Here is a 72089-nt window from a genome sequence, read left to right as displayed (position 1 = left end):
AAATATTTTGTCCTTAAGCCTTGCTTTTCTAAATGGGGCCTAAAAGACTTTACTTGGTATGTGGTTCATAAACTTAAACTGTTACAGGACTAATGTTTATGAATGTTAGTGCTTGTCATAATACAACACTTAAAATTTTCTTCTTACTTGAAAGAATAATTTATACATGGTACTTTCAAAAATAAATATTGCCTTTTTTGGTAATTATATATTAATGCCAATCTTTTCATTATTTGGCAGACATTTTTGTGTGCATATATTGGTATATGCAAGTGATCCCCTAAATGAAAAAAATTGAGAATAGTCACATCAAACTATCACTATTTATCCAATTTTTGGCAAAAGAGTTACTTTTATGATTAGATACTATGGTTTTTATTGAATTCTAAGCCTCAGATATGATAGAAAAGCATATAAGCAGATGTTCTGAGATTTGTTTTTATGAAACCATTCTTAAATCTCAAGTTTAAATAGTCATGCATTGCTTAATGACAGGGATATGTTCTGAAAAATGCATGATTAGGTGATTTCATCATTATGCAAACATAATGGAGTGTACTTGCAGAAACCTGGATGGTGCGGTCTACTGCATACCTAGGCTATGCTGTATAGCCTATTGCTGCTAAGTGAGTAATATGTTGCATCATGACCTTACAGCAGCTATGATGTCACTAGGCAATAGGAATTTTTTAGCTTCATTATAATCTATGGGACCACCATTATATATGTGGTACATCACTAACCAAAATATTGTTGTGAAACATGACTTTATCTGTAAATGACTTGGTTTGCATAATGGTTAAACATTCTGCCTACGAAGTCAGATACCCTGGCTTTCAAACTTGGCCTCACATTTAGTAACTCTGTATTCTTGGGCAGAATAGCTTTTCTAAGGCTAGGATTTTTTTTATCTGTTAAATAAGGAGATATTGGTGCTGACTTCATGGAGTTTTTGTGGAATTAAATGAGATATGTACATGTAAAGCACTTAGTATAGTGCCTAGCAAGCTCAGACTGAATATTCAATAAGTGTAGTAGCAGTAGTTATTGTTATCATCCAGGACCTACTACTGATATTTGAGTGTTTTTAAGAACTTCCTGCATTGTGTACATTTTTTACATGTACAAATAGAAGGCCCCTTGAAAGCTCTGGCCTCCATTAGGAAAAATGTGGCCAATCCCGATGACCTTGGCGCCATGATGAAACATATAGGCGTTCCATTACCCCAAGATGTGATTGAAAGAGCACTAAAGAATGTTACTCTTTGGGGTGAGTATTTAATATGTTTCTAGGTATTCTTTATCTCAGCTAACATGAATCTATTTGAACTTTTCAAGAATCCTTAGAAGGTTTATCTGCTTCATGGATTATCAAAGGCTTTCTTTTACGTGCTACCCATCTGGGTTATTGTCAGCTGGGTTCTAATTATTTTCAGTAGCAGCTGCAGAGGAGGATCTATGGGGGATGAGTGTGTGTGACTGTGTCTGAATGATATGTGTGCGTCTGTCTTTCTGACTGAATATGTATCTCCAACTATACTTCAAATCTATAAAATATTTTTTAGTATAGCAATTATACTATAGTTGCCTTTAGAAAAAGTATTTGATCATTTGCTTTTGCCGTGCTCTCAGACATGCATTTTTCTTTCAGAGGGTGGGACAGTGAGCTTAGAAGAGTTTATGGGCAATTTGGTCAATTCAAGGTTTTCATCTCTACCTGAAGGTAAGAAATTTTCAGTTGAATGGAGATAATGATATGTTTGCTGTGGATCTCTTGAGAAAACCCCAGACAGGCTTTTGAGATAGCCTTAAACTTACGTAATACTGGCATAATTTTCTAATGTATTTGTGTCACGCATGTCTACTGTATAGCACAACTAGAAAAGGCTGATCTTTAGGGAAGACTAGTTATCTCTCCGCCTAGTTTAAGCATCAGAGTCTTGACAGCAAGTGTCTTTCACCAAAGACCTTATGAAGGTAAAAATAGCATTAGTTAAAAACAGCTGAACACAGCACTTAGAATTAGGCTATTTGCAAACTACAGTTATTTAATTAAAGTGTAATTGTATGAGCCATATTAACATATGATAAACATTGGGTTCCTGATATTAATTTATAATTCATTTTTACTGAGAAACTGGTGAAGACCTTTATGGTTAATATTAAGATAATTTTCGTTCATGTTTCAATGTCTCTTCTTTTGCTAATTGTACTTTGTCTTCTCTGGTTATTTCTTTGCATGGGCCCCCTTTTTTCAGATTCTCCTTATAAACTAACTCAAAGTTTAATTTTAGTAGAATGTTTGTCAATTATAATGTTAAGGACCCTTTTCTTCTTTTGGTTTGCGTAGTATTTCTGTAATTTAAGGCCTCCGGGTTCTCTGATGAGCTGTTCTTTCTTGAACTTACAGTACTGAAAAGAAAGAACTGTTTTATATTTTGTCCTTTTAGGTGAGAAGAATAATTCTGATTTAAAGCTGAGACTATATTCACTTTCTAATCACTTCATACTGCACATTTTAAAATGCCTTTTACGTTGCAGAAGCTTGAGGTTTACTTTGACCATTTCCCAACTACTTCTCCATAGGTGCACATGTATAGCTTTGACAAACCAAAAATTTTATGAAGAGATATTTTTGTAGAACTGCCTTCTTTGGGGAATCTTCCTAATAATATACCTCATCTGTTTTTGAGAGCTGGCATTAAAAACAACCATATGAAAATGACGGTATCTCCTAAAGACATTGATGATGATGTTATTTGTGGTGAATATGAAAAATGTCTCTTGAAATTTAATATTAGAAAAAATTTATCTCTTCCAGAGGACCAGTGTGCTTCTTTGTCTTGATAATAATCCGAGTTCCTCTTCACTACTTAGCTATCAAGAAGGTCAGACCTAAATTTAATATCGCTATAACTATATTCTCTTTGTTATTTGCTACATTCTTCTCATGTATTTTTGAATTTTATTTCTATTTCTACTTTAAATACATTAATTTTTCATTGAATAATTCTTCAAATTGTTTTGGGAAGTAATTTGGTATAAATTATAAATAGCATATAAAAAATTGTTATCTGTGAATGCTGGCCCATGGGATATTAATTGGTATGTCATAAAAGAGTTTTGTGCCTAAATTTGGGAGACACTGGAGTAGAAAACAAAGTTAAATTTCTCTGCTGCTAGGCTATTCAGAGCTTTTATATGTTTAAAAGTTTGGTATTGGGCCGGCCCAGTGGCTCACTCGGGAGAGTGCGGCGCTGGTAATGCCGAGGCCGCGGGTTCGGATCCTATATAGGGATGGCCGGTGTGCTCGCTGGCTGAGCGTGGTGCGGACCACACTGTGCCGAGGGTTGCGATCCCCTAACCGGTCAGAAAAAAAAAAAAGTTTGGTATTGTTGACATACAGCAGACCCTGAATCTGCCAGAATCACAGAACTCTTTTCTCCATGTTTTATTTTGATTATTTGATAAATTATAAATTATAAAATATTCTGAACACAAAGAAAAATATAGAAAATAACAGATTTAATGGATTTTAACATTTTTCTATATTTGTGTTGGACTTTTTGGTTTTTGTTTTTTAAAGAAATAAAAATATTCAGTTACAGCTGAAGCCCCCTTCACCATTCTCAATCCTATTATCTTTATTTCCTCACTCACTTCTTCAAGTTCATACAGACCCCTTTATATCACACATATTAATTTCTCCTTTGTTCTTCAGAAATGCTGTCATGAAGAATATAATGTATATGTAATTGATGTCCCATTCTATAGCCACATGATACCTTATTTGCCATGTGTTGATTATTGCCTCTTAACCATTCCCTAATACCAATGAGTAACACTTCATGTCCAATATCATGTGATGTTTACCAGGTGAAATGTTCTTGTGCTTTATAGCCATTTCCCCTGCAAAATGATCAAAGGAACATGTTTCTATTTCTGATAGAATAACTTAACAGTATGCATTTGAATACATGTCAAAAAGTCTCTTCGTACTGAAATTGAATATAACAATATGAAGTTATAGGTAGGATTTTTCATAACTGAAAATCAGTAGTATTTCCTGTTCACATAGTTTTATTATAGTTTTAATTTTTCTCCTAGGAGACGGTTGATGCCAGAAACTTAGCTTTCTAGGGAACGTGAGGATGGAGATGTCAGGTAAAGAATATTTTTGAGATTCTGAAGGAGCTATCAATTGAAGGTGACATATGCATACTCATGACTCTATGGTTCTGTGTTCTGAGAAATCCTTTTATTGATGAAAATTTTTAGATGTGACAATCATGTAGAAAGAGCCATAGAAAATGATAAAAAGCAATTAAAAATTGCCTTAAATGTCATGCTTTAGGTTGCCTTCCTTAAGAATCAATTTTATGGTTTTCAAAAGTTTCATTAAGGATATATATTCACTATTTTAGTTCTTTTGGTTTGAACTTATAGCAATAATTTGGCAGTCCTTCTTTGTATTATGGATTCCACAAGCATTGTTAAGTTCCCACTATTTCCATTTATTGTGTCAGACACTGAAAATATAGAATTTAAAGAGAAATGGTTTTGATTCTCCAGATTATAATCTAGTAGGAGACCATAATGACCTTGCTATATCCCTGCCAGGTGTCCAGAAGACAGAATAGAGACTTCCTAAGGTTCAGAGCAAGTAAAGGACCCCAGAGAACTTTTTTAGCAGGGCCAACTCCTAAGCTGCCACCACTACCATGTCCCAGTCCAATACATCAAGAAAGGCCTGGCACACAACATTCTGTAACTTCTTAAAATTAATTTTAATTTTAATTTTTTATTTTTTTCTTACTGGCAGGATCAACCAGCTATAATTTTTTTTTTTGCACTGTTTTGTGCTTTGAGAACAGAATTAAGAATATCAAAAATCAGCTTCTCTGAAGAAAAGCATTTCTGTAGAACAAAGACAGTTGTGTGTTTTGCTGCCATTATATAGCTCAAAGCAGGAAAAAAATACAAAATACAAGTTTTTTAAAAAAATTTCTTTTGTTTTACAATGCTGTTATTCAGAATTTTCAACCTTATAAATAGAAGAAGTATGTTATGCATAGGGATATGGTGCATTATTGTTTTTTAAGGAAACAATGACAAACCCTTTAACTTTACCACAGAATCAAGAAAAATAGTCACTAATGTTGAAAATTTTGCAAAGATCCCAACCATAAAGCAATTTGTCTACTATTTTTATATGATTACAAAATGTCACAAAAAAGTTCTTGTCTCCCTCCCCCTCTTTGATGATTTGATTCTACATGAGACAGGCATAGGTTAAACAAGGAGAGTGGTGGGAGTGATGGAAACCAGACAATGCTAGGACCAGACAATGTTCCACAGACAAGGAGGAAGAGGCTAATTGACACTGACAGGGAACGGGATGTCAAGGAAACTTGATGAAGTGAGTCAGTCAGTGAAAACAAAATTACACAGGGGAGATGGCTGCTCACTTCCCAAACCCGCTAGTTTGCAGGAGTGTGGGAATAGAGATTGAGTAGTCCTATCTTTACCTTCATAGGTGACTGGTGGTAAGTACATCCCGAGCAGGACTAGTCTGTGTGGGTGTGCACACAGTGGGTGGAGCAGACAGGGAAAGGTACAAAAGGTCAGGATCAGGGTACCTGAGCAGCCACAGTCAGGTTACTGCAGTTAAGGAATTAAGATAGAAATGACCAAATGTGTATGAAACAAAATAGGTCACCAAGATCTGGGTTACAAGGGAAAACCATTCTGTTGGCTGAGAGCACAGAGAGAGCAGCTGGCTATTATGGCAAAGAGGCTCTGGTTGGGGTACTTAAGCACAGAAAGCCTAGGAACACCCAGCCAGGAGGGCTAGAGCTGAGCTAAGGGAGAAGGGATAATAATCTGTCGGTGAGTCCAGTAATTCAGTGGTACAGAGGGTGCCTCAAGACCAGGCCAGCAAGGTTTATCCTAAACTTCTCCTTGTCAACTGGAGGAAGTGCTCAGATGTGTGACAAGAAAACATGGAAACAAAAACAAACAAAACAAAATCAAAACAAGAAAAAAAATACCAAAGTAGTATCTAAATTCCTTATATTCACTGAAACTGAAAATTTCCATTATGTGTGAATATCTAACCTAGAGATTTCTGAAGGTTTAATGCCAATAGTAGTGAGTCTGTTTAGATTCTTCTCTCCCACTCATCTGTGAGTCAGGTGCTGAGTTGTGAGTGTTCTATTTATTTTTCTTGCCTGCTATTTTTCAGTCCAGGATCATGCCTTGTATTTAGTTATCATTTCTCTTTAGTTTCCTTTAATTCTCTTTCTTTGAATTTTATAACCTTAACATGTTGAAGGTCACAGGCCAATTATTCTGACCTTCAATTTGGGTGTACTGTTGTTTCCTCATGATTAAACTCAGATTATGCATTTTTGGCAGCAACCCAATAGTAATGATGTTGTATCCTTCGCAGTGCATCATGTCAAGAAATATATGGTGTTTATTGTTCCCATTTATTGGTGATCACTCACTTTGATCTATAATGTTAAGAAGGTGCTCTGCAGATTTCTCCACTATAAAGTATTTTTTTCTTTTGTAATTAATAAGCAATACGTGGGAGATACTTTGAAGCCAAGTAAACCACTAGGTTTGGCATCCATTGGTAATTTTGGCCTGAATCAGTTTTTACTACCATAGCAGCCAAATGTTGATTTTCTAACTCCATTATTTCTTTTACATTTATAATTGGCTTTTTAATATAAGAGAACGTTTTTTATTTCTCATCCATTTACTTATTCATTAATAACTTCTATCAGTATAATATAAGGAAAGGCTTTTTCTTTATTTTTTATTTTATTTATTTATATCGGTATGGACTCATGGATTCCATTCAAAGGGCTATGATCCATTAATATCATTGTTTATTTTGATGCTTTAATTTCTTTGTTCTCTGTCTTTATTTTTATATTAAAATGCCTTTTGCATTTATCATTATATCATGAACATTATTCCATGTCAGTATACAAAGATCATTGAAGAATTTTTAAGGAGGATCCTGAGATGATCCAAATTAGGGCTTCAGTACAATCACTTGCTCTGGTGGCAGTGTGGGAAATGAATTTGAAAAGAATTAGACTGAAGACAGTCTTAAGTGAGGGTTGGGGAGGTGAGGACAGAGAGTAGAAGAAATATTCCCCTTTTTCTTAACTCTGGATAATATAATTAAAATTATTTCCCTCTATGGAAATTTGAAGGTAGGGAAATGTCCAGTAGTTCATAGACGAGACTGTAGTTCATTGGATAGATGAGTCTATAGCTTTGAAGAGTCTGAGATTCAGATTTACAAGTGTTTAGCATTATGATGGCAGCTACCATGTGGAATGCTTACTATGTGCCAATCACTGTGCAAAGTATTTTACACATATTATCTTATATATTTTTTACAATAATCCTTTGAACTAGATTTTATTATTTCCATTTCCTAGTAAATGATATTCAGAGAGTTAGATAATTTGTACAAGACTATATAGCTGCTAGTGGTAGAGCTGGAATTGATTGAAGTCATCGATTAAATGAAATAACTCCCAGCAACTCAAATGGAATTTTTATTCGATTTATAGTTATGGTGGTCGATTAGAACTATTGTTGTATTTTATGCCCAACTGTGAAACAAAAACACTACCTTAGTTGTTAGGTCATGCAAAGACAAAACATTTAGACTTGAGGTTTCTCAACCTTGACACTATTGACATTTTTAGTCAGATAATTCTTTGTTGTGGGAAGCTATCCTGTGCATTGTAGTATCCCTGTCCTCTCTCCACTGGATTCCAGTAGCACTCCAATAGCTGTGACAACCAAAAATGTCTCCAGAAATTGCCATATGTCCCCTGGGGAACAAAATTGCCCCAGTTAAGAACAACTGATGTAAACATCTGAGTTGGCTCTGACACTGTATTTAGTGTTGTTTATGAAAATGTGTTCTCTATAACAGGGTCAGGTAATTCATTATGCATATGAACTCATATTTATTGAACATCTACTATGTACATTAATATTTATTCATTCTTTCAATCATCCAATAAATATTTACTGTATGTCTATTGTGGGCAGTCACTGTACTAGACATTGAGAATACATAGATAAATAATTCGTGACTCTGTAGAGTCTATAGTCTAGTGAGTGTTATGGTTATATAAATTTTACAGTATGCAAGTTTCTTAGATCTCAAACTCAAATTTACAAAAACATGACTGTTTATTTTCCTGCCTTAACTTGGAGGGATTATGGATGTTAGAATTTTTGTGCATGTTAATTTGTGTTCTGAGTGGTAGAAAACATCTCAACCACTGGGATAAATTCTGTTCAAATTAGCATTTTTATAGGTTAAATCAAGATGTTTTCATTTCTCCCTTCCGGAGAGTAGCATCTGTGTTCTGGAAGGCTTATGGGGTTGGGTGGGGAAGGGTGCCTTCTCTTCAGATATTTTTATAATATGCCTGTTCTGATACTCATTTATTATTATCCCTTCATGCTGCCACTAATTGAGTGGCCTAAATTTTCATCTGATGTTTTATCTTGCAATGTGCACTGGTACTGGTTGTTTTGCCCCTTAGCTTGACTGTCAGGCCACTTTGGGGAATTTAACTCTTCTCTTACTAACCTCTTTTTTCCTTTACTGTGTCACAGAATATGTTTTGCTTTTCTTGCATGCCATACTGGGGCTATGGAAAATTTGGTGGCTGTCAAAGACCTTTCTTCCTAATATCAATATTTCCATTTTTTCTCTACTTTTTCCCTTGCTGTGTTTTCTCAGAAAAGTCTGTATGTTTTGCTGCCTTCTAGAGCTCCTAATGGACTATAAGCCACATGTCCTTTTTTTTTTTTTGGTCAATATATACATATTAGATGAGGTAGCTCATTAAAATGGATTACTTAAAAGTTTTATTTTTGTTAAATAACAGAGAAAAAAGATACCACACTCCTATCTCCTTACATTAGCAGAATAAATATGTCTGTCTCCTTTCTGTAATCTAAAAAGGAATTCATGTTGAGTTCTGTAAGATACTGCAAAACTTGAGTAGTGATTTTTTGTCTATTATATATTTCAAAAATGCCTTATTTTGCACTTGTTCATTATCTCTCAGAAACAGAATCTTCATTGATGATTCTTGAGAGCTTTTTTTCCCCTATGCTTTATATTTATTTGTAGTTAAATGAGTTCATATTTTATGTCAATATATACAACATCCCAAAATTGCTATTTAACTTTAATGATTTTATAAAACTCACTAAAGATTTGTGTTAAAGTACAGTAAAGGCCAAGGGATGTTTTTCTTTCATTTTGTCAAACTAGAAGTTGGACTTATAACACATCTACTTTACACTGTTGCATGATTTGGTATTTTCCTTAGTTCAGCCATGCTCTTATTTCCTAAGGAGGGAAGACTGATGTCAGCATTGTGGATCCCGTTCTGAAAAAGCCCTGGGTATAAAACTTACAGAAGAACAGGATCTACTAGAATACCTGTCAGCTACTGGTAAGGCTTTAAAATATCTCCTTATGGGTGTCCTGCTTCTTAGTTTGAGGCTTTTCTGTGAAAGTTTCTGATACTAGTCTTATTTGAATGATCTAGGCTAAATCTTTTTAAAAGTTATTTTCACACTATTACAAAAGTCCTGTTACTTATTTTTTGATAGGCTGAAAGATAGTAAACTTCTTAGACATTAGTAATTGATTTTCTCTGATGCCAGGTAATTCTTCTTAAAGCACAGCTTTAAAAAAAGTTTTTTTATTGAAACATATTAATTGTACATATTTATAGGGTACAGACTTATATTTCAGTACATGTATACAATGTTTATCTATTCAGCATAATTAGCATAGTCATCACTGGAAAAACTAATCATTTCTTTGTGTTGTGAAGATTTGATCTCCTCTCTTATAGTCCTTTGATAACATACAGTAAATCGTTGTTAATTATAGATTCTTGGGTCAACTATATACCAACAGAACTTATTTTTCCTGTCTAGCTGTAATTTTGTATCCATTAACCAACCTCTCTCTATCCCACTCTCCTCTCCTCTTTCCTACCTCTAGTAACCACAGTTGTTCTCTGTCCTTTTAACAGTTCCACTTCTTTTATTTATTTATTTATTTATTTATTTATTTATTTATTTATTTATTTATTTGCTCTTTAATATGAATGAGAATGTGGGGTATTTCTTTTTCTGTGTCACTAGACTCTTGGCATGCCCCAGTCTTTCTCTCATGAGCATCTGGAAGTAGTGCATGGAGAAGAACCTGCAAGTAAATGTCCTTCCAGATTTTTATTTTAAAATATTTTAAACCTACAGAAAAATTGCAGAAATAATACAACAAACTTCTGTTTACCCCACTTCCATATCTATCTGTTGTTAATATTTTGCCACATTTGCTTTATTGCTCTCTGTATATCTATATCTGCATGGTAAGTTATTTTCAAGACCGACTGTAATAATTTGTCCCCTGCTTCTTTGTAATTTTATTTTGCCATTCTTCTCATTAAGTGGTGGAATATCTCCCTATCCTTTGATTCTGGGTTGGTCTTGTGACTTGTTTTAACTAATAGAATGTGGCAGAAGTCACATTCTGGATCTTCCAAGTCTAGTCCTTAAGAGGCATCTCACTTCTGCTTTCATTATTGGATCCCTGAGTTGCAATAAGGAAGTCCAGCTATCTTGATAGAAAAGCCACATGGAGAGAGACCTTGGAGGATTTTTAGACCACAGTGGGATAGAGGCCCTGGAGGATGAAAGACCACAAGAGGACAGGCCCCCATATTTTAGCTATCCCAGTTGAACAGATAGATTTGTGAGGAAGGGCGTTTTAAACCCCTCAGCCCCGAATACATTCACATGAGCAAGCCCAGCCAACCCTACGTACAGTAGAGACAGACCATCTCCACTGAGCCCTGCTCAAATTCCTGATGCACAGAATTTTGAACAACAGATAACTGTTACAGAAATATCTTTACTCTTGTTTTTTGTTCTGATTTACTTTCACTGATCATTTGCAAGTTGGTTATACTAAATACTAAATAAGGGCATTCCTAAAACAAGGACATTACTCTCATAACCACAATTCTTTTACATATCCACTACCTATATTTAAGTGAAAACTCTTTAGCTTAGTATTCAATGTCCTCTTTGTTGTGGTCTCAACATAAATTTCCAATCTATGACTAATCTGGAAAAATACTGTCAATTGGTTTGGGGATTATCATTCTATACCCAACTATGTGGGCAAGTATTATGGGTAGGTATTATTTTACATTGAAAATGATTAAATTTCCTTAATTTACAGAACAAAATATTTTAAATCCCAGTCGACTAGGATTAATCCAAAAGGAACTTCAAAAACCCTCTAATTTCCCTAACAAGGAATCAGAAATTAGATGACTTGTTTCTATCAGTCACATTCCATAGGGTCTGTTTGAGAGCATAGTACAAAGATTCTTATCATTGATTCAGAATCTCTTGTTCTCTTGATTATAGTTCCAAAAATTGTATGTGTGTTCATGTATACTGTATTTATATATCCTTTTACTGTACAATTGGGATTTTCTTTGTTTACTTTCCACATAAGAAATTATCTAGCATATATGTAGAGACCAGAGGGTAGCATCAGGTCATGCTGCCATGACTTGAAACTGTTTGCTAATTAAAATCATGTTCCCCTAATTTCATTTTATAGACCTAACCAAATGCGAAAAGCAGAAACATTGACTATAGAGTTTGTTTCTCTCCATATATTTAGGAATATTTGTTTGACTACTCTTCATGAAGAGCTATTCTCCAGGCCATTATAATAAGCCTTCTAGTCATGTAAAACATCTAGAGATTAATAGGAAATTTAACAAATTAGATTTTATATTTAAAAGAGATATTATAATCATGAGTGTTATAGCAAAAACTTTAAATGAGAAAAGATATGTGGTATGACTTTGTCTCTTTATATCAGAAGAATACGTATAGTCTCTGCTTCTATTAATGTTAAAAATAAAACTAGTGACTATCATTTACTGAACATATAAAATGTGAAAAGCATAGGTCTAAGCACTTATTCCATCTCTTATTGCTTACTCAAAGCTATGAGGTAGGTACTATTATGTTTTCTGTTATAGAGATGAGGAAATAAAACACAGCAGGTGAAAAAATTTGAGAAGATAGTAAAAATTATAAAATATGAATTAATTTTTGAGTATCAATGCTTATATATGTGAATTTATCTTACAGCTGATGAAAATATGGATATGAATACATTGTTAGGGGTTGTGAAGATGCTTAAAGCTGAACAAAAAATTGCCATGTGAAGATTGATAAAAGCAGTTTGCTGTTTCCCATATTTTTCTCTATTTTTAAATTTTTCCTTGTAGTTTGTTAATTTAGTTTTTTATTAAATTGTTATTATTTTACCACAAATGCATGACCGTGAAGAATACAATGATGACTGCTTCGTACGTGTGCCCTGATGGTAATCAGATGGCATCAATTTTACCCATTATGGCTTTTTTGAACAGGGTTTCAAGATGGCGGTGGCTGCGGTGGTTGGCACGGAGTAGCTGAGGTGGAAAAGGCGGCCACTGGGCCTTAGGCAGCCGGGAAACTTGTGGACCTTCCTCTTGCCATCTCTTAAGGGAGGACCGCTGCTGGTGGCCGGTCGTGGGGGCTGACCGCCACTTTCCCTCGGCAGGAGAGGCTGCCTCATTTACAGGCAACAGCTTTGAAGTGTGGAGCAGGAAAAGAACTGTTTCTTAGCTGCAAAAGCAAGTCTCTAAACAGGGAACATGGCGCCAGGGCTGCTGTGGATGCAGACAGGATCCCAGAGGCCGGGGCTGCGCTGAAGGCGGCCAGCTGCCCTATTCATGATTCGAGGTTTCAGGCCGGCATAAAAGAAGATTCCTGGGAGTGCCCGAGCCGTGCCGTGGGACCGAGCGAGCAGCCTGAGGCGGCGGGAGCCAAGAACGGGGACAGCGACAAACCAGAGGCAGAGAGTGAGCGCACGACCTTGCACAGCCCTGTGAGTGACACCTGACCCAGCCCTACTCGGGGGGCTGACGCCCACCCAGCTTCCGCCTGCATCACCGGGCCACTCACCGCCCCGGGGCTGCCTCCATTTTCTCAGGTGTGGCAGCTCCGGCCTGGCTCAGCCAAGCCTGTCCTCCTCGCCCGGCTGGGCTCCTCACTGAGCCTTCCCACTTGCTTGCCCCGGCGCGGGGCTTCCCGGGGCCTGTGGGCTGGCCTCCCCTCCCACTCCCTCCGTGGTTCTCTGGTGGGGCTGGTGGCGTGGGGCGTCCCCGGCCAGCTTCGGGAGGGCAAGGAAGTATGGGCGGGGCCGACTGTCACTCCACCACACCCTGGACTCCGGCCCCGGTAAACTTCCTGTTACTGGGAGGCAGATACCATCTCTGCGGCCACCAGTTCAGAAAAACACCTAACCAATTTCTGGTTAGGAATAGTGTGGTAGGAGAGTTCCCAAGTCTGCTTGAACCTGCCGGAGAGCTGACTGCAGGCGGGCAACAGACTCGGTCCGTGCCGGGGGGATACAAAGGTGAACCGTGTGCTACGGGCTCCTCCCCCGAGGAGCTCACGCTCTGGTGTGGGAGATAAGACAAGTACACAAATAACCGGGATACCAGGAGGAAGGTGATAAAGTCCTGAGAAAGATCTACACAGTGCTACAAAGGCACCCAGAGCGACCGGTTGTCTGTGCCTAGCAGAAACCTGGTAGACTTCCTGGGCGAGGCGGTGCCGAGCAGGGTCTTGAAGGCTCAGCTGATAGACGAGGGGTGCAGAAGACATGCCTCAGCCCAGCACAGTGCGCACAGAGTGGGGAGACGTGCGGCCAGGGAGGCGGAGACTCGACAGAAACCACACACCCGGTGGGGTCTCCACTGCACGATCCAACAGCCTGGGCCAGAGCACACAGAACAGGGAGAAGTCCTGCACAGGAAGTGAAAGCTCAACAGAGATCACACACCCTGTGGTACGTGACCCACCAGCCCAGCAGAGTCCAAGCTGACCAGAAAGGTGGCTCCCCGGAGAAGCCCAAGACCCGAGGCAACCACACACACAAGGCACTAGAGACCAACTGAGCAGTCACGGAGGCAGCCATACGAAATTGGCAACCACAGCAACATCCTAGTTAGTCATTAGTCTCAAACTGGTGGACTGTGAAACCCCCTGCCACAATGAATAAACACCAAAAAAAAGATACCAGAAATACAAAAAATCAAGAAAGTACACCACCAAAAGTTAATAAATCTCAAACTCTAGATCCTATAGAACAAGAAGCCCTTGAAATGACTGACAAGGAATTTCGACTGATAATTCTAAGGAAACTGAATGAGATACAAGAAAACTCAGCTAGACATCATGATGAAATGAGGAAAAGTATACAGGACCTGAAAGAGGAAATATACAAGGAAATCAGTGTCCTGAAAAAAAATGTAGCAGAACTTGCTGAACTGAAGAAGTTATTCAGCGAAATAAAAAACACAATGGAGAGTTTAACCAGCAGGCTTGTCGAAGTTGAAGAGAGAACCTCTGAACTTGAAGATGGGCTGTTTGAAATAACAGAAGCAGACAAAAAGAAAGAAAAAAGAATCAAAGACATTGAAGAAAATCTGAGAGAGATATCAGACAACCTTAAGCGCTCAAATATCCGAGTCATGGGTATTCCAGAAGGGGAGGAAAACAGAGATTGCATTGAAAACATATTCAACAAAATAGTGACAGAAAACTTCCCAGGTACAGGAAAAATCACAGAACTTCAGATCCAGGAAGCTCAACGATCTCCAAACGTATTCAACCCAAAAAGGCCTTCTCCAAGACATGTTATATAGTCAAATTGGCAAAACTCAGAGACAAAGAGAGAATCTTAAAAGCTGCAAGAGAGAAGCATCAAATCATCTATAAGGGAGCCCCAATCAGGCTAACATCAGACTTTTCATCACAAACCCTAAAAGCTAGAAAGGAATGGGATGATATTTTCAAAATACTAAAAGACAAAGATTGGCAGCCAAGAATACTCTACCCTGCAAGGCTATCCTTCTGAAATGAAGGGCAAATAGTATATTTCTCAGACAAACAAAAACTGCGGGAAGTCACTACCACACGACCACCCTTACAAGAAATCCTCAAGGGAGTACTGGGTTTGGTTCCTGAAAAATAACTACCACTGCCATAAAAACTGAAGAAAAATCAAAACCCACTAGTATAATAAAAATGGCATTCATGAAGAGAAAACAAACAAACAAAAACGCTATCTACAACCTAAGGAACCAACAAATACAGAAACCAAACAGTAAATCAGAAAGCAAGGAACAAAAGACACCTAAGATAACCAAACAACTAATAAAATGCTAGGAATAAATCAACACCTTTCAATAACAACTCTTAATGTAGCTTAATTTCCCCAATCAAAAGACACAGACTGGCTGACTGGATCAAAAAGGAGGACCCAACTATATGCTGCCTTCAAGAGACCCACCTCACCCATAAAGATTCACACAGACTAAGAGTGAAAGGATGGAAAAAGATTTACCATGCAAACAGAAAAGAAAAACGAGCTGGAGTAGCTATTCTTACATCTGACAAAATAGACTTTAAACTAAAAACCATAAAAAGAGACAATGAGGGACACTACTTAATGATAAAAGGACTGATCCATCAAGAAGACATAACAATCATAAATATGTACGCACCCAATGTTGGAGCAGCCAGATTTGTAAAACAAACTCTATTAGACCTAAAGAAGGAAATAGACACTAATACCATAATAGCAGGGGACCTGAACACCCCACTGTCAATATTAGACAGATCATCTAGGCAAAGAATCAGTAGAGAAACACAAGATCTAAACAAGACTCTAGACCAATTGGAATCGGCAGATATCTACAGAACATTCCATCCAACAACCTCAGAATATTCATTCTTCTCATCAGCACATGGATCATTCTCCAGGATAGATCACATGTTAGGTCACAAAGCAAGTCTCAATAAATTCAAAAAATTGGAATTATCCCATGTATTTTCTCAGACCACAATGGATTAAAACTAGAAATTAATAACAAACGAAACTCTGGAAACTATACAAACACATGGAAATTAAACAGCATTCTACTTAATGACATATGGGTCCAAGAAGAAATCAAGCAGGAAATCAAAAAATTTATTGAAACTAATGAAAATAATGATACATCATACCAAAACCTGTGGGATACTGCAAAAGCAGTATTGAGGGGGAAATTTATTGCATTAAATGCTCACCTCAGAAGAATGGAAAGATGGCAAGTGAACAACCTAACACTTCACCTTAAAGAACTAGAAAAACAAGAACAATCCAAACCTAAAGTTAGCAGACAGAAAGAAATCATTAAGATCAGAGAAGAACTTAATGAAATTGAAAGCAAAAAAACAATACAAATGATCAACGAATCAAAAAGTTGGTTTTTTGAAAAGAGAAATAAAATCGACAAACCATTAGCATGGCTAACTAAAAAAAGAAGAGAGAAGACTCAAATAACAAAAATTAGAAATGAAAAAGGCGATATTACAACTGATTCATCTGAAATACAAGGAATCATTCAAGACTACTATAAACAACTATACGCCAACAAATTTGAAAATCTGGAGGAAATGGATAAATTTCTGGACACACACAAGCTCCCAAAACTGAACCATGAAGACGTAGAAAATTTGAACAGACCAATAATAATAAAGGAGATTGAAGCTGTTATCAGAAGGCTCCCAACAAAGAAAAGCCCAGGACCAGATGGATTCACAGCAGAATTTTACCAAACATTCAAAGAGGAATTGACACCGATTCTTTACAAACTATTCCAAAAGATTGAAACGGATGCAAATCTCCCAAACTCATTCTATGAAGCAAACATCATCCTGATACCAAAACCAGGTAAAGATATAACCAAAAAAGAAAACTTCAGGCCGATATCCTTGATGAATATAGATGCAAAAATCCTCACTAAAATACTAGCAAACAGAATACAGCAACACATTCGAAAAATTATTCATCACGATCAAGTGGGATTCATCCCAGGGATGCAAGGTTGGTTCAACATACGCAAATCAATAAATGTGATACACCATATTAATAAACTCAAACACAAGGACCATATGATCATCTCTATAGATGCTGAAAAAGCATTTGACAAAGTACAGCACTCATTCATGACAAAGACCCTCTATAAGTTAGGTATACAGGGAAAGTATCTCAACATAATTAAAGCCATATATGCCAAACCCACTGCCAATATCATCCTGAATGGGGAAAAGCTGAAAGCTTTTCCTTTAAGAACAGGAACTAGACAAGGATGCCCACTCTCACCACTCCTATTCAACATAGTGTTGGAAGTACTAGCCAGAGCAATCAGAGAAGAGAAGGAAATAAAGGGCATCCAGATTGGAAAAGATGAAGTCAAACTGTCCCTGTTTGCAGATGACATGATCCTATATATCGAACAGCCTAAAACCTCTACAAAAAAACTCTTGGAATTGATAAATGATTTCAGCACAGTAGCAGGATACAAAATCAACACACAAAAATCAGTAGCATTTCTTTTCTCCAATAGTGCACATGCAGAACGAGAAATCAAGAAAGCCTGCCCATTTACAATAGCCACCAAAAAAATAAAATACTTAAGAATTGAGTTAACCAAGGAGGTGAAAAATCTCTATAATGAGAACTACAAACCACTGCTGAGAGAAATTAGAGAGGATACAAGAAGATGGAAAGATATCCCATGCTCTTGGATTGGAAGAATCAACATAGTGAAAATGTCCATACTACCCAAAGTGATATACAAATTCAATGCAATCCCCATCAAAATTCCAAAGACATTTTTCTCAGCAATGGAAAGAACTATCCAGACATTTATATGGAAGAATAAAAGATCACACATAGCCAAAGCAATGCTGAGCGAAAAAAATAAAGCTGGAGGCATAACACTACCTGACTTTAAGCTATACTACAAAGCTATAAAAACCAAAAAGGTATGGTACTGGCATAAAAACAGACACACTGATCAATGGAATAGAATAGAGAATCCAGAAATCAACCCACACACTTACTGCCCTCTGATCTTTGACAAAGGCACCAAGCCTATTCACTGGGGAAGGGACTGCCTCTTCAGCAAATGGTGCTGGGATAACTGGATATCCATATGCAGGAGAATGAAACTAGATCCATACCTCTCACTGTATACTAAAATCAACTCAAAATGGATTAAGGATTTAAATATACACCCTGAAACAATAAAACTTCTTAAAGAAAACATAGGAGAAACACTTCAGGAAATAGGACTGGGCACAGACTTTATGAATACAACCCCAAAAGCACGGGCAACCAAAGGAAAAATAAACAAATGGGATTATATCAAACTAAAAAGCTTCTGCACAGCAAAAGAAACAATTAACAGAGTTAAAAGACAACCAACAGAGTGGGAGAAAATATTTGCAAAATATACATCTGACAAAGGATTAATATTCAGAATATATAAGGAACTCAAACAACTTTACAAGAAAAAAACAAGCAACCCAATTAAAAATTGGGCAAAAGAGCTAAGCAGGCATTTCTCTAAGGAAGATACACAAATGGCCAACAGACATATGAAAAAATGCTCAACATCACTCAGCATCCGGGAAATGCAAATCAAAACCACACTGAATTACCATCTAACCCCAGTTAGGATGGCTAAAACCCAAAAGACTCTGAACGATAAATGCTGGCGAGGTTGCGGAGAAAAAGGAACTCTCATACATTGTTGGTGGGACTGCAAAATGGTGCAGCCTCTATGGAAAATGGTATGGAGGTTCCTCAAACAATTGCAGATAGATCTACCATACGACCCAGCTATCCCACTGTTGGGAATATACCCAGAGGAATGGAAATCATCAAATCGAAGGTATACCTGTTCCCCAATGTTCATCGCAGCACTCTTTACAATAGCCAAGAGTTGGAACCAGCCCAAATGCCCATCATCAGATGAGTGGATACGGAAAATGTGGTACATCTACACAAAGGAATACTACTCAGCTATAAAAACGAATGAAATACTGCCATTTGCAACAACATGGATGGACCTTGAGAGAATTATATTAAGTGAAACAAGTCAGGCACAGAAAGAGAAATACCACATGTTCTCACTTATTGGTGGGAGCTAAAAATTAATATATAAATTCACACACACACACAGACACACACACACACACACACACACACACACACAAAACAAAAACCGGGGGGGGGGGGGATGAAGAAGATATAACAACCACAATAACTTGAAGTTGATACGACAAGCAACAGAAAGGACATTGTTGGGGTGGAGGGGGGCAGGGGGGAGGGAGGGAGGTTTTGGTGATGGGGAAACAATAATCAATCACAATGTATATCGACAAAATAAAATTCAAAAAAAATAAATAAATAAAAAATAAAGAGTCCTGGAGGAGCTGGCCCCTCGTCTGGCTGGCTTTATCGCCCAAACTCATAACCACTACACTAAGTTGCCTCCTGTACTTCCCCTGAGATGTTCAGCTGGGGTGTGCGCGGGTAGGGGGGTCATCAGGAGGTGTGCAGGAACCAACGCAGCGCAGCCTGCTGCATTGGATATGGAGTTATAAGGCATTTGTTGCAGACTATCGGACCTTACATGGCAAGTTTTTGGCTTTGGTTTTTAGTGTTTATAGTATTACATAAGCAATAAAAGGCTAATGACATTTTATTGATTGATAGATAATGTGTGTCACTGATACTGAGTTTCGTTCATGGAGAGGATCTGTACTACTCTAACACTGAACAACTTCTATGATCTATTTGTATATATTTTCTAAATAATAATATTTACACTGACTTACAGTGGTTGTGTTTTAGACATGCACAAACACTAATGTTATAAATCTGCAATAATCAATTTACTTTAATAACTAAAAAAGTGGAAATCTAGAAAGGTGGGATGGGATAGAAGGGAACGAATACTGCTCCTGGTATAGTTGGTAACTATTGGCCAAAATAATTGAGTTTTTTATCTGCTTGGTGAAATTTAATGGTAGACAATTGCCAACCTCACATTTAAAAAATTTGGCTTAGACTGATCATTAGAGATATAATCCTGACCCTTGAACGAGGGTTAATGATATCAGGTTCTATTTCTGATTTTGCTGTTTATTTTATATGAATTTGAAACAAAATTTATTGTGCAACTTTGCTTTTTACATTGAAACTGAGAAGCACAAGGTGCAGAAATAGTGTCCTTATCTCAGACAAAATATATGTGTATGTGCATATATATGTATGTGTGTATATATGTATATGTATGCATACACACACACACCAGTCACTGACACATGATGATGCTTTGGTTAGTGATGGACTGCATATATGACTGTGACGCCATAAGGTTATAATGGAGCTAAAAAATCCTTATTGCTAGTGATATCTTAGCTGTCAAAACATCATAGTGCAGTGTATTATTCATGTGTTTGTGATGATGGTGTGAACAAACCTACTGGGCTGCCATTTGTATAAAAGTATATAGCACATACAATTATGTACAGTACATAATACTTCATAATGGTAATAAACAACTATGTTACTGGTTTACGTATTTACTATACGTTTAATAATTATTTTAGAGTGTACTCCTTTTACTTATTAAAAAGAAAAAGTTAACTGTAAAACAGCCTCAGGCCTGTCCTTCAGGAACTATTCCTGAAGGAGGCATTGTTATTATGGGAGATGACACCTCCATGTGTGTTACTGCCCTGAAAACCTTCCAATGGGACAAAATGTGGAGGTGGAAGACAGTAATATTGATGATACTCACCCTGTGTAGGCCTAGGCTGATGTGTGTGGTTTTTGTCTTAGTCTGTAACAAAAAACTTATAAAAGTAAAAAAAAAAAATTAAATTGAAAATTTTAAAAATAGAAAAAAGCTTATAGAATAAGGATATAAAGAAAAAATATTTTTGTACAGCTGTACAATGTGTTTGTGTTTCAAGCTAAGTGTTATTACAAAAAGTAAAAAAGTTAGAAAAATTAAAAAGTTTATAAAGTAAAAAAGTTACAGTAAGCTAAAATTAATTTATTATTGACGAAAGAAAGTCTAAAACATAAATTTGGTGTAGTTTAAGTGTACAGTACAGTAATATCCTAGGCCTTCATGTTCACTCACACTCACACTTACTCACTGACCCAGAGAAACTTCATATCTGCAAGTTCCATTCCTGATAAGTGCCCTACATGGGTGTACCATTTTTTATCTTCTATACTGTATTTTTACTGTATCTTTTCTATGTTTAAATGTTTAGAGACACAAATACTTACCATTATATTACAATTGCCTGCAGTTCTTAGTACAGTAACATGTACAGATTTGTAACCTAGGAGCAATAGGCTATACCAGATAGCCTAGATGTGTAATAAGATATACATTCTAGGTATTTGTAAGTACACTCTATGATGTTTGCACAAAGATGAAATCACCTAATGATGCATTTCTCTGAACATATCCCTTTCATTAAGCAACACATGACTGACTGTGTGTGTGTGTGTATGTATATGTATGTATGTGTGTGTATACATATATATGTATATTTTTAAATTTGTCTCATATTTCTTAAGGAAATATATTCTTAAGGAATATTTCTTAAGGAAGGGAGGTTAATACTCAAAAGCTGAACAATATTCTGGAGAAGATGGGAGCAGAACTCACAAATAAGGAATTTCAGAATCTACAGGAACATTTACCCGTTGACAGTAAGTGTTTCTGCCATTATTGATGTTATCAGAGGAAGTTAGACTTATGTATGAGGATTTGTTAAACTTGTTTTTTTTTTTAAAGATGACCAGTAAGGGGATCTTAACCCTTGACTTGGTGTTGTCAGCACCACGCTCTCCCAAGTGAGCTAACCAGCCATCCCTATGTAGGGATCCAAACCCGTGGCCTTGGTGTTATCAGCACCACACTCTCCCGAGTGAGCTACAGACTGGCCCCAGATTTGTTAAACTTTTCATTCATATAACATTTATTTTGCCGTATTGAAGTTTCAAAATATATTCAGAAAACTTAAGTCTTAAATATGTTAAAATGTAGTCTTCTCTTGATCTCTTTGGTGTCACTGGCAGGCTTAAGAAATAACTAAGAGTGACTCTACTTACTATCAATGACAGCTTAGGAAAAGAAAATAGATAAAAGAAAATAAGAAGGTAGATGTGTAGAAGAAGAAGGAAAGAGGTGATGTGAAAGTAAGATAGCAAGAGAGGAGGCAAAGAAGAGGTTAGGCAATTAGAGTTTTTTGGAATATACTATAAAGCATATGTACATCACAGGGCCTGGTTTTCCAAAGCCTTGCAGTTTCAAATATTGACCTTGCAAGGACAGGAAATTTTCCCCAGGCTAGTGAGTCTTTGTTGCAAGATAAGAATTGTGGCACAGCAGGTTGCTGGCTCAAAGACAGACTAGTTACTGATTGTTATGTAAAGATACTGAGAAGCTGCTAGAGGGAGAAGGAATGTTTGCTAAGATCAAGCTTGTGTTGATAGGACCACTTAATTGTCTACTGCAATGTCATCTGGCTTGTTTCACTGAAAGTTACCAGTCTGTATTGTTAAACTATAACCCCACCTTTGTTCTCGTCCTGTAACTTCCTGGTCTGGAAAATAAATGCAGGAAGAGAACCCCAATTTGGCATTAATTTCCGAGGAAGGGATGCCTCTTGCTGGAGGGTCCCAGGGAAGTTAACCACTTCGGGGCTTCTCACTGCTCAGAAGAGATGGGCTTTGAGTAATCCTTTGCATCCCCGTCACCCAGGGGTAGTGGGGTGACAAATCTGTGGGGGGCAAAGCAACACAAAGCAACAGAGTTTCAACAGTTGCTGGACTGGAAATGGGGGTAGACTGAAGGGCATATAGGCACAAGATGGGCATCTCCACTCACAGACCATGGGAAGTTGAGGTGTATGACTCTTAAGCAGTGGGGCCACTGCGGAACTCCTCCCATGAAACCAAGCTGCCAATATGCTGAAAGCCATTCAGATATGAGTACCTTACCTTAATGGGAAGGTAGGGGGACATTCAATTTTCAAAAGGATGAGACTACAAATGGCAAGCAAAGACAATGGGTCCTCTTAGGGGTCCTTCACAACTGCTGTCAAATGGCTGACACTTCTGAAACCAGGTTGTCAGAATTTGGAAGAAATGTGCACCAAAAAGCCCTGGATAGGTCCTTTCTTCTGGAGTTCCCCATGGGAAATAGTAGAGACAGGATTTGTTGTCAGATATGGATACAGATTCCAGCTCCAAATGGCACAGTCTCTTTATACCTTTGGGCGCAAATACTTTGCACTGTGTGCTGACTGTAGGAAGTCAGTTTGTATTTCATAAGGAGTCACATGGGGAGAACCAAAGAACAGTCTAAACTTCACTGACTAATATTCCCGGGTCATCTCTAAGGGCAGGGCTTGGTGCTGGGCATTGGGGGAAGGGAGTGGGGGCCATGTGGAGAGGGAGGAAACGTGATTCTTGCCTTGTCAGGGTCCCTGATCTAATAGAAAACTGTGGTTGAGTCTTCACAGTGACGGACACTACCTGTCACGATGCCACATTTCCTGGTAACCACTAGAAGAGTGGACCCAGGTTACGTAACCTCCAAACCAGGGCTCGTCACACGTGGGTTACAGTCATTGGCCCCAATTCCTCACCCCTCCCTGTATCCACACACTTGCCGTAATCTCACCGTGGTGTTACAGAGCACACTCAGCCCCTGCCTGAGGCTCCCCAAAATGTGATATCGAACTCACAGGTCTGGCTGCCTGCCCCCACACAAAAATCAAACAAACAAAGTCAAATGTTGGTGAACATGGAAGTCAGCTTTTACCCAGGAGTACAGGTGACCTAGGAGAGATGTCAGGTTAACCCATCTCTCTGGTAAACCTGAAGGCGGATGGCCAGACTAAAGCCATCTCCCCAGTAAGCCTGAAGGACAATGGGCAGGCTACAGCCATCTCCAAGACTCAGATTGATGGAGGGGTTTTTAAAGAGGGGGATGAGGGAATGGAATGTGGGAGATGAAAAGCAGGAGGGACGGAGACATGAGCAGTGAGGGGCAAGGGCTTTATGCAAGGTCTCAGATGCAAAGTCTTCCCAAGACTGTCTGGTGTCTGCTCCCGTCCTTGCTGTTATCTCACGGTCCTGCTGGACGGGTGGAATCAGCACAGTTTTATTGACGTCTTCTTTGATTTCCCTTGGATAGTATGTGCAAGTCTGCAGCTTCAGGCTGCCTGGAAAACAGCTTTACATTCATGTAAATAATGTCATCTTGTCCCATAACCAAGGTTCAAAATATCAAATAACCATGGGAAGAGAGAACTCAGAGAAATGCCTGCCAAGAAAAAAACTGTCTCTTTAAAATTAGCCTATAGCCCATGTGGTTTTAGGTCCTGACATGGCTTCACTACCGCTCACTCCAGCAGTGGGTGGAATGCACTTTCCTAGCTCTGGACTTGCTCACGTGGCTTGCTTTGGCTCATGGAATGAAGCAGAAATGAAATGTGGCAGCTCCGAGCCCAGGCTTGAAGAGGCCTATGAGTTTTTGCATGCCCTTGTGAGTTTTTGCGTGCCCTCGGGAGTTTTTGCGTGCCCTTGTCGCTTCTGCCTTCACTATGAGAAGAGATTCTCCTGGTAGCTTCTTCAGCCTGGGCTCCAGAACAAACACACGTGGGACAGAGCCACTCTAGCTGATCTGCAGACCCACAAGGAGAAGCAGAGCCAACCCAGCCAGCACAGAGTTAAAGCATAACTATACTAGCTAATCTGCAGCCCTGTAAGAATCGTTATTCCAACCCACTAAGTTTGGGGATGGTTTGCTACATAGCGTTACTGTGGCAATAGCTAACCCATATACCCACTCCTTTATAGGAAATAGGTTCTGCTGCTGCAATAGAGACCCAACAAGACAGGGGGTTAAATAAGAAGCTTACTGAGCTCTCATGTAACAATCTGGTTAAGAAGTCCAGGGCTGGTTTGGTGGCTCATCTGTCAAGGACCCAGTCTCCTTCTATCTTATTGTCCACCTTCCTTGGGGTCTGGCCCTCATCCACATGAAGCCTGCAGCTGTTCACAGGTTGCAGTCTGAATTTCCTTCAGCCCCACAAGCCAAAACGCTCCCCAGTGTGGTGTCAAACCCTCTTTCCAATGTCGGCCTCCAACACACACAGCCTCAGCTCCAGCCACTGTTTCCACTTGTGCTTCAAGCCTCAGATTTTTCCTCTTCTTGAATGGGTCTGCTCCCCCTGCTCCCCTCCTTCAGGTCTCAACAGCCTCTCACTCCCACCGGGATGTCAGGAGCCAGAGCCGGTAGAGCCTGTTGCCCCCCAGGAGTGAGAGGCCCTGACTCCAGGGTGTGAGGTGGCAGGGGCAGCGTTACCTGTGTCCAGAGTCCGAGGTGAGAATCCAGTCTTCCTTGCACCGTCCTGTCCTGCCTCCTCCACCCTCATCTCCTGCCAGAGAACCTCTGCTTCCTCCCTGCCCTCGACATCATACCTCAGTAGTTTAGTGAGTATAAAATAAACGGCTTATTAAATTAGGTCCCTTTGTCTTGGAGATTGACTCAGAAGGGGCAGCAGATGGGTTGGAAGGGAGGTTTAGTGGATCAGCCATTTAAATAAGCATCCCAGTGATGTTTGAAGATAGAAGTCCATAGTATTTCCTCTGGACATCTTTTCTCTGGCAGCCCATTTGAATGAGGGCTACATTTTCTCTGATGCTGTGTGGCCTGCAGACCACCTGGCTTTTATTCCAGTGAGAATATTCCAGAACAAACTAAGGATCAATCCCACACACTTCTCTAGTCACCTCTGGGGATGACTGCATGCCATCAGCAACCAGTACCTTACCTGTTGCCGAGCTATATTGCCACCTTCCTGGGACTCTGACTCAGCTAGTAGGTCTCTACCATGTCACTCCACATAGACCCCTCTTCTTGGACACCCATAAGCCTACACCTCCTTTCCACACCTGAATATGGAGGTGTGCTGCAGGTTGTTGGCTGCCTCTTGGCACCCATTCCCACCCCTGTCTATGCTGGTGCCAGAAGTCCAGGAACCACACTTCAAGACTCCCTTGCCAGCAGGGATGGTATCAATAAAATGTACTCGTGTTGGGCTGGCCCGTTGCTCACTTGGGAGAGTGTGGTGCTGATAACACCAAGGCCACGGGTTCAGATCCCTATATAGGGATGGCCGGTTCGCTCACTTGGGAGAGCCTGGTGCTGACAAGACCAAGTCAAGGGTTAAGATCCCCTTACTGGTCATCTTTTAACAAAAAAAAAATGTACCGTGTGAAATCTGGAAGGTGGAGAGGAGGTAGAAGTCATCCTCTACAGAAACAGACGTGCATGCTCTAGGGGCTAGCCGGACTCCACATTCACCACCCGTCACTAGCCTGGGGACCATGGGGCTGCAATGACGTCAGCAGTGGTTTTCTGAAGTTTTCTGACTTCTTTGATTCTCTGGATATCAGCTGTGGTAAAATAACAATCCTTCACACCACCCCCCAACTTTCACCACCTCAAGCCGCTCCAGTAATAAACACTAATTGCCTGTATAAAGTCCCTTTTAGTTTGAAATACCTAGAGTGATTTCTGTTTTCCTGTGTGGTGTGATGGAAGAAATATGTATGTGGTCTCTGTCTCCGGTTTCTGGCACAGAGCTCCTAAAACCCTTCTCACTTCCTGAGTAATGGAATATTAGGAGCATCTCCTGTTCTAACATTTGATCTCTGTCCCCAGTCCTGACACAGAGCTCCTAAGTCCCTTGGAATTTCCTGGGTGACAGGAGTCTCTTGTTGGGGACTTGGCTCCCTGTCACCTGTGCAGCTGCATGCACTGCATTTTGCTCCTTGCACTTCATGCTCCAGAATACCAGCCTGCACGCAGTTCCAGCACACCCCTAGGTTTCATGCTCCTCTGCCTTTGTACTGTCTAGAATGCTTTTCCTTCCTCTTCTCAGCTAGAAAGCCTTTCTTCCACTTCCCCTGCTCTGAGCCATCCCTTACATCTACTCCTTTCCAGCTGACCAAGAGCTGAGCCACGTCTTGGTCCACTGCCACTGTCCTAACACACGGTCTTCTCGGAGTTCAGATGTCTGTCTCTCTTCCCAGTCTTTGGGCCCCTTGAGGAAAGGGCCTCTGTCCTAGTCATCAACTCTTTCTCCTGCACAAGGCACGGTGTCTGGCATATAACCCAGGCCCAGCTCAAGGTCCCTCTTTTTCACGGGCTCTCCCTAGGTCGCCTGACCTTCTCTCCTCTGAAATGCTACATTTCTTTTCTGTATCATATTTGCCCTAACCATACATTGCCTCATTTCATCATCTTTCAAAAAATGTCTCTCTGACAGATTACATCAGAATCAGTGAGAAGTTTTACTCATTTAGTAGCTGTTGGCCTTGGGTCCATCTGTCTCCATCAATCAGGTCTCAGTTAAGAGCTGGTCTTCTGAGCCGTAGTTTGCTCATCAGTAAGATGGAGACAGAGGCAGCCCTTGGCAGCTGTGTTTTGTGCCACCTGACCCTGGGCACCCATCCCCTTCCCAGGCTACAGCCAGGATTACGTACCTGGCCCAAGGAGGGACAGTTCACCCACAGGCTGGCCAGGTGAAAACTATGGGCTCAGGCAGAAACTCTGCCCAGTCTAGGACAAGGTGGGCAAAGCAGAATCTCTCTTGGGAGTTTTAATTTAGAAATATGGTATGGTAGTATTTGTGACTAATAATAATTTTATAAATGCCTCAGACAAGGCAGCAAAAGGTATCTTTCTCCAGGCAGGAGTAATCGGTGTTAGAAAAGCACAGGGTCCCGGACCCTGGAAGGGGTGCACTCCCTTACTAGCCACATCCCACCCTCTCCCCGAGAGCTGTAAGCAGCAGAATTCCAACTACAAAGATGAGTGGTACTCAGGAATGACCAAACAATGTGAGAAAGCTAACTCCAGTAAGGACAGAAAACAAACCCAAACAAACTTAAGAGCTTAAAGTCAATGAATCAGAGTTAACAGAGAAAGCACAAGAGGACTTTAGGCGAGCGGAATTAATATCCTCAGATAGTACATCCATGAAAAAGAATCAACTAAAGATTATACAAATGAAAAAAATTCATCATTAATAAAAAACTCAGTATATGAATAGCAGAAAGAACAGTTGAGGAATAAATGAGAAAACAGAGATACAGCCAATGATTTCTCCAAAATGCAGAGTGGAGAGGATAGGAATGATCCTCAGACAAGCCTGACAGCTGGGCCTACCCAACAACTGTTACGGCTTTTGCTTCCCTTAGTCTTGCAGTGAAGACTGGGAACGTGCTAGGGGAGAGGGTGTTGCACTCTTGGGGCCCTGAGAATACATCAAAGACCCCGACCTCAATTTGAAATTCACCACTTTAGAAGGAACAGCAGTGATGGTCAGAATATGTGTGAAGGGGACACCAGGTGATGTTGGGATTGATTTGTCTTCTCACCTCGGTTAGCTAATGGTTTCTTATTTTCATGGAAATGATCCAAAAAGGAAAACAAATCAACACACCCAACAATGTTTATAGTAACCCTCTTCGTAACTATAAAAAGTTGGACAAAACCCTACCTTCCTATATGACTTAACAAAAACCGTATGGATATACTACGAATGGTGTACAAAAGAGACATAGGAAATGATAATAAAAGTCAAGACAAAAATGAGACTTGTATATACATTTTATAACTTTAAAAAATATAAACAGTGACAAGGATTCAGTAAGGACAGAGAAAGACGGGGGCTGATCCTCAGCTGTTTATGGTCCATGTCTTTTGTGACTGGCTTGGGCCCATGTCAGACTGTTTGGTTGAAGAGTTGAATATCATGCTAGGACTGGGAGTGACTAAAAGGTATTTTAAATTTGTGGGTTTTCTTTCTGTTTGGATGAAAAGTTGTTTGGATGACAGGATAGTAAAAATTTTTTAAAAAATAAATTCAACCGAGAAGAAAAGTTTAGACTGAGAAATGAGTCAGTCACCAAAAAGTTACTCCAAAAAAGCAACATCAAATAAGCAACTGTAATGAAATACATTAATCTGCTGAACTCCAGATATTCATTTTGATTGAAGCAAAAAAAAATTAATACTATAGGGAATCAGTTAAACCCAGATCTAAAATTTTCCCAAACCACAGAAATATCAAAACAAGGCCACCTTAGCTAAAACTTAAGAAACATCCATGTTTAAATTCTCACCAAGGCAATCTTCTAAACTTCACAATATTCATTCTTGATTCTATATAACGACAATTATTCTTCCTTCTGCTTCTGTAACTTCTAGGAAATTGAGAGGGCTCAGGGGGCTTTTCTGGCCTTAATTCTGCAGGCCGTCCCCAAATTGACTTACTCTCCTTCCCCTGCTTCCTCTCTCTCAAAATCACTTACCAGGACTTGAAATTCTATTATATTTATAAGTTATTTGCATATTACATATCTATAGCCTTTTGAGAGCTGGGACAGTTGGTCTGTTTCATAATGGTGGCCATGTGAGGAGAGGCCAGAGGGCCCAGAAGCACAGCTGGGACATCATATAAATAAAAGGAAGCTCTGGGGTGCAGTGCCCCAGACCAGTGCGGTACCCGCTCCTTGCTCAGCCCGAGCAGAACCGTTCTAACAGCTCCTACGACGCATGTGCCCTGAGCAATGTGGCCCACCCTTCATTTATGACATTACTGTCACTGACAACCTTTACTAGGCTCCAGCGACACAAGGGTGAGCCTTGTCCCACAATCATGGGGCTCAAGCCTCCCTGCCCCCTGCAGAGGTGACAGTCACCTCCCTCCCGCTGGAACAGCCCCTCACATTCTCAGCGAGGCAGGACTTGGGTCGCAGACCTGGGTGGCCCTGGGCCTCCAGCAGCCCATCGGGGTGGGGTCTGCAGGGCATCCACGGGAGCCACAGGGCCTCTCCTCTCGGGACATTCCGAAGTGCTGCTGTGCTTCTGACAGCCCGGACTCCTCTTCCACGCTGAGCCCTGCGAGCTCTTCCCCTCGGCCGACTGCTTCCAAGGAAAGCACCTGACCTGCAAAGTGAGCGCCAGTCAGGGCTGCGGGCAGAACACACATGGCTACTTATTCCAGAATATTGCCATTCCTGCCAACTCTCTGTGTCCTTGGTCCCACGTTTGATAATTAGGTCACCACTCTACTAGGTAGGGGCTACCACGGAACCAGCGATGACCCCAACATTTCTGTAGATGGCCTTGGGGGACGGGCAATTCGGTCTGCGCAAGAGTTTGAATGACAGTGAACAGCCCTCTACGTTGGCACAGGAAGACTCCCCCACCCCCGGGCTCGACACAGCCATTAATCTAGAAGCAACAACCCCGCTTCTCAGAGGCCTCTCACATGCACGCCTGGAGAAGGCACTCAGGAAGTTAACGTCAGCAGGTTAAGTAGCTGCCTTGAAACGCTGCTGTGACTGGCACCCTGCTGACCTCCCTCACCCCTCCTTACAGTCTGTTTTATTTCTCCTTCACTGTCTGGCACAACCCCCAGCACGGAAGCTCCAGGAACCGGCTTCACCTTCCTACTCCCGGCCTCGCGCGCGGCCTGGCACGTAAGTGCTAGTTTGACAGGGAGCTGGTTCCGAGCTCCTCCTCGTCTAGGGGTGGGTCCGTTGTCGCGATCAGGTCTCTGAAATCGGTGTTATTTCCCTCCTTTCACGGTTCACAGGGAGCTGCGCTTCTTAAACTCCGAGGTTTCCTTGACTGCTTTCATTTAGATTGAATTAAAATAATTATTTTACATGGAAAAACTCCAAACACATTTTCAGGGCAACACTTGATCTTCTTCCAAGGACGGACGCAGCGTGTGGGTGTCGCGGGCGGCGCGATCGCAGTGCTCTGCGCGCTGTCACTCGCCTGGTCCTCGGCGCCACCTTCCGGGGACGCGGGCGCCGCCCGGCCGCAAGGAGGCGGAGGAGGGGGACCGGGACCCTCGCCACCCTCGTGGGCTCTGCCACCGCCTCCGGGCGGGCAGCGCGAGGGCCAGCGACGTGCCTCGGGGCGCTCGGGTTCGGGGACAGCGCGGGGCTCCCCGAGGCGGCGCGGGAAGGGACTTGCACGCCCGTTCGGTAACGTGTCGCTTCAGCGTTGGGGGCTGGGAGAGGGGACGAGAGTCCTTAACGGTTTTTTAAAAAAGAAGCTCGGGGCAGGGTGGAAGCGGGTGTGGGAAGCCGTTTGGGGCGAGGGTCGCTCGCGTGTGTGCCGGTGGGGCCGGGCCACCAGCAGGCTGGGGACAGTGGTGGAAGAATCGGGGTCGCCGAGCTCGGCCTGATCTTGCATTTGAGAAGGAATCTGGTAATAAGAGTGCAGCCGTCGCGGTTCCTGCAGCGTCCACCGCATTACCCTCGTGGCGGCACTTTGGGACCTGCGCGGGTCGCCTGGCTGGGGAGCGGTCAGGCAGCGCCGGGCTCCCGGGGCTCCACGCTGAGGCCGGAGCCGGGAAAGGGAAAAGGAGCCGTTTTCTACGGTGACAGCGGCGGGAGCAGGTCCTGCGGGGCGGCCAGACAGCTGGAGAGATGAACCGAAACGGTGGAAATCTGAGTCTCTTCCATGATATGGAAACAAAACCAAAAACAGCCAGTTGAGTCCAAAAGGGGGGAAACAGTACAATTAATAGCTCAGGGTAGTGAACAAATAAAATTCAGTTGGGGGAGGGAAAGGGAGACTAGATCTAGGTACAGTTTAATTCTAAGGCCAAACGCCCGTCTAATGGCTTGTTTTGACTCCGGCCTTCCAGAGGGTAGGAGAGTAGACCCCGAAGAAGCCCCTTTGTTGCATCCCGGAGAGAGAGGGGCTTTTTGGTGAAGGGGACCCGGGATGTTTAAAATGGAGACAACGGCCTCCAAATGCAGTTGTCTTGGGGGCCTTCCATTGTGAGACGCCCCAGCTGCCCAGACCCGGCACCTCCGCAGGTGTGACCTGCCCCTGCAGCACCGTGTAGCAGTGACAGCCTTGGCACTCACTGGCCAAGGGGAGCGGGTGCTTCTGCTGTCTGCCAGTGTCTGGTCTGGGAGAGAACTGAAACTGGGGGTCCTGAGGAGAGACTGGGCTTTGTGGCCTATGCATACCCCCCTCTTGTGCCAACCCCACTCAGGCACTCCCGTCATTTGACGATCTGCTGGGGGAAGGCCCTGACGGATCTCTCCCTCTCCTCTCTTTTGCCATGGGTGGAAGTGAAGGACAGTAGGGAAGACAGCTGAAGCCTTAACTGGCTTTGGCAGGAGAAGCGCAGGGAACGCCGCCGTCTCATGTCTGGCGTACTAGATCCATGAGGAAGGGGGTGGTAGGGGGAGTATCTCAGCAAAAGCACAGGTGGTCACTGACTGTGCACGATCCTGAGTCTTCCTGGCTCCTGAGCTCTCCTGTGTAGTCAGAATCATCACTATCAGGATGTGTTCCCCACCCCTCCACCCTCTGCTGCCCCAATTTCAGACCCGGGAGGATCCATTGAGTTGGACAGGACAGGACAGGCCAGTAAGGCCAAGGGCCAGAAACTCCTTATAAAGTGTCTATGGGGCAGACACCCAACGTGGAGAATGTTCTGTTGATACTTTGGTGTGACTTACAGGTAGCCCAGCCTGATCTAGGGATAGGAGCCTGGCTTTGAGTAGCACAGGTGTCTGGAGCCTGGGCTGAACCAGCAGCCTGGAGAATTCTGCTCAGACAGCTGCAGGCGTTCATGTAAACCTCAAATGACCAGAAAATGGGGATTTCAGGAGGAACACAGGCTTTGACACTTTGCTGCCTGGCCAAGTTAGAGTGAACACTATGAGGACTTTCCTCTGATAAAAAGGGTCTGCTCCTAACTGTGACTGGGGCAAGAGCAGGGTGACTCAAGAGTTACATTTCCTGAATTTGCTGAAAAAGGAAAGCCTTAGTGGGGAAGCTTCGTAAGATTTTCTGTCAAAAAAAAAAAAAAAGGACAGTGAAGACGTGTCCGTGCACTCACATGCATGTCTGGGCCCCCCAGCCCCTGACTTATACACCCGTATGTACGTATGCACACTCGGGCACATGTGCATGAGTGTATGTTCAGGCAAGCAGGCACACGCAAAGGCAGGAGGAGCCAGCCTCAAGGACAACAGCAAGTGTGATCGGGGTCCTGGGAAGGGGTGCAGAGCGAGAAATCGCATTTGTGGCCCATCTTGGTCCTCCCCAAAGCCTAAGGCAGTGTGTTTACTGAGCTGCCTTATATAAACCTTGGGTGGGGGTGGGGATTCTGAGTTACATAAGATAAGAGAGAATGAGGCACAGTGCTCAAGGGGAAGGGTGAGACTGGGTCAGAATCCTGAGCCTTGGGCATCCGGGTCGAGGATGGAGAAGGGGCCTCGTTCTTGAAAGCCCTCCCCACCCACAACCCTTGGGCAGCAAGAGCTCTTCCTATGAGACCATCGCTCCCATGCCGTGACTGACGTGTGTGAAGTATAGCCAGCACCGTGCCTGGCATTTTTTTTTTTTTTAGAAGATGACGGGTAAGGGGATCCCAACCCTTGACTTGGTGTTGTCAGCACCACATTCTCCCAAGTGAGCCAACCAGCTATATATAGGGATCTGAACCTGTGGCCTTGGTGTTATCAGCACCACACTCTCCCGAGTGAGACACGGGCTGGCCCAGTGCCTGGCATTTTTGTTGTTGGGTTTTTTTTTCTATTTTTTAATTTTAATTTTATTTTTTGTCTTTTATTTATTTTTTAAATTTTAGTGCCTGGCATTTAATAGACACTCAGTAAAGACAATTATTATGATTATTGTTAGTTTTGTTTATTGTATGAACTCTTCCCCAGAACCAAAACATATCTGGTTCTCTGACATGGGATCCCTGGACAGAAAAATAGTCATTCCTATTTGCAAAACATTTTGTAGTTTTCAAAGCTCTTTCATAAGCAGGATAAAAATTAAGTATCAAATGCCTAATGTGCCAAGCACTGAGCTCCCACCCTCGTGAGGAAGGGTTTGTTGCTACTCCCATTTTGCAGGTGAGGAAACTGAGGCTCAAAGAGGTTGCCTGGGTCATGCAGCTAGGAAGGGGCAGAGCTAGTCCTGCCAGCGTGACTCGGGTCTTCACTCTACATGATCCCCTTTGCTCCCCACCACACCTTGGTGAGTAAGAGGAGCAGAGATTCCCCTAGTTTCCTGTTTAGAGGAGAGGAAACTAAGGTTCAGTTTAATGCCCAAGTTCATGCATCGAACCAGTGTCTGTTGGGAACCTACTGTGGGCCGGGTACTGTGCCAAGCATTGGGTAAGCAGGGGCATGGCAGAGCTAGAGTCCAGCCCCAGCCCTCAGCCCCTGAGTCCCAGGAACACACTTTGCTCCTCAGAGCCACTAGTCCTGGGGTGCAGGTGGCTGGTTCCATGCGTCTCAGGGACCAGATCAAACCCTCCACACCCTGTCCTCAGAGTCAGGGATCATTCTTCTGGGGCCAGGTGTGCCCTCACCAGCAAGATATCTCCTGGAACGGGGGAAGGGAGTAGAGGGCACCCACCTCTTGCTGGTCCGAGCCAAATTCACAGAGGGGTGCTGGGCCATGGCTGCTGAGTCATCCTCCCCAGGCCCCAGCTCAGCAGTGGACCAAGAGCAGCCTTGAGCACTAGGGGTGGTTTCAGGGGAAAGGATGAAGCGTGAGAAGTGGGTGCAGACAGAAGCGGCCCACATCCAGTATTCCAGTTTGGGGAAAAGGTATACATGTGTGTACACGCATGTACGCACATATTTAATACAAAGGACTCTCGTGGGATTTCTGAGTAGCGTCCCTTGAACACAGCTCATGATCCTCTCTTGTCAATCAAGATCACACCAGGCACATGGGGTGTCCAGAGTGTTGAACCCCAGCTGGGCAGGCAGGGAAGGTGTCTAGCCTCTGACATGGCAGCTGGGGGGAGTGCCCGGGGGCAGCACCTGCTCACCCTTGCAGCAATAGCTGTATTTCCTACACTTGGGATTCTGTGATATGTACAATCTAGTCCATGGGTAGAGAACACTAGATTTCAACAGTTTTCAACAACAAAAGCAACAGAGTTAGCAAACCCGAGAGCTCATAAGATTGTCATCTGGTTATGTGGTTACATAATGGCTCAAGGTTGCACCCTCAGCCAATGGGTGGCAGAGGTGACAAGCAAACCCAGGTCTAATGCACCAGCCAGTGCCAATATTTATTAGGTATGTCCTGTATGACTCCTGGTGCTGATGCAGAAGAGGTTGCTAAGATGAAGGCAACTCAGTCTCTGCCCTCAGGATGCTAATAGCATCAGTGCACAGGGGAGGTAGTTACACCGCCTTCTGTGCCTCAACTAGGACTTCTTTTTGGGTAGCCAGCACCAGCTGGTGGGGTGTAGGGCTTGGTGGGAACTTGCAGGCCAGCTCTACACCCGAGTTCCTCCTGGGGCTTGCTTTTCGGGGAATGCTGGGCAGAAAGCCCAGGATGTGGAACCTGCATGTTGACAATGGTGCTGCCAGATGGGCAGAGGCCAACACCCATCACTGAGAGGGTTAGGGTTGCCCGCAGGGTTCCTGACTGCAGTTGGAGTCCTCATCTCCCAGGTTCTCTCCCACTGCTGTCTTTGGGATCTTTTGCAGGAAGCATTTTCACACTCCAGGATGGAATCAGAAGTGATGGGGGAGATGGGGAAGCGGTAGGGTGGGGAGAAACCAACATTTACCGAATTCCATCTATAAACCAACGTTATTTAATCCTCGCAGCAACCTATGTGTTGGGGATTATTTCCATTTTACAGATGAGAAAGTGGAGGCTCAGAGAGGTTAATTACAGCCAGGCAATGGCTCGCCTAGGATGTGATCCCCGTGTGTCTGCCGCTGCAGCCTGTGTTTTTGCTCCACCATGCTGCCCATCAGCTGAGGGATGCGGAGTGAGAGAGCTGGTACCAGGGAGTGGGCAAGGGGGTCGGGAAAGGTAAAAGAGCCTCTCTTACAATGAGGCCTCATACCATCCTATAAATCCCCACAGAGGGGGACCCATCTCAATGGTTTGCAATTATTCACCACCACGACTCATTATTTTTTGCCCCATAAACTATTCAATTCTTAACTATTACATTTTGTTTGTCTACCAAACACACTCCCCGTGTTACAGAATAATGAAATTGTTTGCCATCTACAACTGCTAACCTCAGCTTCTGGCCATCAGGACAGAGCCTGGCCCCAGGCCAAAGCAGGGAAACCTGATGATTCTGTGGGTGTTTAGAGTCTCCGGGCTCAGGAAAGCAATTCTGGCCCCTCTGCAGGGTGGGGGTGGGGGTTGCATGCAGCCCTCTCACTAAAAATAGAGGAAACTGAGGCCCAGTGAGAGGGAATGATGCCACCAGCATTTGAACGGTGGCTGCCTCCTTTCTGGCTACTCTCGCTCCCTGGCCCTCCCCCTCCGTCCTGCTGAAACCAGCCAGCCTCCCTGTCTGGTTCTGAGCAGGCCCTACGGAGGGAAAAACAACAGTTATGCTCTGGCATCAGGACCAGGGAGGGAGGTGGGATCAATTTGGGGACTTGAGTCCTTTTCAGAAGGGCAGCCTTTTGCTGGGGCAGGGAGCCTTGGATCGTTAAGAAGGCTCTGGGCACCCGGGAAGGGGGTGAAGAGAAAGATCTGGAACAGGAAAAGGGACTCACCTTCTGGGGGGCCCATAGCTGTGGGGACCCCCGCCATCCAGCTAAGGCACCAGAGCAGGTCTGTGGTAGCTGCAGTGAGGGGCAGGTGTCAGCAATGATGCTTTCATGGAAAGGCCTCTGGTTAGAACAATGAGTTTCAACCTGGGCAGCTCATGAGAATTACCTGGAGGAGCTTGGAAGAGTCCCGCTGCCTGGGTTGCACATCAGACCAATGACATCCGGATCTCAGGGGTAGGAACAGGCTCCATAGAGGCCCTTTGTGTTCAGTGACAGCCGGACGGTGCTGATCACAAGACAGATGTCCCCGGTATTTTGGTCGCATGTAGCTCCTGCTTTCCACTTGTGTCCTGAAGTCTCTGTAACCATCATTGGGGGCGCTGGCATGGGAGGCAGGCAGAGGGAATGGAATGAGTGGAGACGTTACGATTGCACAGAACCAGCTGTGTGTGCAAGAGCACGTCAACCAAGTTCTCCGAGTCACAGTCTTCTCATCTGTAAAATGGGGATCAGAGAGCCCACCTCCCGCGTTTGCTGAGAGGATGTGATGAGATGATGCTCGACGAGCTTGGCTCAGGGCTCTGCCCTCGGCAGGTGCTGGCTCACTGGTTGTGGATGTTCAGATGGTGACTGTCTCTGCCCCAGTGGTGCCCATCAAGAGGGACACTCCGGGCAGGTCTTCAGGGTGGGAGTCACATGTTCAATGAGATGGAACAGCGAAGGAAGGCGGTGCTGCAAGATGGGTTGAGGGCATTTTCCCTCTAATGACTCAGAAACAGGAGGGGATGTTGAGGGGTGCCCACAGTGGCAGCACGCATCATCCCATAGTTCTGTACTGTCTGGGGAAGGAGAAGAAGAGGCTGGATGTGGAGTGGAGGGAGATGGGGGGTGGGCTTTGGAGGCCTCCTTCCCCTGTTCCTTACTCAGAGGTATTTGCTGAACACCTGACTTGTGCAGGGTGCTCTATGGGGCTTGTGAGGGCTGGGGAGAAGGAACATGCCACGTGCCCCAAGCTGAGGAAGACCTCCACCCCAAGCCCTGCCCCTGCCTGTGGCCCTGATCCTGTAAGAGCACCGCCCTGCCACCTTCCCAGCCACCCAGAGGGAAACCATGTCTGACTCTGCCCACTCCTTCAGCAAGTCTTGCAGATTCCACGTTCATGCTGTCTCCCCTCCTGTCCACCTCCCTGGCTTAAGCCCTTGAGATTTTTGCCCGGGATGTGCTAGAGCTTCCAATGGCCTCTTGGTCCCCCCACCCATCTATACTTCCCTCTTCCCTGATCCCTCCTTCACTGCCACCAAGACGATTTGCCCAGAACATAGATGGCATCACGTCACTCCCCTCCTGGGTAGCCTGCGATAGGTTTCTAGTGCCTACGGAACTAACTGTCCAAAGTCCTAAACCTCTTCACCAGCCCATGTCCCAGTGTTTCTCTCTGTGCTCTTGTCACTCAGCCCTCGTGATGTTCCCTAAAAACGCTGCAGAGCTCACTCTCCGTGCTTCTGCTCCTGTTACTCTGCTTCCCTCAAATGCTTCTCTTCCTCTCCTGTGCCCTTTGAGAACTACTCGTCCTCCAAGGTCAAGCTCAAGCACAACCTCATCCACCAAACAGAATTACGTTTGCTTCTCACACAGTCCTGCTACACAATCTTTGTATGTCTAGGTAACAACAACTAATGTTTATTGAGCCCTTCTCTGTGTTAGACTGTTCACGTATTAACTCTCCTAAGAGGTGGCTTCTATTATCCTCCTTATTTTGCACTTGAGGAAACTGAGACCCAGCAAAGTTAAGAGACTTGTCTGAGGTGGTATAGCCAGTAAGTGGCAGAGCTGGGATCCAAACCCGGGGAGACTGGTTTCTGAGCTCACGCTCTTAACGACCCAGCCACATGTCGCAGTGCATGGCATGTGCTCACTCTGCACTGTCACGGTTACTAGCGTCCACTTCTGCCTCGCCTACTACACGAGCTTGAGGACCAGAACTGTCTTCCCCGCGTATGTGTTTTCTGCAGCATCCAGCATGATTCAGTGCGGGAATGCCACCACCTGGTTGAAGACGCAGCCCTGCTTTCAAGGGGCTTCGTGCTCCATAGGGATCAGAGATATTTAATCCAATAAACAAAGCACGAGGAGCGTGAGCACTCACTTTAGTCAGATCCAAATAAAATTCCACGGGAATTATTCCCCTTTGAGGTTCCAAAAAGCGTACTTGTCATTTACAGAGGCTCCGTCACATGCCAGGAACAGTGTGAAGCACGTTTCATATTTCATCTCATAATCCTTTCTGATTCTTCTCATAACTCACATCTAATAATTCCTGCAAGACATGTTGTCATGTCCACTTAATGAAACAAGGTTCAAATGGCTTAGGTCACACTCCTCGGAAACCACAGCTGATAATTGACAGAACCAGAGTTCAAATCCAAGTCTGAGTTCAAAAGATATTTTGAAGGGGCATAGCCGGTACCTTTTACACTTTTCATTGAAATTTTGAAATGAAACTATGCCTTGATTTTTCTGTTTCATTACTGGGGATGCCAGTGGAATGTTTCTGTGGGCACTTCCTGCTTTGTTGCAGAATGTGACAGTGACTCATCAAACATGAAATAGCACTACTACTACCATGATGACAATAGAGAAGATGATGATAAACACTAAAAGCAGAGAGAGAGAGAGGGTTAGGTCAAGCTGGTGGACTGAATACTCATTCTAGCCAGCTCTACATCATCAAAAACATCACGACAGATATTCAAGAAAATCCACAGCATTGCCAGAAGACAGAAGGGTTGTCTTCATTGGACCAGAAACCATGATGGTTTCCTGGAAAATGGATGGCAGATTAGGTCACATTGAAGAGGGTGCCCACAGTCCACAGGTCAGGCAAGTGAGGTCTGCCGTAAAAGAAGGGAACAGCTCCAGGGGTGCCCAAAAGTGGGCTGCACTGGACAAGGGAAGCAAGAGGGGCACCCCTGGAGTACTGCAGAGGTTGTGATCAGAAGAACCAGACGCCTCTCTCCTTACCCCAGCAGTTCTTGTCAGTGCAGGTAACACCGAGGCTTTGCCATGGACAGGACACTAGGGAAGATACAGAAAAGGAGAGATTATTTGTGTCTGTGGTGAACTTAAGATGCACTGAGCTGTAAAATTAGGAGAGGTTTGCAATGGCAGTGAGAAGGCAGAGCTGCCCCAAAGACCACTCTGGGTCCTTTATGCCCTGGGCCCTGTCCAACCTAGAATGTGTCTTGTTATGCTCCTGGCTGCAGACTTGGATAATGAGATACTCTACTTCCAAAAATGTGATTTTATATTAATTTTTCTGGGATGTACCTATGGACAGTCACATTGTACTTACCAGAGGGTGGAAAAACTCCAATGAATTGCCATGGAGATGAAACCTGTAATGTGGTCGCCATGGTAACTAAATTGTCTCTGAAAGGCCACATCACCTTGAAGAAGTAAGAAGCTCCTGTCAAGAATGTGCAGTCAGAGGCCAGATCACAGACCTTCCCATCAGGGCCAGGTGCTCTTCCAGTTTCCTTTATTTCTCTTTTCTTTCTTTTCTTTTCTTGTCATCCCCAAGGGCAGGAGTTTTTAATTTCAGTGACCTTGGTTCAAACTCTGGCCATGCCCCTAATTAGCCATGGGGACCAAGTATCTGACGGCCTTGAAGAGGTGTGAGTAGTAGGCTCCTGGCCCCTGTCTCTGGCTCGCTGCTGACTAGCTGTGTGATCTTGGACAAGTCACTTCTCTATTTTCCTCCTGTGTGGACTGAGGAGGCTGGACTAGATGGTCTCTAAGATCATTCCGATATTTTTCTCTTTCTTTCATGACACTCTGCTTTGCTGGGCAACCAGCCTCCCACCTCCCGCCTCCCCAGTAATGGGTCGCCTGAGCTGTTCGTGGTGCTGAGTGGTTCGTGGTGACTGTTGGGCTCCTGGGCCAGTTTCCATTCTCAACATATTCTGACTGTTCTCAGGACTTTTAGAGACTGCTGCATTATGATCAGCTCCGTCAGAAGTCTCAGAACCTGTTTGCAGCTGGGCGGAGACTGCAGAGGGTGTTGGAGTTTGGACAGCACCGGAAGAGGAATCTGGAGATGTGTCTTAGCCTGGCTCTGACACTTGCTCTCAGTGGGTTTTTGATGAAGCCACACTTCCTCTGTGAACTTTCTTTTTCTCATCTGTGAAACCAGGGATGGTAACTAAGATGATCCCTAAGACCTGATGGACGCAGAAGAGTCTGGAACTTGCCTGGGCTAAGTGGGGGAGAGGAGAGCCCATAAAGACCCAGGTATTTCCCACCTGTCCCAAAGCACAGGATTCTCCAGTGGTGACTGTGATGGAGGTTGGGAGGAGGGACAAGGCACACTCCTTTGTCAGGAACATGTGTTCTTTTGTCTGGAGGAAAAGACAGGCAGTGAGCAATGTAGTATTTGCATTTTCTCCAATGACAACTGAACACTGAGGATGATTACTGCTTGTTATGAAATGTGTCAAAACTATAATCAAATCCCCAACTACATCATCTGCCCACTTATCTGATCATCTTTCTAGAATCCACTTCCCTCCTTAGTAGCACAGGATGAAAAAACTAAAAGGGGAAAGCTTAAAGAGAGGTCACACTAGAAGAGACACAGCATGGGACACATGGTGATTTGCTCTGGAATGTCTCGTGTTTTTCACTCTTCAACTCCCCCACCTGGCCACATAGTGCAGTGGTTGGGAGTGCAGAGTCCGTAATTAAGAAGCCCTTGATTCAAGCCCTGCTTCTGTTCCTTGTTAGCTGTGTGGCATTCTTTCCAAGCCTCAGTTTCCTCATTTGTAGAATGGGAGTTAGTTACACATACCTCTAAGTATTGTTGAAAGGATTAAATAACATCATTTATGAAAATGATTAGCCAGCACAGTGTCAAGCACAAGTTGAAAGTGATTGTTTTGGTTATCTACGGCTGCATAAAGAAACAACCCCCAAACTTTCTGGTTTGAAATGAAAACCATTTTATTATCTCTCATGATCCTGCAGGTTGACTGGGCTCAGCTTGGCAGTCCTTCTGCTGCACGTCTGCTGGAACTGCAGCCATCTAGAAGCCGACGGGCCCGAGTGTCCAAGTCTGGCCATTGGTGGGGAAAGCTGGGAGGCTGGGCTCAGGCAAGATGGCTGAATCTCTTTCCTCTCCTTGTAATCTCAAGGCATCTCCTTCTCCAGGTGGTTTCTCCACAGTCTAGACAGCAGGATAGCTGGACTTATTATGTGGAGGCTTTCTTCCCTAAAGCGCAGAGCAGAAGTTTTCAGGCCTTAAAAATTGGCCCAGAATCAGCATATTTTCTCTTCTGCCACATCCTATTTATTAAAATGAGTCACAAGGCCAGTTCAGATTCAATGTGGGAGGAGACTACACAGGGCATGAATACTGGGACGCATGGTTCATTGGTGGGGGGGGGTAATCTTTGGAAACCAATTCAACACTGATCAATAAATGTTTATATTATTGGAACTCCAAGTATGCTCCACTCCCTTATCCCTTTTTAAAAAATATCATCTTGTGTTGGAACAAGTATTTGTTAACTAAAAAGTATTTTGGAATCATGTGGTCACCACCCTAACCATAGTCCTGTAGGACAGAAGTCATGTATCTGTTTCTCCTATGTCACCCCTCAGGCCTAGGACAGGGCTCTGCATACAGCAGGTATGAAATAAAGGCTGCATATTTTGTTGGATGTTAATATTTCTATGCCAGCTTTATTTTTGGTTAATATTTTCTTTGTGTATTTTTTCTTCAACCTGTTTCTTACAAGTTTTCCACGTCATTATATTTTAGGTACATATTGTATAGCTAGATTTTTTTAAAAAATATATATATATATATTTTAAAGATGACCAGTAAGGGGATCTTAACCCTTGACTAGGTGTTGTCAGCACCACACTCTCCCAAGTGAGCCACGGGCCAGCCCTAAAAAATATAATCTTTTTACTGGTGTGTTTCATCCATTTTCATTTATTCTAATCACTAATATATTTTGATTTGTTTCTACCATCGTATTTGGTGCTTCTTGGGTTTTTGTTTTGTTTTCTTTTTAAAAGATGACTGGTAAGGGGATCTGAACCCTTGACTTGCTGTTTAATATCCTTGCTGTTAAAGTCTGAAATTAACCAGTATCTCCACCTTTATTCTGAACAAAACCAGGACTTTATTTTATTTTATTTTTAAAAGATGACTGGTAAGGGAATCTTAACCCTTGACTTGGTGTTGTCAGTACCACGCTCTCCCAAGTGAGCTAACCGGCCATCCCTATATAGGGATCTAACCCATGGCTTTGGTGTCACCAGCACCAACTGGCTGAGTGACCCTTGGCAAGTCACTCTCCCGTAGAAAGATGGGGTTGGTGGTCTCTAAGACCCCTTCCACCCTGCTTTTTCTTCATCCTGGGATTTGGAACTGAACAATTTTGATCTGATCAGCCCCATGTCTCAGCCCACCAAACTACCCCACCACGGCACAGAATGCTCCCCACAGAGACCAGTCTGGCCCTTCTCAGGCCACTGAGCAGGGTCCATGGCAGGTGAGACACCAAGGCAACCCCTATCCTGCCAGCCTTTGCTGCTTGGTGACATCAGACCCCTGCTCAGGAGTGTCTGAGCCCACACAGAGGTTTTTGAAGCTCACGTCTGTCCCCGAATGCTTCTGCAGACAGGCTTAATTAATAAGCTGCCTGTTGCAATTACTCTTCCATTGCCAATAGGTGCTATTTTAATTGGATCTTTCCCTGGGACAAGCGGGAAGGAAAAAGCAATTTGCAGTATGGGCTTTCGGCCCTGGCACTGAACGTACACTTAATGATTCCATTTTACCTCCCCTCCCTCTCCTTGTCCTTTTCTTTCCCCTCCTCTCCTCCCCTCCCTCCTGGCCCTTTCACTCCTCTCTGCTGCCTCCTCAGCCAGATGCATCTTCCCCACCCTACAAGGGGCAGAAGAGAGTGTGAGCCAGGGTCCCTTAGGGAGGAAAGAGGACCCAAGAATCCTGCTGAGGGTGACAGATGGGAAAGAGAAGTGACTCAGGGCTGCTACCAGCTCCTGTGGACTCTCAGAGACATTGAAAAGTACTGCCAAGGCAACAGCCGAGAAAAAGGACCGCAAGTTCCTACAATGTGAAAGTGACTTCTCATCTGCCTTCATCACACCACCTCCAGGAAGCCCTGTGGCATCCCTGTGGGATATGATTTCCTCTTCAATACGCACTGCTCACTACAATTCCGTCCAATATTTGTTAAGTGCCTACTGTGTGTAGAGGGGCAGGGGATGGAGGTGGGCAGAGAGCAGTGAGCCTGCTCTCAGGCACCCGAGGCTGACCCCAGCCCACCTCTCCAGCCTTTCTTCCCCCACCCACGCCCCACCCCAAGCCTGCGCTCCAGCCGCAGAATCCTCCTGTCCTGCCCAGAGCATTGCCCTCTGCTCACGCTGTTCCCTCTGCTGAGACCTCCCTCCTAGGCTCCTCCTAGTCAAGTCTGACTCATCTGAGATTCAGATTACAAGCCTTCCCCAGTGTCCCAGGGTGAGTAGATGCTACTTCTGCAGTGGCCCAAAGTACCTTGTACCTATGCTGACAGAGCTTGTGCATTCTACTGCTGTGAGCTGCTTTGTGTGTCTTCTCAGCTAGACGTGTGCGTTATTCAAGGGGAGTGTGGCAGATTGTACTTTCCAAAGACGGCTGCCCCCTTCTGTTTGTCCCATACTGCCTGCTCTTCTTTCAGTGTGTCCAACACTCTTCGCACTGAGAGGTAGCTAGAAGCCTGTGACTGCCACAGCCAAAGGAATATGGCAGAACGGTGCACCATAACATCAGAGGTTTGGTTATAAAAAGGATACAGATCCCACCTGGCTCTCTCCCTTGGGATGCTCATCCTTGGAATCCACCACCATGCTGTGAAGAAGCTTCCTGGAGAAGCTTCGTGTAGGTGTTCCAGTGGGTGGCCCCAGTCCAGGGCTCAGCCAACATCAGGTACCAGACTAGTTGATGAATCTTCAGATTACTCTCCTCCCCACCCTCGGAATCTTCCAGCTGAGGCCCCAGACAGCACAGAGCAGAGGCGAGCTATCCCAGCCATGCCCTGTCCCAAATCTTAGAATCCATGAGGTGTAACAACTTGAGTCTTGATGTTTTAGGTCCCCGTGTTTTGTGGTCATTTGTTATACAGCGCTAGATCCCTAGCGCAGGTGGGGCCTTGTTGAACCATGTTTGCACTCCAAAGCCTATAGTCCTGGATGAATGGACGTCAGCAGGCAACAATTCCTCTCTGGCCTGTCAATCATCACTCTCTCTTTCCTACATCCTCTCCCCATAGTTCCACTGCTCTCAGGGAGCCTAGGCAGTCCCAAGCCTGCCCCCGAAGACATCACTGAGTCTTAAATCAACCAGCCCTGCAGGCTGCCCCAGATGCACAAGTTCTTATTGCTTAGCTACTTGGAGTTGGGATTTCCAGACCTGCAGCCCAGAGCATCCTCATGGATCCACGTGCCTGATGGTTTTTGTCTTCACCACAGTTCTGTGAAGGAGGCCATTGTTATCATTCCCATATCACATATGAGGACAGTAAGGCTGACGGAGGAGAGAGTGAGTACTAATAAGTAATAAAGTGAGGATTTGAATTCAGGTCTTCCAATGCCAAACTCAATAATATGTCCACAACATTATAGCTCTTAACAATAAAGTCTAACTGGCAAATACTTGCAGTGCTTTTTTTTGGGATATCAGATCCTTGACTAATTTAGCCAGCTAAATAAAAAGGGATCAGACTCAGGTCTTAGGCAGTGCTAATTAACAACAACAAAATTTCAATTACCATTTTTTTAGGTCCCAGTCTGTGCAGTCAGCTCTTTGTACTCATTGCAGCGTTCACTGGCCACAGCCACCCTGTGAGATGGGCAATACCCATCCCTCTAAGGTAAGAGGGCAGAGGCTTGGGAGAGGTGATGGGACTTGCCCAAAGTCACACAACTAATAAGGGGCCAAGCTGATCTTCATACCCAGGCCTACCTGACTCCTTACGAAATCACTTCCATTCCCTGACAAGCTCTCAAATACAAGTACCACTATTTGTACAGGCACATGAATCGCCATTATGAAGTAGCTGTTATTATTCACATTATTCAGACAGGAAACTGAGGCTCAGGTGATTAAGACCAAAGTTAGGCTGCAAATAAGCAGTAAAAGGATCCTAAGCCATGTGTGCCATCCCCATCTCAAACACCATCTCACCACCGCCCCCCCATCATACTACACTGTATCTCAAAAGATCATGTCCAAGGTCCTTGGTGGTCAGGTCCTCCTGGGAGAGTAGAGTTTGTCCTCCACCCCACACCAGACTGACAGTTTCTCCTCTAGGTCTCATCAGCATGTCAACATCATGAGAATGAGCTGTGGGGAGCTCTTGGGTACGCAGCAGTGCCAGCCTCTGCCCCCTACACTTCTGCCAGTTGGTGGTTTCAACAGGTCTGGGGGTGGCGGGAGGGGAGTCCAGGTTTTTGGGTGCTCCTGGGAGACAATGGCAACCCAGACCCCAGGACACCCTCTCTCCTGCACACTTATACCCAAGAAGAGGCTGCCCCCCTTCCTGAGAAGCAGCTTCTGTGTCCACGGAATCCAGGATGTGTACAGGGATCCTTCCCCAGCCCTTCTGATTTCAGGATGACAGTGAAGGATCTCTACATCTGCATTCACACCAGGGCCTCCTGGCCTTGCCCCATCTCCCCATTTCCTGCTTCCCACTCAATACTTCCCTATTCTTTCCACAGGCCACCCCAAACCCAGCCTGCTGAGAATGGAGCTCACACTCCTCCCTGTAAACTGGCCCCCCTCCCCAGCTTCCCCAGAAACACCAGTCAGTACCATCCTCCGGTCTGCTCAAGGCCTCCCCCTCCAGCAAGCCACCTCCAACACTCCTGACCCTCTGGATCCGCTCTCGAACCTCTGAATGTAAGTCTCTGATATCTAACCCACTTGCTTGGCACCTAATTGCTGCCTTATGACATCTCTTATAATTATTAGGTGACTTTTTAATGTTAAAAGGGTGGGATTTTAACATAAAACTGCGCTTGAGATATTTTTTTTTTCCTTAAGAGAATGTCCTAGGTCTCCTACATCTTTAATTAAGTAGGTAACCTTATTTATTCTGAGGTGTCTTCTCATCCAAGGAGCTGGCCACAGCTACCATTCTGGAATTCAGCTCTGGGGGCTGCCTTCTGAGGGTCTCCCAGGGCACTTGGTCTGAGGTAAGAGAGGCCCCTTAGCCACAGGTGAAAAAAAGGAAATGGTTTCCTGGAAGAAGTCACCACAGACAGGGAATGTATGCTCACTCCATGCACATACCAACAAGAATCTGTACAGCACCCGGGAGTGATCAAGGTTTTGCCTTCAGGGTTTTATCTTTTGACATTCACAACAATCTGGAGAGGTCCTGGGGCAGTGATGATTGTTCTCTCCTACAAAGGACCCCATGCTCCCACCCCTTGCCTCAGTCCCTACACAAGCCCTGAGCATGAGAAATTCTTAACAGAGGACGCCAAAAGGTGCCAGAGGTTGGGCTGTGCCCAAGCAATCTTTCCTGAGAGAATGTGGAACCCATTCCGTGGGCAGGAGAGGGGAGGGACTGGAATCACTTCCCTTCTGCCCATCCCTCGCCTGTTGTCTCTGAGTTATCACCCCCAAGGCTTCAGCTCCATCTCAGACCTCTGAGGCCTCGGAGGGAGGGAGCCCGTGGGGGAAGCTGCGAGCCACACAAGCTGCCAGTCTGCCTGCCTCGGCTCTCCCAGCCGCCCTCTGCACCCCCCACACTGCCCCTTCCCCTCAACTTCTCCCACGACTCTTCTCTCCTTCAGCACATTGGATGCCCATCACCTTGCTCTCCCAGGAAGTCCTTCCTCGTTAATGCCCCCACAGTGACAGCTGCCTTCAACTGTCATCCCTCAACATATGCGATTCTGCACATTACTCGGTCCTCTGGTTGTTTCACATGAGTAGATCTTTCCTGCTCAACAGGAATCACACCTGGAAGGCATTTAGAGCAGTGGCCTTGGAAAGTTTAAAATGAAATTTTAAAATATCCCAAAGCCCAGTCCCCACCCCAGACCAAATAGCTCAGAGCCTCTGGGGGCAAGACCCACATCAGGACTTTTAAAACTCTCCAGGTGATTCCAGGAAGCAGCCACGGCTGAGAATCCTTGCTTCAGACCTCTGGAGTCTGCCACAGCACTAGGGCATTTGGGCCTCGTATCCACCCCTGGAAAGGACATGGGACCCATGTTACCCCGTTCTAAGAGGAGAAAGTGGCAGCTGAGAGAGGTGTGTGCCATGTGGCTACCACCAGCAGGGCTGGTTTGCTGCTGCTCCGGCTTCTGTAATCACTGCAAGCTGCAGGGTCATTTTCAGGCCCTTCTGCATGCCCTGATACAGCAACATGAGGCAGGGCCCTGGGAGCTGGGCACTGAATACACAAAGATGAATGTCCTACCTGTGCTGTCATCCACTCTCTTCTGAGGCGGGTGGAGGACTTCCCCCTGAGGCCTGGTCAAGCCTGTGTCAGCCCTCCAGGAGGGGCCTCCATGTCACAGGCAGCTGGAAAGAGGGGCAGTTGAGCCACACTGATGGAATTAAGTCAGGGAGTCAGCCTCCACAGCCACAGTCTCCTCTTCCTGGGTGTCCTGCATTAGTCATGACCATCTTAGCATTTAGCTTATCTAGGGTGACCAACCATCCGGTTTACTATGGACTGAAGGAGTTAGCAGGATTCAGGACTTTTAGCATTAAAACCTAAACAAGTTAGCTACTCTACTTCTCTCTCCCCAGTCCTGGTTGACACATTTTTCCTCATGGGGTCCCACTCCTGTCCTTTGACTAGTGCTGTTGATGAGAGCCTGTATGCACATGGCCTGTGGCATCAATGGCTCTGGCCACAACCACTTTGCTGGACCATTGCACCCATTTCCAAGTCTGTTACCTGCAGGGGCTGGGCTCAAGTGTCCTCCTGCAGGCCATGTCCCCAACAGCTACTGACACTATCTGCACGGATGCACAAAGGTCCCTGCGGTGAAGAACAACTACCATTCATTCCCCAGGCAACATGTAGTACTAGAGGTATGTTGGGGGGCGGGGGCAGGCAGGCTTCTTGAAGGTGACATGGGATTGCTTGGGTTTCTGTGGCACACCCCAGAGGAAACATCTTGTGCAAAAGCGCAGCTATGCAAACAAGTGTGGCATGCTCTGGAAGGCCAAGCAGTCCAGGGAGGACGGAGCACCGGGCAGGGCATAGTGGGGAAGGCTCGGAGGTGCACTGGAGGGGCAGGAAGTGCCTGTCACACTCAGGCGCTTTACTCAGAAGACAGAGGTGTCAGTCAAGGAGGTTCACCCAGTGGCCAAGGATTTGGTTCTTTCCCAAACCAGATGGAAGAATTAGCCGCCACACCCCCGCTGGTCTAGGGCAGTGGTTCCCCTGATGTGGCCAGAGGGAAATCGATGGGGGACGGCCTAGCCTGGGTTGACGTTCTTGTGCCAGCACAGTCGTTGTCAGCCATACCTGGGCCGTTCCCGACACTCAGGCTGCACCTCAGGCCAGTCAATCAGAATGGGCCAAGGTAAGATGCACACATGGGTATTTTTAAAAGCTCCTGAGGGGATCCTGACGTAGAGCCAAGATTGAACACCCTGTGCTACGGAAACAGGGATGAGGGACGGAGGGGCTGCTCTCAGAGAGTCTGGTGGGGAACTTCCCACCTGCACCCGAGGGGGACAACTGTCCACCAGATTCACCCCCACCCTCATGAAAGGAGGCAAAAAGGGGGGAATGACACCACATGTTGAGAGATGTTTTCCACGCTTGTTTGCAATGTGTCTACGTGCTGAGGGAAGCACTGAGAGGGGAGGGGAGTCCTAGGAATTCGAACTAGCAAGGGTTTCAGAGATCCTTTGTGGCCATACTGAGAGCTCCAAGAAGAGCCCAGAGCTGCTACACAGCAGGGAACTTTGGCTCTGAAAGGAACCTAACCAAATCTGCAGTTGTTTCCTCCTCTTCTAACTTCAGCAGGCCTTAGACAGAGTGGAACTCGGGGCAGACCAGCCACATATAGGGCTATGTTGCTCCCTAGTGGCAAGGCTGGAGAACAGCTCCCGTTCTCCACTTCCAGAAGCTCCCCCCCAAATACTCGGTCCCGCTTCCAATCAAGAAACTATTCTAGAACAAAGAACTTGCCATGTAAGGTCAGAATAGTCTGCAACAAATGCCTTATAACTCCATACCCAATGCCGGCAGGCTGCACTGCGTTGGTTCCTGCACACCTCCTGATGACCCCCCCGCACACCCCAGCAGAACATCTCAGGGGAAGTACAGGAGGCAACTTAGTGTAGTGGTTATGAGCTTGGGCGATAAAACCAGCCAGACGAGGAGCCAGCTCCTCCAGGACTCTTATGAAGCCTTTGGAAAGTTACTAAAGCTCAGCCCCTTCGTCTGCACAGGAGGATAATATGGGACCTAACTTTGAGTGTTTGTGAAGATCAGCCAGGACGACCCAGGAAAACCTCACCTGGCTTCCAGAAAGGGTTACGGGCAAGCTTGCAGGCAGTATTAACAGTCTGGGTTTCCCCTGAGCAAATAAGATGCCCCCACGCCCCATTCAGACAGTAACAGATCGTGCCTCTCTTTGCTCTCGCTGCTGGTGCTCAAAGCCAAATTAGGGATTCCCCAGGAGCATTTCTGTGGGATTTTGTACCTTGCACTTGGGTTTCTTTTTCCTGGTACTGACCCTGATTTGATTTGTTCTTGGTCCTCACTTCTTCACATTTCATTGTGTTAGGTATATCCTATAGGTCTCCAAATCTTCTCTAGAATAAGGTAGGATATAAACAAACACGACTTTATTTTAGACGTGACAAGTTTTGCTCTTCACATACATATGCTGAGTTAGTTCAGCACATATTTTCAAATGCTATCATCTCTGATTAAGACAAAAGCCTCTGTCTAGGAGACGGTGGTTCCAAAATACACACATCACAATTATCGTAGAGACTTAAAAAATGTCCTAATTCAGAAGGCCTGGTGTAGGCCCCAGGAATCTGTCATTTTTAAGTGTCCCAGCTGCTTCTGAGGCAGCAAGTCCAGCCCCTGGCCATGGAGCAGTGCTTGAGAATCTCTGACCAAGAAATATAAAAAAAGGGATTGTCACCTGTAACAATGAATGTCAAATCCCTTTACAAAATATAATTTTCTAAATAAAATAAAGCTCAACTTTATTTAACTGATGGTTCAGAAACAATGGGTATAAATCCAAATTTGCAAATCAAACCATTTAAATTCACTGGAGCAAACAACTTAGGCCAGCTCGACCTAAGAATTCACTCCTGACTCCACTAGAGGGTGCTGCTTCCCTGGCCTGCGATCCTTCCCTACACAAGGGGGGACTGGAGTGGGGGAGTATGTGTGGAGACTCTTGTACCCAGTTAGGTCAAGGTGTGTGCCTCACAGGACACTGAAAGTGAATGTGTGAGAGAAGGTAGTCATGTGGTAACATGCAGTATCAGTGCCCCTGGGTGTCTGGACGCATTGGCTGCTGCTCCCTAGCCCTAGACAATAAAGATCCACAAACCACCCCCATGATTTTTATTCCAAAGTAGGAAGAATGGCTCTGAAGGTGTGGCAGGAAGGTTCATCAAGGCCAACAATTGCTATAAAGGCAAGTGTGGAAATACACTGGTGTATGCTACAAAATGATATCACATCAACCAGTATAGGGCGGGGTTTCTGCCTCCCAGAGTTCAAGTCCAAATGGCTCAGCTGTTCCCTGCATGCCTTCCTCCAAAGCATGCTGTCTAGTGGGATCTGTCGGTGTGCGGGGGACAGAGCAGTCAGGTCTTTGCAGTCTAAAAATCCAGCTGTTCTGTGGACTCCCAAGAGCCCTGTCCTAGGTCCCTGGGACAGCAGGGGTTCTGGGTGTAAAGAAAAGTTCAAACTGTGCCTCCCCAAAGTTGGATCTAGGTCTAAAGAAGCCGCCACCCCTCCATCCACCCTCCAGGTCACTACTGTCACTCTGGCAAGGCCCTCAATTCTTTTTAGAAGGAGTCATGGATTCCTCCATCCTTGGAAATCTAGGGCCCCTGTTTGGCCCAGAGGGGTAGGAGCAATAGAGATCCCATCTGACCAAAAGTGCGAAATTAGTACCAAGGAAATTCAGGTTAAAAATCTGAGACAATTAAGAAAATCCACCAAAGGAGAAGCTATACCACAGATGTGCCTGAAGAGACCAATACTGCTACAGAAACAGGTGGAGATAAATGAGGGGAGGCGGAATGGAACACTTACAGAGAAGAAGAGAAATAAGATGGCAGAGAGTTCAAGCAACAAGAAACAAAGACAGGAAGTGGGTGGGGCAAGACAATCAAAGGTGGAGTTAATACTGACCAGGTCTCCAGTTCTTCTGGGGAATTTTGAGTGCTATTTTTATGTCTTGCCATGAGGCTACTGAGCCCAGGGCTGGTAGGGTTGGCAGGGCCTGTGACAGATGAGAAAATATGCTAACTGGCTCTTTCTCATACTCTTAATGATTAATCACATTAGATGAAATTCAAGACAGACTGGCTTTATAATAAATTCTACAATACACCACGTATTGATACAGCCTTAATCCCAGGTTTCAGAGAAGGAAAAAGGTTGTGGTCCCTCAAAACAGTCTCACAAGGGCACAGAAACCAGGAACTTCCTCAGGGTGGCATCTGCTCACAATGGCTGGGCAGAACGGGGGCTTGGCTAGCAGCTGCCAATAGATTCAAAGATAAGAACAGAGCCAAAGAATTAAAGATGCTAAAACTAGACATGAGACTGTAATTAACAAATCGCTAACATTTGCTCATGGCTACTTTCTAAGGGGCAAAGGCTCACCAAAGCCTTGGCATAGGTGCCAAGCTGCACTCTCTGAACCTGGAAAGCCAACCATTCTATTAACAACTGCGAAAAAGTCAGTGACTAGGGTCATCAGTGTCAAAACTGAACACCTGCAGGGAATAACACCAGCCTCACTCTAGAAAGGAGACACACCCAACAACCGTAGTGTGGAAAATCTCACTGTTATCAGCAACAGCTTCAACATCTCTGTTTCCCCTAGGTAGCTGCTTCCAGGGAAGGATGATGCGTATTAGCAGTTAGTCATCTACTTATCATTTCTGTCTCTGCGTGTACAGTGTAGGGGGTGGGGTGGGGTGCGGCAGTGGAGCAAGAGCATGTGAATGGATCCACCATAACGGGTGCAAGAAAAGCAGGCCTATTTCCTCTCCTTTTTGCTTTTGCTCCAGCCTATCCATTAGGAGCTGGAATGGCCAGATGATGACAAGGTGTGAACAATGTGGAAGTCCTGCATGCAAGGTGGAAGGCTTCCCAGGGTGCACCTCAGTGGTGTGGACAAAGCCACCACGTTCTTTCCCTTCCCCAGTCAGAGCAAGAGAGAGTGAGAGAGAAAAGGGACTTCTTTCATTTCCTAAGCACCGCACATCTTGGTGGCACTAGCTTCCCCTCCAAGATGTCACAGAAAACAGAGCAGGTTTGAAACTAGATCACAATTACTCTGGAGCGGTCTTCACAGTTAAGACGGGCATACGTTTCAAAAGGCGGCCTCTGGGCCTTCCTCTCTATCTCACAAACACACACACACTCATACACACTCTCACGCAGTGGGAACATTGATCAGCTGCTGGGCTTGGCTGCTCATGTCAGATACTGAACCACGAGGAACATGACCACACAGGTAAGCAGCATCCCGCCAATCATAAAGTACTTGTCCTGGAAAGCCCGTTTCTCAATGAGCCGCATCACCGTGTTGGATAAGCCCAGCATGTTGGCAATGTCAAGGATCTTCTTCTGCGTCCCCTGGGGGAGATAAGAAGAGAAAGGAAAACAAACATCAACCCCCATTGCTGAGCGTGGGTGAATGTCATCATGAGATGGAGCTTTGCCAGCAGACATTCTCTTGGTTATGCCCAGAGCATATAAAAGGCAACATCAATCAGAAATAGATTCACTCTCATATGGCCAATTGATTTTTGATCAAGGTACTAGAGCAATGCAAAGTGGAAAGAAAAGTCTTTCAAACAAATAATGCTGGAACACCTGGCTACATAAAAACATATCATATATATATCACTTACAGTCATGTACCGCATGACAACGTTTTAGTCAACAACGGACCATATATATGACTGTTGTCCCATAAGATTACAAGGGAGCTGAAAAGTTCCTATCACACAAATACATTGTGTTACTATTTCCTTCCACTATTCAGTACAGTAACATGCTGTACAGGTTTGTAGCCTAAGAGCAATAGGCTATACCATAAAGCCTAAGTGTGTAGCAGGCTATACCATCTAGGTTTGTATAAATACACCCTATCGCATTCTCATGACGATGAAATCGCCTAAAGACACATTTCTCAGAATATATTCCCGCCATTAAGCAGCACACAAATCTGACATACATATGTATGTAAAAAATGAACTCATATTATATATAAAAATTAATTCCAGACAGAACATAGACTTAAACATAAAAGATAAAGCTACAATAAAGCCTCTAGAAAAAAACACAGGAGAATATCTAAAAACTAGAAACAATCCAGTTGTCCATCAACCAGAGGATGGATAAACAAATTATGGTATATCTGCACACTGGAATACTGCTCAGCAATAAAAAGGACCCAATTACCAACATGTAACAATATGAATGAACCTAGGAAACATTACTGAGATGAAGAAGCCACACACAAAATAGTAGTATGAATACATTTATATGAAGTTCAATATAGGCAAAACTAATTTATAGTGAAATAGAACAGTGGTTGCCTGGGGGAGAGGGGTAGATTGGGAAGGGGAGCAAAGGATCTTTCAGGGGAAATGAAAACAGTCTATATCTTGACAGGAGTGTGAGTTACAAAGCTGTATGCATTTGTCAAAATGCACTGAACTGTACAAATAAGATCTGTACACCTCACGGTATGTAAATTATACCTTAACAAAAATATTTAAAATTAGAATATTTTACATTAAAAAAACTTTTTCTTGGCTCCTTAGCTCCAATACTCCTTTATACCAACCTGTTCACTCTACAGAGTGGAATCTTTGGGGATTCTACTGAGTTCAATGTGTAGGTCAAAGTCCATATTTGTGAGAGGGTTTGAAGTGGGAAAAGATGGAAAGACAGAAACACAATGGACAGACCAACATAATGACCTTTATAAACCCTTATAAATGATACCACCCACCACCAAAACAAAAGGATATTTTATTAGTAAACCAACACCAAACCATCAGCCTGTCCTTCCTCACTGCTTCCTAATTTTCATTTTTAAGTGCATTCAATTTCTGATGAAGTAACAAATATAAATGAATGCTGGGACAGACCCCAAGTCATTTACACACACATCACCCACTGCACTTGTACAGATGGCATCTAACTGAATGCCCACATCCAGTTTTTAAATGAACACACACTGGTGAGTGCCTGAGTGAGAGGCAAGGGAGGTAAGAATGACACGAAGCATCTTGGACAGGAATTCAAAACCTACGTTCTGCCCAGACAACAATTAACAAGCTTCATCGAGAAGGATCTCAAATCAAACTTGAATGCTGCCAGAGGAGACTAGAGAAATGCTTTTTCCCATGATTGTGACAGTAAAAAGTAGACTCTACCTAAAGATCCTGTTTAGCTCTAAAAGTGCAGATTATTTCATCACCATATGAGGCTCGAGGATCAAGCTTCTAAAATCAACTGCAAATGACCATAAATTTTTTTTAAAAATGCATTAATTTTCAACCATGAACTGGCCCAAGTCAGGGTGCTTCAGCCCGGCTCCTTCATGCTTTCTCCTATGTTCCTTTCAAATGGTTTAGGCAGAAAATTCCCTGACAGAGGTGGGGTGGGAGGCAGGTGGAGACAAAGGACAGGTGTGCAGAAGGAAATGAATTAGAAACCTCAAGTTTCAAACCCTGACCACCTGGACAGAACTTCACCTGTGACAGCAGTGTAGGTGGCAGAAGGGGCCCAGACTCCCTCCTCATGGTGCCAGCCTTTGGTAGGAAGCTAACATTTGCTTTAACAGTATGCTCTAACCCCCACTGGCTCCTCATCAGCACGACATGGGAATCCTGTCCCAGAAGGGCTCTACTGTTTTTCTGAGATATGGAATGGAGACCAACAGTTTTCTAAACAAAGGGCAGACTAACCAACATATATCAGTTTAGATTACTGCAGGTGGCTGTTCTGAAAGGGGAGCACCCAGCCTGCTGTTGGAGACTACCGTTCCAGGCCATCTAAAACACTGCCACCTGTCAGCAGCAGGCGAGTGTTACTTGTGGCTTGCATGACCATCTCCCTGGTAAAGATGGCAGGGGCTATTCAGAAATGTACTGAAGTCCTGCAGGGCTGACAGGCTCAACGTGGTCCAACAAAAACTAAGATAAAGCTCACACTTCCGAGTGACTATTTCTCACAGCTCGATGGCTGGGAGTGCTTCATTCACAGGGGACCACACCCTGATAACAGGCAGAACCCACACCCCCTTATCCAGCAGGGTTGACACAGGAAAAGGGCTGAGGCTGAAACACCGTGACTGACATCAGAGTCTGTGCAATGTTTCTGTAAACCACTCCCAGGTGGCTGGAGTCTCAGCAATGCCAACAGGGCAGGGCTTCTAGGAATACCTGCAGCTAAAGAGACAGTGAGGAGTGGCTGGGGGTCACCACCATGTGTTCTAGAAGCCATCTACTGCAATCAGGCAGCCCTAAGACCTCACCCACAGGGATTTAGTCACTGAAGTACAAAAAGGTCTCAGTTATAAGGCCGCCCATAGTAGGGGCCCTAGGGGAAAACTACTTTAGAGTGAGGTACCAAAGTACAGCCATGTCTTCATTCTTATAAGAACAGATTCTATAATAGAATTTCTCAGCCTATTATTGGCTCCCTTTGTAGTAGTAGTCACTTTCATGACAAATTCAATAAATGGGAAAAGACCTGGATACCAGGAAAGGCCAATTTATGGTTTGTTTCAAGCACTGGCAAAGGGAATTTGGTTACTTCTGCGTTTACAACTCCAATAGGAAGGATCCTAAACTCAAGGGCTCTGTCTTGCCATGACAATATCACAATTTGGTGACACCTAATCAAAATGTAAATGCAGGTACCAAACTGTTGGTTAAAGCCAAAACAAGAGGCCTTCTTCCTGTCCTCCAGAAGGCACCCCACCTTCAAGGTCAGTCTCTGGGCCCTCAGTCTCTCCAGAATATTATGCCCGCCTCCAATGAGGTCATCCATGCCATGGTGAATTTTCTGGAGGGAGGAGTTAAACTGCAGTGATTCATCCATTGATATGGTGGTGTCAGAGTCCTGTGAAAGAAACACAGGCACTTGGTTAACTCTGCTTGCTAGTCAGCTCCTGGGACCCCACCACATCTGACTGCTCCACCTTTTGGTCAAGGCCAAGCCAGAAGAACAGCCAGAGGGAATGGTGCAAGAATCTGAGGAACCTAACAGAGAAGAAAAAGCAAAGCAAAGATCTGGGGAGGCCTCTGTTCACACAGAAGAGGAGGAACTTCCCTCATATTTGTCACTCTCTAAATGAGTTGTTCAAGTATTGTCAATTCCTGCTTCTGTATCATTATCCCCATTTAGGAAAATTATTCCTTCAAGACCTCACTGGATTTCTCCTAAAGGCTTTCTCTGACTACTCACTAACCTAGCTTGTTCCTTCACTTGGCTTCCCCTTCGTGCAATATTAAATGTTTGCTTTTGTTCTTTAGTTACTTTATCTGGAGCTTTATTGGAGCTTGTCTCTCCAATTAGACTGAAACTGAACAAGGACAGAAGAGAATGTGCCTTGCATTGAAAGCCTAATGGTGTTCAGGATGAGACCATTTGCCTGAGCAGGCAAGAAAAGTTTGCTCAGCAAACGAAGGGAAAAAAAACAAATACTAATCAAATGCTATCCACTTTATGGCTGATTACCCTAAACTCGCTTAATCCTCACTCTACAAGGCAGTTATTCTAATTATCCCCATTCTACAGATGAAGAAACTGAAGCCCAGAGAGATGGAATAGTTTGTCCAAGATCACACAGCTGGTAAGAAGCCCAACAGGGCAAGAGTTCCAGTACTGAATGTGGGACCTGCCTTCTTAGCCATACTGTAGGGAGAAACACCAAGACCAATCTGGTGGCTCTAATTTTACAGTGAAAGTGGATGGTAGCCAGAAACAGGTCATTACCAGCTATGATAGTGTTCTCTTCTCTTTCCTGCCTCCTGCCCATCACAAACTCGCCTGCCAACCAGTGCTGTTTTTACCACCTAAACCCCAGTTTCAATTGTCACAAAGAAGTTAAATCACCTCTTCTTTGCTGCTCAAATTCAGAATTGGTGTTCATGTGTACATTTTCAATCACCCCCATTAATATAGGAGCTTCTCACAGATAGGAGTTAAGTCTTTTCATTTTTTCATACGCTTTACTCTTAGCACCTTAGTGTTCTGCATACAGCTAATACTCAGTGGGTCAAAAGACTTCAGAGTTTGAAAGGATCAATTAGAGACCTTTCTTCATTTATTTGACAAGCCATTTATTGAATGCTTTTTATATACAAATACTTCTTACCTGCTCCCCCCATCTGAGAAGGTATTGTCTCTCAGAAAAATGTTATTATAGCTCCAGGTGGTAGAATGACTAGGAAGAAGTTTCACTTGGCGAGTCAAAGTTTGTTAAGGGCCAACTGTATGCACAGCATCAAACAAAATAATCCTGAGTAATTATCCCTGGCCTAAAAAAGGCCTGAATACAACATCACAACTATCAAAAGCTCATACAACATCTTTCAGTATGTCTTATAGTTTGTTACATTTTTGAATTGTTAATCATTGAGACTTGACTGCTTACTCTGGAGAAACAAAAACAATGTAGGCACATTCTGAAACACTCAGGGAAATTTATTGCAAAGCAGGGACGCAGCAACAGAGTTAAACATCTGCAAAGTGGGAAATGACTTGAATTCTGATGGCAGGCTTAGAAAGCTAAAACCTCCTTAAAGAATGAACCTCTGTGAAAAACAAAATACAAAAACCAAAACCTACCTCATTTGGTGGAACAGATTATGCAGGATACAGAAAAAGGCCAGTATGTTCTACAGCCATATGCAGGAAGAGCTCCTATTGAGACTAAAGGGCAGGGATAATTGTGTTCTAAGATAGCACACATGCAAACCAACGGACCACTTTTGAACAGTCTCAAGTCAAGCAGTCCATCTAACACTAAACATCTGTTAACAAATTCCTCCAAACGGCTGCTCAGACTAGGGACTAAAACATTTTAATGCATCTGACACTATAACCACACATATACACGACACAACGGAAGCTGCCCCTAGGCAGATTTGAAATGCTGCCTTCTCTACAAATAGTCTAAGTTCTAATCATTGTCTCTATCTGATCAGAACAAATGTTTGCGCCGTGTGAACTTCCACCTCCCTGCATCGGACCAGTCAAACCAGGTAATTTTCATCTCTGCCCATTCCCTCGATTTAACTGCTTCCTCTTCATGCTCTTGTGTTAGAGAAAGAGATTCCCGGGCTAGGATCATCTCTGTGGCAATGCCCAAAGTCTACTGTCATTTCCAGTTGGTCTCCTCCTCATCAGTCTGCTTCAGACATGCCCTAAAAGAATGAAGCTCAGAGACCTCAACTCCAACCCCAATAATCTGTCAAGTGCCTGTCCACACCCACTGGGTGCCTGGCTTACGTTAGTGGTGAAGGTACGAGACAGAAGCTCCTCTCGCTGTCTCTCCTGCTCCTCCCTTGCGTAGCGCCGATGCTGGAAGGTTCTGAGAGCAGTCTGCAGGTGCTGAACATCATACTTTAACTGGTCAACACGACTGGAATTGATGGAGAGAGAGATTAAATTCCAGGAACCTGGGGCAACACAATTTGAGGTAGCCAGGCTTGTAATCAGAAAGATGTTTCCTCACTTCTCCCAACACCACCCCGTGCTATCCCCTAATAATCAGATTTTGATCAATGATGTTGAAAGCAAAGTAGCAGCTTATGGTTAAAATGGGGTTGTAGCATACAAGATTCCAGCAACTTTACCTAAATATCGGCTAGTCACTGATTCTGGATGCATGACAGGGAACAAGTGACAGGAAGCAGGTTCAATGACCTCTTCCTGACCTTCTATGGATTATATCACTCTCCTGGAAGAAGCCCAAGGGCGTCTTTGTGGTAAAGCATCAACAAAGTTCTAACTTTTGGGAGCAGCGGCTGGGGGTGGAAGTGGTGAGGGTGGTTTTGTTTTAATTTCATGATGGAGTATCCAACATTAGATCAGTATTCATTATCGACAGACTGACTGAAGTGACGAAGAGCAAGATTTCATTTCAATCTAAGAGGAACTCAGTGGTAACCAAAGAGCAGAGTAAATCTCCCTGGCAGTATTAGGCTTCAAGTGGCTGCGGATCTGGTCAGAAAAACACTGGAGGCAAAATTCCAAAACGACACCAAAGAGGTAAAGGATCACAGGCTTCTGAGCCACACACCTCACAGGCTTTTATTCTGAGGGGGTATCACTCCACAGAACTATGCCCTTTTGGTGCACTTTATCTTTGCTAGTTTTTCAATATGTTCATGAATTTTCAGAATATTCTACAGCCTCCCTGGGGACAAAGGCCTGCCTTGCTGGGCCTGGGGCATCGGAGCTGTCAGAAGTCAGCACTCACAGTTTGGCATTCTGCCTTTTGTTCGGGGGCTCTTTGCTGGACAAAATCTCCAGACGTTCTAGATGGCTGAATATCTGGTCTATGCTTGCTTGGATTTCGTTTTCTACTACTGCACAAAAGAGAAAAAAGAATAATTGCTGGAAAAGAGACAGTGAACTTAAATTAGAATAATAAATCAAACATTTCTTTTCCATATCCAATGAACCAAAAAATATATCTCAAAAGGAGAAAAATGTATACACTAATGAATAATGGAAAAAAATTCAAGATACACTGTAAATGCTGTTTCACCCACACACAAATATATATATATAGCTGTTAATGCCATAACAGCAATGTTTTAAAAAAGCTGAAGGTAATCTGTAGAAATAAATTTCCTAACGTTAGAAAACAAAACAAACACTTAAAGTTGTCCAAATAAATATTTGAAGCTAAATTTTCTGATATGAGCCACTTTTCCTCTGAGGTTATTCTCAGATATGGATTATAAATACCTAGTAAAGAGACTGCCAAGTGAATTCCCTACAGTAATGAAGTTTAAAAAAAAGGGCGGGGGGGACAAAGGAAGGTGAGATTAGCAGGTGAAACACAAAGAGAAGAGTTCCCTTAAGGCTTTCTGTAAGGATGGGTGGGCTGAGCAATGTTAGAGTCCCCAAAATATACCAAATCTCAATAGGAAAGGCCCAGGAAAGAAACCACTGAGGTAAAATGATATGATACAGTCATTTTCCTTATCCTTTTTGATAAGGTAGTCAAAATGACCTCTTTCCACTTCTAATCATGTAACAATGAGATTGGTGGGAAGGCAATCAAAGTCTGATGGACAGAAGCTAAACTACACACAAAAGAAAGCATTGAGGCTGCTTCTTGCCCAATACAGAAGTGACAGCAGTGACACTGCCTCTTCTAGGCCTTCCTGCCAACAGCAAACAAATACACTTTAGATTAGATTAGAACAAGATGGGCATGGACTCGAGAGAAGAGATTCTTTTGAAGCTGTAGGAGACAGAAGAAGACAAGAGAGATGGGCAAGCAGCAGTCAGGTGACAAGATAGCTTCTGCGGTTCGTATGTGTATGACTGGCTTGGCAAAGAGCCTTTCTTAGAAAAAAAACCCAAAACCAAAAACAGCATGCTTCTCAAAAGAAGCCATGGTGTGGGAACTAAACTAATTAATATTGCTATTCATTTCTGAATAATCCTCCTAAAAAGCCACAGTTCTCAGCTCAGAAGAAATGGCCAATTCCAGTTAAACATCTCTGAATTTTTATGGAGTACATTCCTCTAAGGACTAGGTAATTAGATTAAGAGAGATGGAGGAAAGAACCTCCATTCCCATAGGGCCATGTCAGGTTGAGTGGAGGGGTAATGGGGGATAAGACTTGTGGGATTCCAAAGGGCACAATCAGGGAAATCAGTGACTTTGCCACAGGGTTTTTCTGCCCACCCTAACAACAAAACTCATTCCCCACTGAATCACTAAGCACCTGAGCAGAATGCAGTCAGGAAACCCAGCCCATTAGCACCCATGTCATCAGAGAAAGGACTCCGGTCCCCACAGTTAATTACTCACAGTGCAGAGACTGCTTGTCTGCTGTCTCCAGGCGCCCCATGTGAGACTGGATCTCGTGGACCTGCCTATCAAAGGAAGGGGGAGGAAATGAGTGAGACTGGAGTAATCAACAGTGCTCCATCCAGGAAAGAGAATTTTGCTGATGCCTATATGTAACTGATTTAAATTGACAGCATTGCTGAACTGTAAAATGTATAGTATATGGAACTTTTGGCCACAAGTTTTGGCACGGTTTCTACTATCTTAACGCTAATATTAATACTGACAGGCAGCATTTATTAAGTGCTTACCATATCTGAGACACTCTGCTAAGTCAATAACCCTATGAGGCTATTCTCATCCTCATTTTATAAATAAGACAACTGAAGCTCAGAAAAGTTATGTAACTTGTTTAAGGTCACACAGCAACTGATAAACTTTGAACTGGATTCAGCCAATCCCACTCTCTGTTCTATGACCCAATGTGCTGAGCACTGGTCTGTACTAGGAAGAGGCAAAGGACAAGGGAGACATCAATCTTGTCCTTGAGAAACAATATAATTAGGAATGATAGGCCAGACAGACATGGAGAAGGTTTACAAGAAAACCAGCGTACATAAGTGCAAACAAACAGAAAGCCGAGGAGCTAAGTACAGTGGTGCCAAGCAAAGGCAGGCAAATAGAAGGGATAGAGTTAAGAAAGTACAAGCCAGGGAAGTTTTGTAGATCGAGGGAGTTCTGAGAATCACTTTGAAGAAGGGAGAAGATTTGGTGAGGGAAGATATGACAAAAATGATACTCAAAAAGGCATGCAAGGTGTGTCATGTGGATCATAAGCAAGCTGGCCTGCCTAAAGGACAGTTGGACAAAAGGAATGAGGCAATTAGTTAGAGGCAACCATCCAGAGGAAGGCCCTGAAAGATAGGAATCTCCTGTTTGGTAAACATCTTTCCCTGGCAATAGGAGGGGACTGGCATCTCATTTGGAAATACAACACTGTAGCCTGGACCTCTGGCATGATCCCAGACATCAGGTCCCAGAGCACCCTCTGGAGGCTTCCAAGGGCTTGGCTAAGGTCACCCTCAGAACTTTTCCTAGTGTCCCCCCTTAGTCAGTCCTTGGAATATTGCTATGCCAGCCCTGACAACCACCTCCTGATGCTTATGGTCTCTCTACGTTAGAGCCCACATGGAAGGGGCCTGCTGAGCTCTCATACCACCCCCAATCCTGAAGGAAAGGGTCGGCAATCATCCTCCATCGTGACCACTACAAACTGTAACCTCAAATTTACCAATGTAAGCCAGGAGCCCAAATATGGTTTCAGCTTGCCTGTAGTCTTTTCCAGGGCTTCCCTGTGGCCTCTAAACATGACCTACAGCACCAGAAGAACAAGGTCAGCTGTCTAATGACTCCCACAGTGCTCCTAAGCAAGACCAGGCTGCTGCTTCAGTAAGTTAAGTCCAGGATAGTTTGGAATGGGGGTACATGGAGGTATGGACGCTGATGGAGGGATGCAGTTTGAGGTGATGGACATCTGGATCAGGGCATGAACCATGAGAACAGCTAGAGTGGACTGGATGGTAATGCTGATGAAAAGAATTAGGGCTTTCCTGAAGGCCTGGATGCAGGCAGTGAGGTAAGTTTTCAATAGTGACTTAACAGAGCATATCTGAAAGCTGTCGGCATTACCAACAAGAATAGCAACAAAATTTTAAAAAAAGAGAGAAAAGAAAAGGTGTGTGTGGGGGGGGGGGTTGAGGCAAAGAATAGCCAAGACAACTCCAAAGAAGTATGAGGAGTGACAATTGTCTCACCTGCTAGTGAGACAAAAGCCATAACAGTTAAAACAGTAAGACAGCAGTGCAGGGACAGATGGACAAGGATTGACAAACCCTAACCCTAACCCTAACCCAGGAAGAAAAAATAGAGCCCAGAAGCAGTCCCACATACTTTGAGAACTTGGTGACATAAATCAGTTGGAAAAAAATGGACTATAATAAATGCTGACAGCTCAGTTTGTTATCTGCATGGAAAAAAGACACCTCGTGTAACCAAGATAAACTCAAGATGGTTTAAAATCTAAATGTAAAAAGCAAGCTTTCATACTTTCTGAAGAAAAAACAGACATGTATAAATGACCTTGGGTTAAAGAAGGATTTATTGAATTGACAAAATCCAAAATCTACCCCCAAAAACTTATAAACCATAAAGGAAAAGACTGAAAAATCTGACTACAAAAAAAAAAAAAATTCCTTATACCAAAGGCAGCACAAAAAAAATAATGAAAAGATGAGAGAATGAAAGATATCTGCAGCAGATAACAAAGGACTCGTGTCCAGAATATACAAGGACAAATGACAGAAAAGGAAATCCAGCCAGCCTGTGGCTCACTTGGGAGAGTGTGGTGCTGATAACACCAAGGCCATGGGTTCAGATCTCTATATAGGGATGGCTGGTTAGCTCACTTGGGAGAGCGTGGTGCTGACACCACCAAGTCAAGGGTTAGATCCCCTTACCAGTCATCTTTTAAAAAAAGAAAAGGAAACCCAAATGGTCAATAAATACATGAAGAAATGCTCGACTTTATTAGTAACTCAGGAAAACGCAAATTAAAAACAATGAAATCACGTTTTTCCCATGAGATTGACAAACATTTTAAAGTTTGAGAACACATGTGTTAATAAGGATGTCTGGAGACTAGAACTCTCATACACAGCTGGTAGGATTATAAATTGGTAAAACACGTTAATAGCTCTCTGATAATAATGAGTAGAATCAATATGGTCGCCCCTCGGTATCTGAGGAGGATTAGTTCCAGGACCTTCTGAGGATACCAAAATCAACAGATACTCAAGTCTCTCATATAAAATGGTGTAGTATTTGCATATAATCTATGTCCATCCTCCAGCATACTTTAAATCATCTCTAGATTACTTATAATACCTAATACAATGTAAATGCCATGTAGTTATTCTACTGTACTTTTTTAATTTGTATTTTTTTATTGTATTGTTATTTTTGTTTCTGCTCGTTTTTTTCCCTTTTTTATTATTTTTAATTGACACATAATTGTACATATTTATGGGGCTGAATATTTTCAATCCATGGTTGGTTGCACTTGCGGATGTGGAACCTGTGGATGAAGAACCCACAGACAGGAGGGTTGACTGTATGCGTCTGTCCGATGACCCAGAATTCCACTTGTAGGAATATATCCTAGAGATTCTGACATACAGTAAGGAGGATACATATGTAACAGGGATGTTCAAAGCATTTTTGCAGAGGCCCATAATCCACCATCCATAATTCGAAAATACAGAAAGTTCTGAAAACCAAGTCTTTTGTAAGTTTGTAAGAAACTAATCGGGTGGCAAAAACTGACCAGACATGAATCTGCTGACTGATCTTCGTTTACTCTATTCCACGTGGTATGAAATTTTGTTGCAGTTATTCAAGCGTTCTATTACTGGGTGCTACCCTTATGTCCCGGATGTTATATAACACAGGTTATATGTATCAATTTCTTTCCCAAAATCTAAAAAAAAAATACGAATTCCAAAGCAGATTTGTCCTCAGGGTTTCAGAAAAAGGACTGTGGACCTATATAGCAAAAAAAAAAAAAACTGGTAACAACCCAAGTATTCATCAAGAAGGAAATTAATTTGGCACTTTAAACTATACAGCAGTTTAAATATGAGAGCTAGATCTATTAGTATCAACATGAACAATAAGGGTATCTTTAAGATAAGACAATATTAAACGGAAAAAAACCCAGTATATGAGTATCTTTTTAGGTAAATTAAAAAACACACAAAACAGAAGTATTTATTGCTTGTGAATACAAATGCAGGAAGAATAAAACCATGGACAGAAGGGTGGCTATCTCCGGGGCTGAGGGAAGATAACGGGTGTGGGAGCTTTTACTTCTACTTCTGTTTTTAAGTTAATGATCTGAAGCACATGTATTAAATAAATCCTGACATATAGGTTATGTTATTCTCTGTTTTTACATGTTTAAAATGCTTCATAAATAAAATAACTAAATAGAAAAGGCATATTTTTTTCAGACTTAAGAGTCAACAATTTAATGAGGATCATCATTCGTTTATTTACTCTTCATTCATTCATTCACTCATTCAACAAATAAGCAGGACATACAATCATAATGGTCCAAGGAGTGATGCACTGAGGATACCACAACAACGTTATGCTGATTTCAAGAAGCATCTGGTAGTTTCTTATAACTTATGGTAAATATTGCTTGATAACACTACAGACTGAGGGATTCGTGGCAAGCTAAACAATGATACCCAAGGGATGCTAGGAAAGACTTCCAGCATTCCACCACAGGACTGCCTTTGACTCTATGTTTTGTTCAATATTTTTTAAAGATCAACTTATGCATATGAAATTGACAGAAGATTTTGTACTATACTGAGTGGTTAGGATGTTGTATGACAAAACAAATATTAACATTTTCCATTTAGACTAAAATAGTAAGATAAAATTTGTCAGAGATGAAAAATATTTTGCCTTTAATTTTTAAAACAAGGTCAAATGCACAAATATAGAATGGCATTCAATTCTAGGAGCCACCTATTAAAGGAACCCTCTCAATTAAAGAATGGGAGAAACAGAACGGGGAAGAGTTTAGAAGACAGAGGAATGGTCCAAGGAGCTCATGATACTAAGTCTCTGGGAAAAGAAGGAAAAATCCCCACTAAAATGGGGCAGCTGGTGCTCTTTAAGTATTTAGAGTTGACATACACGAGCAGAAATGGGCTTGTTCTCTGCTACTGCTCTTTAGGGGAGACTCAGAACCAAAAGGTACATGTTTCAAGATGACAGATTTCAGCTCAACACAGGAAAAAGAGAGAACAATTATCAACTGTCTCTTCAAGAAAAGAAAAGAAAAAAGAGCTACTCTATGTTTAAACACAGGATACATGGACTGTCTTGGGTTTTATAAATGGTCTTCCTGACCAAAGTAGTAGTTGGAATGGAAGATCTTGCCAGTCCCTTTCAATTCTTAAATTCTATTCTTTCAATTCTTAAATCTATTCTTTCAATTCTTAAATTCTATGAGCACAGCCAGGAAAGATGATGCTTAACACCCACAAAACCCTAAAAACTCTCTTCAACTCATTTTGTCATACACTATTTTTTAAGTTACAAAGGATAAACTTTAAGAAACATTACTGACTTTTCCCATTCAATTTCTATTTGCTTTGAAAGAATTAGAGAAAATATAGCCAATAACATGATTCCAATCTCTACATTTCATGCTGAGAGGAAATAAATGCAAAACAAAATAAGTATAAATACAACAAATAAACAAAGCAAGTATAAAACAAAGTATAAATAGCATGGTGGGAACTACTAATATGCCAAGTGGGAAATTTGTTTCAAACTGAACTGGGAATTCAGACAACACACTCAAAGCCAGTAAGGAACAGGTGACACACAAGCATGACTTGAGAGCGTGGACACTAAAAAAGTCTTAGCTCTGTTCAGCATGGGGTCCATGGTGGGCTTAGGTGATAACACACCCAAGGAAAGAACTAACAGTAAGTACGCAAGGGTCACTGTTGCTGTTTTTGAAAAAAAAAAAAATATATATATATATATATATATATATTTACAGAAGATCTAGGAAGAATTTTAAAAGGGAACTGCTTTTTACGGTCCACAACACTACATCCCCTCGTAATACACCCCCACTTTACATCCATGTTGCCTCTGACAATTGTGAGCTGGAAATGGTATTTTTAAGTTAAAAGATCTGGGTTGAAGATCTAGTTCCACTATGTACAAACTGAGGGACTCTGAGCAAGTTATTTAACTCCTTGGTGCCTCAGTCTCCTCCACTGTAAAACAAAGATACTAATAACAATTACTTAAAAGGTTATAGATCCAAATGCAATATGAAAATGCTGTGCAACCTATACAGCATAAGTTTGCTGTGGTTTGTACTTAACTTTACCTAAAAGGAGTGGGAACCATGGGCTCATTTTCACCTCTCTTACTTTGCGTCTACATTTAGCCCTTACCTCATCACAAGGCAAAAATCTAAAAAGAAAAACTTGGTTTTGAGATAAGGTAATTAGTTCTTAAACCCAGCTGCTCATCAAAATAACCTGGAGAGCTTGCTAAATATACAGCTTCTTGTGCCCCAGACCTACTGAATCAGAATCTCTAGAGACAAGGTCCAGGACAGGGGACTGATCCTGGACTACAAAAAGGGCAAATTTGGGCACCTTTACAACCATGGGATCTCAAAAATGTAAGCCTGGCTATTAGCTCCTCTATAAAGTTTATCTTAATGAAATATTATTAAGTGTAAAATGTTTATTCTGTTTTTCATCTTTTTTTTTTTTTTTTTTTCCCACCCAATCACTGTTTAAGTAGTTCAGGAGTTTTCAAGATAACTTTATTTTTTTTTGTTTTTGTTTTTTGGTTTTTTTTGTTTGTTTGTTTTGTTTTGTTTTTGTTTTTGTTTTTCCGTGACCGGCACTCAGCCAGTGAGTGCACCGGTCAGTCCTATATAGGATCCGAACCTGCGGCGGGAGAGTCGCCGCGCTGCCAGCGCAGCACTCTACCAAGTGCGCCACGGGCTCGGCCCATCAAGATAACTTTAAAGTGCTGATATAATTTCAATGTACTTTAAGGGACATGGTAAGAGATAACCACAAACTGGGTTCAAAGTTCCAGTAAAATTCATATGTTCAATTACTGTTATTTCAATTCAGCTACAGTCATTAATTTCTGCAGTTGCAAAAGTTAATTGCTGGTGTTCACTAGACTTCATGTGTTTCCTTTTAAAGATACTCAATCCACCAGGATTGTGCTCCTGAAAGAAGCCTCACTTTAACCAGCCCAAGCTATCATTTTACATATGAGAAAAAAGAGAGGGAGAGAAGGTCTACAACCAGAACTCCCACTACTGGTTCAGTACTTGAGAGGAAAGGCAGATCGGAAAACACTGTAGCAAGAAAGAAGGCAAACTCTTTGAGGGCAGGGCTGCACAGCCAGCACCCAGAATGGTACCCAACACACAGGAGGTGCTCAATAAATACTCGTTGAATGAATGAGTGACTGGATATTAGAGGGCAAAACTGGCCCACTGCTCATTTTGATAAATAAAATTTTACTGGAACACAGGCACATGAATTCATTACAACATGCAAGACATATGGTTTATGGCTATTCTCACAGCTGAGTTCTCGCCATAGAGACTGGCTTGCAGAGCCTAAAATATTATCTGGCCCTGGACAGAAAGAGTTGACAAACCCTGCTAGAGTCCGAGGGTGGCTTGTTGGAGACCTGCAGAGGCAAGCAATTCATCTATACTTTACAAATCTTGTTTGGGACACCATTTAGTACTTCTCTTCTGAGCTACCCAGATTTCTTTGTGATCAGCTACCTGCTGCACTGATAACAGGTACAGTCTGAGACTCTCTGAACAAAATTATTCTTGAAAACAAACTGGGTCACAGCCTCCTTAGCAACATTCTTTAACCAAATTAACAAACCAGGTGAGACCTTAAACAACAGATTAATTTCATGGCACTATGAGCCCACTGTGCCTCACTGTGTAAAAGATCTGCCCTTTCTTAGTATCATGAGCATAATTTTCTGTTTCATTCCAAGTGACTCGCAGACTAGTTTTTTTTTTTTTAAGTCCCTTCCTATAATTTTTATATGAGAATAGGGCCTCCCCAGTGTAAAAGCAAATTGTCATTACATAGCAGGTTCCATATTTTCATCCACCCCAATCAACCACTTCATCGCCAAAGTAAAAAGAAAGAAACCCATAAACTTAGAAAATGAAAGAGGAAGAGGATCCTTTTCCTTTTATTCCTAATGCCCCAAATCATTTTATTTGTTGTAAATTCAACAGGGAGGATTTTATTTCATTTCCAGGCCCTGGGAGTGTGATTTTAAATGTTTTCGTCATAACAAAATTAGGGAATAAATTTGAAAGTTCTTAAAATAGGACAGGTTTTAGTTCATGAAAACAGAACCGACGTTCACAGCAGCATTATTCTCAATGGCCAAAAGGTGGAAGCAATCCAAGGGCCCATCAACAGATGAATGGCTAACACAATGTTATATGTACACAATGTAATATTATTCAGTCATAAAAAGAAATGAAATTCTGATACATGCCACAACATAGATGAACCCTGAAAACATTATGCTAAGTGAAATGAACCATACACAAAAAGACAAATGTTTTATGATTCCAGTTACATGAGGTACCTAGAATAGGTAAATTCACAGAGAAAGAAAGTAGAACAGAAGTAACCAGGTGCCCTGGAAGGGAGGAATGGTGAATTACTGCTTAATAGGTACAGTTTCTGTTTGGGATGACGACAAAGTTCTGAAAATGGATAGTGATAATGTGAATTGTGAAATCACTTAGTCACTGAATTGTACACTTAAAAATGGTTAAAATAGTAAATTTTATGCACATTTTACCACGTGAAAAAATATCAAAATTTTTTTCCAAAAAAACAGGTAGGATAGGTACAGCCCCTATTACCATATCCAACCACATACCTCAGCAATTTCCAAAAACGCAGGGCAATATGAATAAAGGACACTACCAAGGAATTGAAGCAATGAGACGCTAAACCAAAATTCTATTTCCTTAAAGATAAACTGTAACCAGATATGATTAACCAGCAATAATAATGCTACTTGTATAGCAATCTCTTTGTACCATTAAAAAATGGTCTTTAGTACAAGTCTACTCAGAATTAAAATGCCTTTTTGGTACGTGCCTTGACTCTCCAACTAAACAGTAAATTCCTATGGGCAGGGGCCGTGTCTCCTACTTCTCCGTTGTCTCCTTACCGGCTCTACCAACCCAGAGAACTGAGTTGGCAGATGCTGGACAAAGTTACTATAACCTACAAGTGCGACTTTCCCTTCACCCAGTCTACCCAGCAGGTAGTCGCGGACCTGCAGAGCCCGGGAGCCATCCGGCCCAACATCTCTGGGCCCCAGCCCGGACCGTCTGTCCGTGGCTGACCTGGGCATCCCAGAGCACTTCCGAAACGCCCCCGGGAGTGCCGCGGAGGAAAAACATGGCCTTTGCGCTGGCGGACGCCCGAGGCCCCAACCCCCGGGGCCGGCCTCGCTTAGCCTCGCCTAGCCCCCGCCCGCTACCCGACGCGGCCCTCACTTGTGCGTTTGCTGATATAACGGCTCCATGGCGCCGGCAGCGCCGGCTCCGGCTCTGACTGCCTCAGACCACGTCCTCACAGTCCCCCTTCCGGCTTCCGGTTTCCGGTCGCAGGACCCTCCCTTCCCTGCCGACGAGGGCTGCCCGCACGAACGCCTTACTGGATATGGTGGCAAGATCGGAGAAGGCGGACTAGAAACAAAACAAGGAAAGGAAGGATAAGTGTATTCAGAGACTCGGCCCCAGCTGGAAGACGAGGAGCTGTAGCGTTCTGCGGGAGGCTAGCTTCAGTCAGTTCTGAGTCAGGCATTAGAGAGGACAGCCGCGGGGCACTGACGTGAGGTCCTCAGACCGACGTCGAAGGCTTGCGGGCGGATAATTGCTCTTAGCTGCAGGAGCGAGGGTGGGGGGGGCATCTACTTGGCTTCGCTTTAAATCTTCCAACTGCGGGTCTGAACATGTCGTTCTTCACTGTGCTCCCTGGCGCAAGCTTCTCCTGTCTCGAGTTGTCCTCTCACTCCTCCTACCGCCTCCCTCCCTTCCCATTTATCCATCCAATAGACCCGCAGTGAGTGAGTGGTTATTTTGTGTCAAGTGTGATGTGGGAAAATAAGATATGTGTACAAATAAATATGCTAAAAGGTAAAAAATCCAAAGAGATTGAGCCAAGCTGGGGTCGTCTCCGGTAGGAGATTCAGGATAGACTTAGTGAACGGGGTGGCACTTGAGTTGGTGCTTGAAGGATTTGGACACTTCTGCCTGTCCACATAGACTTATCCCGTTTCTGTCCTCCCAGGCTTAGCTGCAGGTTCTCCCGTGGGAGGTGTTCCCCTTCCTTTGACAAGTTGATGCTTCTATTTTCCTGTA

At 43.5% G+C, this 72089-nt stretch overlaps 1 protein-coding gene and 1 long non-coding RNA gene across 6 annotated transcripts; one reads left to right on the top strand and one right to left on the bottom strand.

Annotated features, from left to right (window-relative positions):
* Window positions 1–29838: 29838 nt before the first annotated feature.
* LOC134364823 (uncharacterized) lies at window positions 29839–42440 on the top strand. 2 transcript variants are annotated; one of them, XR_010021889.1, is made up of 3 exons: window positions 29839–30649; window positions 40686–40999; window positions 41732–42440. It is a non-coding gene; the product is annotated as an uncharacterized LOC134364823 (long non-coding RNA). The 2 variants fall into 2 exon arrangements; XR_010021888.1 differs by lacking the exon at window positions 29839–30649 and adding an exon at window positions 30853–31165.
* An 8147-nt stretch (window positions 42441–50587) lies between these two features.
* On the bottom strand, window positions 50588–71309 carry GOSR2 (golgi SNAP receptor complex member 2). 4 transcript variants are annotated; one of them, XM_063080596.1, is made up of 6 exons: window positions 71223–71309; window positions 62054–62118; window positions 60482–60590; window positions 59509–59641; window positions 56974–57114; window positions 50588–53607 (listed from the first exon to the last, which is right to left on the bottom strand). In XM_063080596.1, exons 1-6 carry the CDS (start codon window positions 71249–71251, stop codon window positions 53446–53448), a joined length of 639 nt encoding a protein of 212 aa, XP_062936666.1. In that variant the 5' UTR covers window positions 71252–71309; the 3' UTR covers window positions 50588–53445. The 4 variants fall into 4 exon arrangements, with proteins under 4 accessions (XP_062936666.1, XP_062936667.1, XP_062936668.1 ...); XM_063080597.1 differs by having other exon boundaries at window positions 60482–60587; XM_063080598.1 differs by lacking the exon at window positions 56974–57114.
* Between the last annotated feature and the right edge of the window lie 780 nt (window positions 71310–72089).

Source organism: Cynocephalus volans, chromosome 16, assembly GCF_027409185.1.
Source record: "Cynocephalus volans isolate mCynVol1 chromosome 16, mCynVol1.pri, whole genome shotgun sequence".
Taxonomy (NCBI): Eukaryota; Metazoa; Chordata; class Mammalia; order Dermoptera; family Cynocephalidae; genus Cynocephalus; species Cynocephalus volans.
Note: the sequence above shows the minus strand (reverse complement) of the source record. Positions and strands in the feature narration are given on the sequence as shown.

Bases quoted from the DNA above. Each gene is read 5' to 3' on its own strand.
- GOSR2 (XM_063080596.1), bottom strand. From the start codon at position 71,251: ATGGAGCCGTTATATCAGCAAACGCACAA. The intron at 60,591-62,053 runs GTGAGTAATTAA...TCTTTTGTGCAG, and splicing joins AGACAAGCAGTCTCTGCACT to TAGTAGAAAACGAAATCCAA. The intron at 57,115-59,508 runs GTAAGCCAGGCA...TTTCTTTCACAG, and splicing joins CTCGTACCTTCACCACTAAC to GACTCTGACACCACCATATC.